Below are 64,923 nucleotides of genomic sequence, written 5' to 3' on the forward strand. Positions count from 1 at the left end.
GTCACTCAATCATTTTGGCCTGTGGCAGCAATAACAAAAATCTCACCTAGCTGTCTCAAGTCACGCTGGAAGGCTGTTATATGCCTGTGCAGCAGTATATGAGTTAGCCACTTTACAAAACCCAGTTGGAGCGCTGCTTCTCAAAGTATTTTTCATCAAACCTCCACACAGAACTTTGCCTGTGAATGAACTGCAGTATTTCAATCAACCTGAGAAGCCCACTTAAATATGGTTCTGGAGGTCCTGCAGAGAGATTTTCTTTTGGGGACACATTAAGACATCCAATCCACCATGTGCATTGCCCCATGAAGATTGTCCTACGTCATCCCCCGAAAGTCGCACTAGCATTTCTAGTCTTTCAAAAGAAACGCGCTGACTTTTAAAATCGTGTTCCAGTCAGTCCTCTCCAAAGTCAGGCACCGCTAATCAAGGGTGGGTGCCAAGCCTATCATTAACCCCGCTTAAACTAAGCAGTGATAAGGGGCTAGATGCACTGGAATTAGGATCCCATCTATCCTAACTTAAGTTCCATTCATTCCAATGGGGTTACCCAAATGTGGTTCTACCCCACCGTGCTGACGCCAGAATTTCATCCGTGTTCGGTCATCCCAAGTGCACGGCTTATAGCCGTATCCCCTCCCCACGGCCGACTGCTATTGCAGAACTCGCCGCTGCTCCCTTCCAGCCCAGCAAGCGACTTTCACGGCTTCCATCCGTCTCGAATGCCAGACCTTACCACCCCCTTTCTCCCTGAACTACGATTCCCATGGTGCCCTGCCAACGTCAGGCGCCAGCTTCCGGTAGAACGTAGCTTCCGGCTCGGATCGGAACCTGGAGTCCGGATTCGATCCGGGTGCGGACATTCCAAAAGCAGGTAATGCAAATCTGCGCTTCGCAGTGCGCCGCTCCCTCGCTGCCAGGAGCTGCCCTCGCTCCTTGCGCTGCACCCTCCTCCCGCTTTTCGGGGCTGCCCGCGGCGGCGGAGGTGGCGTGGCGGGGGCCCCGGTCTGATCGCGCCGCCGCCTGCTCCTCCCTCCCCTCCGTCGCGCTCGCCTCCTCCACGCCGCCTGTTCTTTGTTACAGGCAGGAGCCGGCGGCGGCCGCGCGCGGCGAGGAGGGGGCGAGGCGGGGCCGAAGCAAAACCCGGCGGAGCCGCTCCCGGATCCCGGCCGGCCCGGCCTAGCCAGTCGGCATCTTCCTCTTCTCCTCTCCTCCCTGTACAGCGGCTCGCCTGTCGCTACCCCCGTCCTGGGCTCCCTCCCGCCCTTCTCCCGCAAACCCGCGCCAGGCCTGGGAGGGGACACGGCTGGGCTCGTGCGGAGAGGGGGGAGCGAAGGAGCTGCGGCTCGGCAGGGAGCGGCACCCTCTGCGGAGAGCGCTCGCGGCTGGGCCAGCGCGGGAAGCGCGGCTCCTTCCTCGTCGTCGCGCCCGGCCCGGCCCCTCTGCGGCTGGCGAAGGGTGGCGAAGCGGGCGCTGTTCTGGAGAGGGGCGTGTAAACCTGCCCGCTCATTACGGCGACGGCCTGGAGTGGCCTTCTCCAATCTGGCGCCCTCCAGCTGTGGCCAACTACAACTGCCATTGCTCGCAGCTGATGAGAGTTGTAGTCCTTCACGCCTGGTTAGGGCAAGGTTGGTCTGGAGCTCGCCCTGGAACAGGGCTTCTCCCCCTACCCCGCATCAAACACGCTTCCTTGTGGGAATAAGGAAGCGGTTCGCTTGATGCCCTACACCTCAGATCATATCCTCGGGCTCCATTCACGTGAAGCAGATCGTCGTAATAAGTAACATCTGCTTCTGTAAGCATTTTGTCCAACCTACGCAGTAGCAAAATGCATCTAAAAATGTTTTCTGTTAAAAATGCCTGTTTGCCATGTTTCACTCACTGCAAAGTAGGCATGGTGCTAGAATAAAACTTTTGAATATTAAAATTAGGGCTACATCAGTGATCTGATTGCATTTTCCAGTCCTCCATTTACAAGGACTACCGTTGAACATTTCTTCCTGTGGCATGTACAGGCTGGTGCAGAATTGGCAGGCGGGCTTTACACCACAGCATAAATTGCCTTAGCAATTAGGTTTTTAGGCTATGACTTTAGGCTGCAATCCTGGGCAGATAAATTCGGTGAGACTTGCATCTGAGAAGATGCACATAAGATTGCACTGTTAGTCTCCTGGCTTATATCTGTGTTTGAAAATAAATTCAAATATAATGTGAAAACTAAAGTAAACTGGTTTTTATAAAAGGCCCCTGAGTAGAAATGCTTCCACAGTAGCTATGCTTGTTAAAGGGTGATTTCTGAGCTGCCTCTATTTAGGGATGCCATTTACTGATGGTTGACAAAAATAATAAGTATGCCTCATCATACCTAACTTACAAGAACCAGATATAGAAAAGTAAGAGCAGGATCATTAAATGTTGCTCTCCGATATTTTGGAAAGGAATTGTATGTTTATTTCAAGCTGTTGAATTTATGTTCTTAATGCATATTTGTTCTTTGGCTTATAGTTACATGGATCTCAGAGAAAAATACTTATTTTCCATAGTACATTTGTGGTGTGATCATATACATACCTACTTGGAGATAAGTCTTATTGAGTTCAATGGGATTTACTCCCAGGTAAGTGTGTATAGGACTGTCAAATCATACTGTTGATATTAAGCACATTCCATCCACCTTGATATTAGATGTAAAGGGAGTGGCATGTTTGTCAGATACGTTGCTGTTCAAAGCACATTAAAAATACTTGATTATTGGTGCATTTAACTTTCAAGCTGCATAAGTAGCATTGTATGTATCACCCTAAAACATTCTTGAATCAGTGAAGTTTGACACTTTAAGTTCCCCCAAATCCTGCAGAATACTATCATACATCTTGCATAGAATTAAAATTAAAATAACCATGTTAAATAAGGAAATTTTAGACTGAAATCAAGCCAACAACTTCCAGCATGCCACAGGCTGGAACCTGCTGAGAATTGTAGCCCTTTTTGCTTTCTAAACTTATATAGGATTGCACCTCAGGTAAATAAAAACAAGAAGGTAAATTTTGTTGCTTATACAAATTCAGGTATAGATTTATTTATTAACCCACTCATAGTCCCCCTATTAACATAACTAATTCAGTTTTTCCAAAGCTTCTAATCTTACAAGGGATTGGTGCTGCATTGTTTGCTCACTGTCAGCCTACATTTTTTCAGCTATATTTGGATATGACTTCACTCTGAATCTTCTGATGCTCCTTTTTGTGTTGCTCAGCTCTACTTCATCTTCTGTTTTGCCTAAAGAACAATGTAGCAATTAATAGATTGGTGCAAATTGATGACCAGTGTTCATTTGACTGGTGCAGTTGTGTAGAATAATCAATGTGATTTTCATGTCTGCAAAATAAAGGTGGTGCAATGATTATCATCAGTTTCTGCTGTATCTCTGAATCTGGCACTGAGAAGTAAATTGGGGTACTAAAAAATATCAAAAAGGTGGGAGGGGATGAAAAAGCTATTCTGATAATGGCAGCTATAAATGTCACAGCAGTTAGAAGTGTCACATGTAGAAATATTGCATCTAGGTGTAATATATACATTTCACTTCAGCAACATTGATTTATAATATCAATCATACAGGATTTATGATCTGTGACATAGATCTAAGATTGGAGCCTAACTTTGTGTACAAGAAAGAAGAATGAACCCAGGCAGTACAAATTGTACTTTGAGTCAAGTGACACTAGTGGAAGTTGGAGCAGAAGGCTGTGCACTGTCAAAATGAGTTGGTTCCTTCCCCAGACCACATTCTGTTTCTCCTCCAGGGAAACGCTAACGTGAAATACAACCCTAAATGTTAGCAGAGCAACACCACCATCATACAAGGACTGACAGACTGCAGCTGCAATTCCCTAAGAAAAAATGCCATTAAAGAGCCAGTGGGGTGTAATGGTTGGCTTTTGGGACATGAAGTGCTGGTTTTAGTCCCTTCTCAGCCATGAAACTAATTGGGAGACTGGGCCAGTTACTCACTTTCAGCTTAACCTACTTCACAAGGTTGTTATGAGAATAACTGCATGGAGGGAATATGTCAGCCACTTCGTGTTCCTTGAAAGAGGAAGGAAGGTGAGCTATAAATGTAATATAATTCAAAAGTAACTCTCACTGACTGATGTGGTGCTTTCTCCCTGGAAAATATGTTGAAGTTATGCACACTTAAGTCAGTCCTATTAAAAACTGGTGTTTATTACCAGCATAGTCTCCCCCCCCCCCACCCCTGTTCTGTGAAAGGCAAAAAGGTGCTATAGCATAGAAAGACCTGTTGTGTCCATGCTCCTTATCACAATTTGACTTTGGCACGGAGATCTCACAGTACTAATTTCTCCTTGACAGCAATCAAAGAGGAGCAATACTTTGCAGAAGCCGTGTTTACTTTTGTTTTGAAAAGGGTATGTTATCCCACATTTCAGTTGCAGCTGAAAATGCTTGTGACAAAGGTAGGGGCAGTCACTGTTTGAAACATGTGGGCTTGACTGTAGCAAAACTTGACATATGCGGGGGGGGGAGGGTTCTGGTGCAGCAAAGTCCCACTTCGAGGCACTGCTCCATCCCATTTTTAACTACTACAGAAATCATGCTAGGGTTCCATCCCTTTACTGATCCACACCTGGCCTCAGTCATGGTGGGGCTTCTGGAAAGGTATGCCTGTCTCATTAACCTTGTAGTGTTCTTGGAGAGGTGTAATCTGTAGGCATTGTTTAAGTGGATTTCCTAATGGATTTTTACAAAGTCGACCACCCCCAAGACTCCTGAGCAGCCAAATAATAAGAGAGGAGATCTTCTTATGGATCCATAACTTGTTAAAGGGCAGAAAGCAGGGATTAATGGTAAATTCTTCCAATGAAAAGATGTAAACAATGTGGTCCCACAATGATCTGCATTGGGATCAGTGCTTTTCAGTTTATTCATAAATGATCTGGAAGAAGGAAAGCGCAGTGAAGTGATCAAATTGCTGTTGACTGCAAATAATTTAGGGTGGTCGAAACAAAGGGATTGTGAGAACTCTCCAAACTGGGAGAATGGGCCTCAAAATGGCAAATGCAGTTCTGCATAAGCAAGTGTAAATAATACATGTTGGGACTAAAAATCCCAACTTCCAAGTATAAGCTGATAGTCTCTGAGCTAGTCATAACCGGTCAAGTAAGAAATCTTGCGGTTGTGGTGGGCAGCTCAATGAAAACATTGCTCCAATATGCAGCTATTGTGAAAAAACAAACTCCATAATTTGGAAAGGAGCCATAATTAGGAAAGAAACAAGATAAAAATGGGCACTGCCATTTCTGTTACACATATCTATGGTGCAACCACACTTAAAATACCATGTATAGTTCTGGTCACAACAAATATAAAATGGATACTGCAAAAAAAGAACAACTAAAATGATCAAGGCATGGAAGCAACTCTGGTATGAATAAAAGTTCTAAGTAATGAATAAGTAAGTACTTCTGTACACAGTGTATAGTCCAACAATGCAATTCACTACAGTTCAATAAAGTTTAGAATTGGTGATGGCTACCAGGTTGGCCAGCTGGACAAACTAATGGAGAAGGCGGCTATCAATGGCTACTAGACCTAATAGCCATATGCTGTCTCTGAATGTGCAGCAGCTGATTGGGAGCACAGAGGAAGAGTGTTGTTGCACACATGTCCCGTTTGTGTGATCTTACGGGCAGCTGGTTTCACACTACGAACAGAGCGGTGGACTAGATGAACCGTGGCTCTGATGCAGCAGGGCTACTCCCCCGAGGAGGAAAGAATTTATCTTTTTTTCTGTGTCGTCCACCATATTCAGCCACATCTTCATTCTTGTCTTCCCATCTTTACACCTTTTTCTTCTATGTTATGGTGGGAAACATCCAGCCCTCCAGAAGCTATTGGACTTTAAATCCCATCAGACCCATAATGGCTGTGTTCAAGGAGGCAGGAAGGGGAGGAGATGAAAGAGACTAGGATATGTCATACACTGTATCTTCTGTAGCCACATCTCTCTCACACCCTACCAAAGTACCCCCAAGATGGCAGAATATAGTCATCTAGCAGAAGTGCAGAAGAAAGGAGGCAGAAGCTGTCTCTTCTGCTTTTCACAGGAGGTCCATAACCCTCCAAGGCTGAAGACTTGCATGCATCTCAATTGCACTGCACCCTCAGGCTGTTTGGAGAAAGCTATTCTGGCCCACTGGAGTAGTAATTTCTGAATGATACAGTATCCACCTGTTGTAGATCATTAAGATGAACTGAACTGCACAGATCCTCCATGCCTCTTAACTAAATGTACAGCAACCAGGCTGAAAATCTTTTTTAAAAGGTTTAAATTGATTGCTATCAATAAAAGAAATGTAGAATCTTCATTTTCAGTTAGTGTCTTTTGATAACCAAACCCTCTTTAAAGAACTGCTTCCTTAAAAAACTCCATGAATATTCTTTTGCTCTCTTGAATTTGTTTGTTTGGTTTTACATTAAATCATCTTCCTCCTTACATGACTCTGAAATAAATATAAACATTCAGCCCCCTCTGTTGTTGTTAAACTTCACAGTTGGAGGGGCTATGACTGGCTGTGGCCTCAGAGATACTGCAAAGGGATTTCTGGAAGAAAAAGTCAAAAGGGGGAGTTGTTGCAGTGAGTGAAAAGGGGCTTGTGAGGCAGGGATGGTACTGCTTTGGCATCAGGGGGGTAGCTGTCACTGGCAGGGGCACAGGCAAACTCAGCAAGAGTGGCAGCTTGCTCTTGCCAAGTCTCTTAGTCACAACTTTCCTGTACCCATGATGAGCTTGGCTGCTTGGGTTCAGAAAGCACAGCAACACATCATAGATACAACAACCCCAGAACTGGTCTTGGATGGGTGGATTGTTTGTCCCCCACCAGCAAAGAAACCTGCAAGAATTGCAGGTTCATACAACATGATAGCCCACCATGGATTATTGTGTAAACCCATTCCAGAAATAAGTGTTTTTCCAGAATTAGATAGTTCTTATGTTCTTGTTACCTAGTGCTATATTCCCATTAATACTAATACTTTTATTCTTCAGTTACATTCATGTGTGACTAATACTAACAAACTAGCCACTCCTGTGAGAAATTGTTATATTTCTTCAGAGTAAAGGTTTACTGAGAATCTGGGAACACTGTCCTCAACTCAACAGCATGCTGTTTGGTTTTGAGCTCATGAAGGTTTCCTTTAGAATAGATTCACATGCCTGCATAATACCATGAAGGAGGACATCTGGAAGCATAGCTCTCATCTTATGAAAGAAACTTCACCAACTGAGTGTTTTGTTATACAGAAAACTTCAAGGGACTTTCATTCAGGAAGCTGAACCAATCTCTGCTTCTAGAGGACTATACAGAAGTGTTAAAAAACCCTTTCCAAAATAAGAGCCCAAGTTCTGTGTACCATATCAATCAGTATCAATCATTATTGTTCAGTCACAGACCTGACAACTGTGTACCATAAATGGCTAATTTTTAGCAAATTTAAATTAAATAGTATCCTTCCAGATACATACTAATGTAAGGCACAAACAGATGAAGAGGGACCTATGGCAGCCCCTTAGAAGCTTACACCATGGTAGCTCTGTGAAGCAGTGGTCTGTATTTTCTGTCTGTGGAGGAAGGCAGAGGTTGCGGTCTCACAGCTGCATGGAAGTCTGAGGTGATTATATGGCTTCTCCTTGTGTGCTTATATTGATTAGGGAGCCCTTGAACAATAAACAAAGTGATACCTTGATTCATATGATTCATGGTAGATGTCGCTCATAACTGATTGTAAACTTGCTGTGTTTCCAGTAAAGTGAGTCAACAGTCGTCACAGTGTTTGCTGTTCCAAAAATACCAGGGAAATTTATCTCTTAACCTGCTGTGTGTTCCTTCTTGCCAGCCTGTGCTTGTGTTTAGTACAGTTTCCCATGAAATTATCTTTGGATCAATAGCTTTCAAATAGACATGTTTAGAGACTTTAATTTTTCATATGGGTTCTTTTCATTCCATATACAATAGTTTCAAGATTTTATTTTTTCCTTTGTAACCCCAAGGGCAGGTTCCTAGCTTTTAATTTGCAAATGAAATATTTGAAATATTTTTCAAATAACATTAACCCTAATCCTCTTCACAATGGGATCCACTGAGACTTTCTAGTGCATGTATAAGAAATTAAATGAGCATCTGTGTGTTTATCATACATGATAAACCTAATGATGTGCATGTTTTTTTCCCTTTAGGAAAGTGATATTTGTATAGGAAACTTGTCCTGCATTGCAGTTTAGAGATAGTCAAGATTTTAGCAGAAACCTATAAATCATAAGAATGTGTTAGTCTAACAAGAATTTGTATCCTATTCTTTTGGTGGACCTACTCTAACATTGCATACAACCCACAGAATGGACCCAGAACCTGCACATTGTCATCCATGTTATCATTACTAGTGTCATAGTCTAGATAGTATGCATAGCAAAGCAAGAACATTAGCAGATGAGAAGATTTCAATTTTATGAGTCACATTCTCTATATAACCTTATATAAAATGCATATCTTTTAGAAGTCAACACTGAAAGTCTACTTTAATATGGGTCATTACTGCACACAGATCTGGGTATTTATAGCCTTTTAGCAGTTATATAGAAGCCATTATAATTCTGTGGCTCAACATTTTTAGGAAGTGTTTAAGTATCTGATATCCATTTCTCTTTTGTTTTCACAGATCAGAAATGGCAGATGACGGCAACGAGGAGACCATGTTCATATGTAAATGTTTAAGGGAACAGCATAGAATCATAGCTTACCCTACTGTCATAGCAAAATAGAATCTGTTATTTGTGTGTCTAATTAATTAATGTTATTGTTGTTATGTTCTGTCAGTCATCTCCAGCTTATGGCAACCATATAATGAATACTGTCCAGAATGGTCTGCCTTTGACAGCCCTACTCAGCTCTTGTAAACTCAATGGTGTAGCATCCTTTATTCATCTCATATTTGGTCTTCCTCTTCCCATGCCATAACTTTTCCTAGCATAATTCTCTTGCCTTCTCATGATGTGCTCAAAGAACGACCGGTTCAGTTTTGTTATGTTACTTCTAGGGAAAGTTCTGACTTGATTTGCCGAAGGACCCACTTTTTTGCCTTTCTGTCAGTCCAGGATATTTGCAAAATATCTCCTCAAACTCCCAGTTTCAAATGCACCACCTTTTGAAATGCATCAATTTGGAAACTGCAAATTTTTCACAGTTCTGTGGGAAGAATATGTGGTCTGGTGGTTAGAATAAAGCAGCCTCCACAAAGCAGCCTTCTTTTACAAGGAATACGATTCATTTTGTACAGATTTTGCTATAATTGTTATGAAACTGTGGCTGCTTTTTCTTTTTGCAACCTCACAATAAATCAATATCGAGAACATAGTTAATAGCTTTGTAGATGCCAGTAAGACAAAAGCAAAACTTGCTGATGTGTGACTCTGCATTGCTGAAAGCTATGATGTGTTTCCGTTTTTACCAGCAGGTGAAGTAGTTTCTAGACATTGGTACTTTGTAAGCACACTGAGATGGCAGCAATGTTAACTTGGAAAAGTACTGATTGACTTCAAATAGGAGTAGGGAGCAGAACAGTGAGGTGCAACAAAGGGCCAGATTTCACAATCCTCATGGCAGCACACTTCCCTGGGCAGGTTGTGCACTGATTTAACATTTGAAAAAGTGAAAGATAGGTTTGGAGGTAACCTTCCTCTGCACACAAAGGAATTAAGATGTATGAATTACAGATCCAAATTAAAAAGAAATGCAAGCATTATAGATCCAAAGAAGAGGAATGCAAGCATGGCAGAGAACAGAAACTGGAACTTTTCTGGTTGCATTTGGCATAGCCATTTCTAGTATTCTAACAAAGACAGCCAGGGAAACTATAGCTGTATATACAGTTCACTTCTGCAAATTCATGACCCTTCCTGATATAAGTCAGGCTTAGTCAGGTGCGTCAAACTTTTGTCTGGAGGCCAGGTTGCCTCCTCCCCTTGGTTGCTTGGATGGCACCAAGGAAGCAGGGCCCTGCTATGAACCCCACCTTCCCATGAAGCACCAGAACCTTTCTCTTTTCTCTCTGCACTGAAAAAATGACTTGGCTGGCACTTGCAAGAGCCCACTTCTGCAAGTACCAGCCAAGCCTCTTTCCGGTGCCTCACTGCAGCATGGGTGACCCAGGAAGGGAGTTGACTGGGCTTGTGGGAGCTGGTCCTTTCAAGCCTTGGCTGAGTCCAGGCCATCCCTATGTGCTCTTAGATCAGTGACTGGCCAGTCCTCTGCAGGATAGATTAGGTCTGTGGGCCAAAGGTTGCCCAATCTCAGATCACTTCTAGTTGCTGTAATAAAATTTGTTCTAAAGAGCTTTGAAATATAACATGAGGCATACTTTCCTGAAGCATTATTACAGAATAATGTGCCAGAAGTGCTGCAAATAAGTAATATATTTATAACACGTAAAAGAACCCATATCCAGCTTTGCACATATTGTTTTGCAGAATGTTAAAGTTATTTTCTAAGTGCTATTTTAACTTGCTTAGTCTGGGCTTCCTACTCCTTCTATTGATATACAACTTATCTTAGATATTTACTCAAATGGGATAGTCTTTCTCAAATACTATTCCCAAATTCTCAGTATTTTCTCAAATATTCTTTGAGATATAAATACCATCTGAAATAAATACAAGTTCCATTTATCCCTAGTTACCCTGAGATGAGCTGCAACATTCTATCAATTCAGCTGAGTCTGTAGCCACTGTGTTATTGAACACCCACAGCAGCTGGAATTAGTGTGAGGGAACTTTTCTCCATGGCCACCTGCCAAGAAAGATGAGAGAAATAAAACTGCATTTCCTCTTCCCCTCTTCTAGGGTGTGAAGATTGTAATCAGTATCATGATTCAGAATGTCCAGAGCTTGGTCCAGTGGTAACTGTCAAAGACTCCTTTGTGTTAAGTAGGGCAAGGTATGTAACTTTTGTGTGCTGCATGTTTATTTTTAAAATGAATGGAGCCAGACTGGCAGAGCTACAAAAGGGAATCCTCTGTTCTCACTGCCCTTCTGTTTAACCTTAGCGCTTGTGTCTTGGGCTGGGAATGCCTTTGGATTTGTTTTGGAGAATTCACACATATCTTACTCCAAATGTCTCCTGAAACAGTTCTGAATGACTGCTGCAAGTTCCCACCACTGGGGATAATGTTCCCATTAGTTAAGGCAGCCAGGATAGAATTTTGTGGCTGGAAGTAGAAGCTTTTTCTTGGAAGTACAGGGTAGTTTCCCGGGATTACCACAGTAACAGAGAAAAACAGAGCTGATCATGTGAGTTGTACCATATGGACAGCACAAAAGGAATTCTCAAGTGACTTTGTTTAAGACTAGAAGCCAAACTAGTTAGAGCTGTTTGAAAATGTGAATATGATTTGAGAAGGGGATATACTCTTTATTGGTCATTGGCATGACTACTAAACTAAAACAACAACATCCACATATTAAGTAATGTAAAGATCAGTTGTTTCAATTATTTTATATATAATGTGCACGTATGTCAGTCTGTAGATTGCTGATCTTTTTTAAGGTAGAACCATTGGAATGGATGGGACTTCAGTTAGACTAACGTTGGATAGCACCCGTTTGATACAACCCTTTGTGTTTACAGTTGCTATGTGACATAATGTGTTATGAAATTTGAGACTTGGGGTCATTTAAGAGTACACAGGAAAGAGGAATATAGGAGAAAGCCTGAAAATATGAGAGGGCTTTCTGTATAATCCTTTTCATGGAGATAGCATGGTTGTAGGAGAAATGCTTTGCTTGCAGAAGGTCCCAGTTTCAAACATTGATGTCCCCAGTTCAAATGGGAAGGTGAATGGTGATATCGGAAACCTCTGCCTGAGACCCTGTAGATTCCCTGCCAGTTAACTAGACAAAGTATTCTAAATGAACAATACTCTGACATGGTGTGAGGCAGTTACTTGTCTTCTTCTAGTAAAATCATATTTTTTGGATGAGGCTCTCAGAGATAGTGGTGCATCAGTCACTAGAGAGGGATGTGAACCCAGGCTTTCTGAATCTGTCACTTGTCCACATGGGTTCTCATGTGATACAGTACTGAGGAAGAAGAGTAAAGTGGTTAGTTATTTGTCATTGTAGGATGCCTATAGACAGAATCGGACATTAGCCATTTTTCTTTTGGACAGTGTGGGCTAAATTATTCTCTCTAGGGATACTAAGAGTTCATTTATGCTTCTCTCTGATTTGGTCAAAATGTTCACAGATCATCCCTTCCTTCCAACTTGGAGATCAGGCAACTTGAAGATGGAACTGAAGGTGTTTTTGCCATAACTCAGCTGGTAAAACGTACTCAGTTTGGCCCCTTTGAATGCAAGAGAGTTACCAAATTGGAAAAGGAGCCAGCATTTCTGTTGAAGGTACAGTGGTACTGAGTTTAGCTTGTTGTAATGTATTAGCACTATAAAATAGAGGATCCAGGTTCCACCACTGTCTAAGGTGTATTTATGCACTATTTGAGTAATGATTAGTGAGTTGCCACAAAAATGATCTGTTCGTTCCTTTACTGGAAGGCAGAGCTACAATATTGTTTGCATAAAGTATGGGGCAAAGTATTTCAGTGTTCTTCTAATTACTTTCAAAGAGCAGATTCAGGCAGCCAGCATGTGTTGGTTTCTGCGTTTATCATATGGCAGGGAATCAAAGCTAGCAGCATTCCACTACGCAATGGACTTCACAGTCATTGGACAAACTATATTTTCACAGCCTATAGAAGCTTCTGCAATGCCTAAGAACGGAACTTCCAGGTTCAGAAGTGGCCTGCCTTCAGTGACTGGAGGCTTCACTTAAACAACGAGACAGCTGTCTCCATGGCAAGGTGCTTTTGACTTTCCTGGGGCATCCAGATGGCTACTGCTGACATAGTATTGGACTGGATAGATCTTCAGAACAGTTCTCATGCTCTTACTGGGCATCATTTGCATTGATAGTCAGACATGTGGAACATAGAATGAAGATTTTACCAACTCTTTGAAGTCAGGAAGGAGTGAAACCTAAGGTGGGAAGGGGGTCCTGTAAGGCAAGACTGTATAATCCAGCAGTAATCCAAAAGCAGACATGTAATAAGATGTAAGCAATTATGAATCAGAAATCGGCTGGTTGCTGAGGCCAAATAAATGAATAAGAACCAAGAAGCTTTTAGATATGATAATCAAGGTCAGTTCATGTTATCACTTGCCCCAGTGCCTTAAGAGCCAGGTTTTGTGTGTGTGTTTGGGTTTTTTCTCATAACACTGCAGTAATGCAGGGGACTTTGTGGTCAAGACATGCTCTAGTAAAAGAACTGCATTCATATGCGATGAGTTACTTATTATTGATGGTTAGTACTAAGTCTATATTTAGTATTTCTATGGGTGTCTGTTAGGTTTTTCAGAAGGATGGGCCTCCAGTGTATTTTGACACCTCTAACGAAGATTATTGTAACTGGATGATGATGGTGAGGCCAGCCAACCTATATGAACATCAGAACCTGACTGCCTTCCAGCATGATAATGATATTTACTTCACTACTTCCCGGGACATCCCACCTGGAACTGAGTTACGAGTATGGTATGCTGCTTTCTACGCCAAAAAAATGGAAAAGCCCGTTCTAAAGCAAGTTACTAGCATCGGCAATGGTACGTTTGGTCTCTTTAAAGGAAGGGTGGGGGAGTTTATATGACAGTATTTTCTTTGAATCTTCAGCTCTTTTGCCACTTTGTACATATATCTTCCCCACATGAAGTAAATGTATGAAACCTTTGCCCTGGTTCCTATATCACTTGAGAACCAAGCTACATACACACTGAGTTGGATTTGAGGATAGATCAGTGGAACTCTGTGCAAGCACAGAAGCTTCCTTGCCTCCACAGGCCCAGCATTCCTCCAGCAGCCACTCTTGAAAGCCAAAGGACCCTGTGGAACGGTGTGGTGGGGCACAAGGGGTGGGGTTGCGGGGCTCCAGAAAGGCAGAGACATTGAAGGATTTGATGGGGAAAAGGATTTGAATAGGCAGAACTGCCATCTTGCTAATACAAGCTATCCAGGACTTCACATGCAGCCATTTGTGCCCTTTCAGTGACATTTTCTATTTTTAAAAAAAGAAAACAGAGAGGACGGGCCACTATTTTAATCCTTTCTTTTTCGTGGGAGGAGTGAGGGGGAATCTGTACCAAATTTTGTGTCTATCCATTTGTCCCAGCACCACACTGATAACCCTAATGATCCTCTGACTTGTGTGCCTGATTTAAAATTGGAAGTTTCAACTGTCCTGCAGCCCTTCCAGATAGAAAAGTGTAAAGTATAAAGAAAAGTGAACTAACAAAAACATCTCTCTAGCAGATGTGTGTTTAGTTGTGATGGAATGTGAGCAAGAAGGAAACAAAAGCACTTCAAATCCCAGTGTCTTTTCTCTCAAGACAATAAAGAATTTCCAGTCTGCTAAAGTGGATCCTTCAGGTATGGAAGCTCTTTGTACACACAGGGTAGCAAGTGGAGGTATAGAATAACTGTCCATATCTGATTATGTGCATCAGTGTTTCAGATGCATTTCTAAACATTTGTTTAGTTGTTTTCTCATTCTTTTAGGGCACAATCCTAAAATGCATGCTCCAGCAGAAAAGAGTTGTATGGCTTTTTTCTGTCTAAAGACGTATAGCATGGTGTCCATATTTTCTTAAACAAGAGTCTTCTATACTTTTCTTCTAGTTTTGTCAAAGCAAAAAAGAATATTATCTGTTACATACTAATGGATATTAAAGAAAATATTAAGTGTTCAGTTAAACCTGCCATATGTTAGATGACCTTAAAAAAATGAGAAGATGTTCTCTAAATGATTTCTTCCTCTGCAGTAACAGAAATCAGCTAAGGTGATGAGAAGATTAAATAGATTCTTCAGAAAATCTAGATGTTATCAAGACTATAAAAATATCCCAATCCCTTCATCACAGCCTTTTCAATATTGCTGGCTGTACATTTTCACATAACTTTGTAATATGGTTTCTCTTCAAGACAGAATATGGAACTTCATTTAAATAATATTTTAATGATATTTTACAATTTGAATAGACCTGTAAACTTTTGACAGTCACTCTGAGTCTTGTTGATCACAATTCATTTACTGTTAACAACTTCAAGGTTCAACCTGCTCCCTCAGAATCAAAACTTTACCAAATTTTTATCTTTTCTAAATTAAATTTAGAATGTCTGTAAATTTCTTACAGAAATTACAGGATTGTTTGTTTTAGTATGGTCACAAACAACTTAAAGTGTTTTTTATATGAATTCCATGTATGAAAATGTTTTTTTATTTTTCTTTCACCCCATCCCAATATCCTAAAATGTAAAATTACAAATATGATAACAACTGACATAAGAAATATTCAGTTCCATATTGAAGAAGAAAGAAACATGTCTCCTATAGTGAGGATAGATGGGACTTTCCCCTAGAATTTCAGAGGAATTGTATATCTTGTGCCGGCCTGTTTTTAACATAGTTAAAAATTGCTGAAGTGACAAAATAGTACTTGCAGTGCGTATTTGTGCCTCTTAAAATGCCATTATATGACAACAATTAGGTTAATATTGACTTGGCGTTTGTATTTGTTTTTGTTTTGAAGCAATTGCTGCCATTTGTTTCCTGAACTGTGTGGGATATAGTTACGATTCCAAAGGAATGTTAGGAGCTTTGTCACAGCATTGCACAAAGCTTATATGTGGAATAGTATATACTTTTGGTAACTTTGAAGAGAAGCCCTTCTAAGGTTTAGTTAGCCCCCGCTTACCTTCCCATCATCTTTCTTTCCATGCAGAACATCTGCGGGGTCATTCGGAGCAAGCCAAGGGAGCTCCACAGAGCAACCAGGGTGATGCTGTTCCTGGAAAGGCTGTGGAGGCTGCCCCTGCAGACCAGCCTGTCACCTGTGAAAGTGCCAACACCTCGGTGGATGTGAAAAGAAAACCCCGAAGGGGTAGAAAGCCAAAAACAGCAAAAGTTGAAACTCCTCTCGTTGTTGTGGATGATAAAGAACCTTCTGGTGAGGTCAAGAAGTAACTAAAAGTAGTTATCCATGATCTTTGATTTGATTATTTTGCCCTGCCAAGTGCTTTGAGGTTGGGTGGAGCTGCATCTTATGCTAATGCTATACTTTACAAGTGTAACAAGTGAAAGTTGAACTTGCCTTTTAAGGAGTTGGACCTTTGAACCATCTAGCCCAGTATTACCTTCTTCCTTTGACTGACTCTAGCTCTTTTAAGGCAGGATGCCAAAACCCAGGCACAAAAGACAAATCCAGCCCACCTGGAGCTCCAGTCCAGCCCTCTGGTGTCTCCCTGAATGCCACATATTCTTTCCCTGGCTGCGCACCCTTCCTTCCCCAACCTCTGATCCTTCGTGCTTTCCCAGGGTTTGCCCATTTTTCCCCCATTCTAAAAGGCTGACATGCCTCTTCTAAGGTGCAATGACTGACAATAAGAGCTTGTTGGTATTTTTGGCTTTGATTCTTTTGCCTTTGGCTATCCCCACCACTGGAATGTGTCTCTCAAGAGCTTCTCCAGAATCAAATTCAGCCCTCAGTTTGAAAGAGGTTCAGACTCCTCTGCTATAAAGGGTCAGGCAGAGCCCAGATCTTTCCCAACTTCTGCAATACCTAAGGAACAAAACAGCAGTAACACAGGAGCTCTCTTACCAGATCCCCTGAAGTTTTTCCCTTCGTTTCAAAGTTGCATGGCTGCTGGTGGTAATCTGAATGGCTGAGAAGAGAGAAGTATAGATTTTGCTGCTGTTCTCTTCTCTCATAGTTGCTGTTAGTCCCACTGCAGGTAAAGGATGGGGAGGACATCGAGCCAGCAGTGACTTTGAGAAGCAGCTTAGTTCTGGACAAATGGCAGGGCAGGGTCACCCCACTGGCTGCAGCAGATTCTGAGCAGACACAGAACCTTCTCTTGCTGCTTTGGTGGGGCAGGGTGGAGGGAGAAAGCACATCACTAAATCAAGTTGGCAGCCCATGCATTGCTTCTTTTTTCAGCAGTGACTTTCTTTAACCAGCAGGTGGAAAACTTCTCACCCATAGGCCAGATACAGCCCTTGGAGCCTTCCCAGTTGGCCTTTGGCCACTACTCCTGGCCTTGAAACATCCTCACCTCACCCACCCAGCCGTTAGGCATCAAAGAAAGCCTAAGTGCTTCATTTGTCTGGGGAGAATGAATCGGTTTCTGCACGTGTATTGTACATGGATATGAGTGTGTGACTGAAAAAATGAGTCCTCCACACTCAGCCATTTGTTTTGTCCCTGCCACCAGGTCACCATGAGGGAATATAACCCTTGTGCTGAAAAAGGTTCCCTCTTTTAATTGAAGAGACTGAGCCCGAGACCTTCTTGATACAAAGTCTGAGCACTTTATCAATTGTTGTGCGATACCCAGAGTCCTTCAGCTATTGGGTGGTAGAGAAATATAACTAAATAAAGCTGAGCCATGAGCACTCCCTCTAAAACAGAACATGACTGCCCCACTTTTATCTCTCTCTTTGTTGACTTTAATCACATTACCACCCACCCCGTATCTGACAGAAAAATTACAGGATTACTACTATTTTGCTGTGTGATATAAATTATATCACACATGATTGCTTCTCAGATAAATTCAGGGGGATGCGATGCATTGGCTGCTTTCACTGCATATTTGTTCTCTCATATTTGCTTATTGCTGGATCAAACATAACTTTCACAGCTGAAGTAATTCTCAACTCTCTGGGTAATTGAATGTGTGCCTCAATCAGGGATGAGAACATGGGTTTAAACTGATTAAATTCCACTGAATTAAATGGACCAAATGATATTAAGGCTGCAGTCCTGTGCAAAACTACACAGGAGTAAATCCAGTTGAAACTAGAGCAACTTTCATGTAAACATGCTTAAGATTGTGTTGTGGATCATCTTTGGCTGAGCCAGACTAGAAAAGAACCATCAACCTCAATATTTTGCATGGTTGTATTTATGCTTCACAATTTACTAATCTTGTCTTGGTAACAATAAATTCAATTAACAGTGGAGCATGTTGCTGAAATTATTACGGAGATTCCACCTGATGATGCAGCCCTTCCGTCTCCAGCAGAAGAAAGGATTATGGAGTTGGTGTTAGGGAAGCTGCCTAGTACTGCAAACAGTATAAATTCTATAACAAAGTAAGTCCCTCCTCAAGTGGAAAAGGCATGTGGTGACATGCCGTGCTTCCTTATCATGGTCCACTACCTTTTCATCTGATTTGATGATGATATAGAACAACAGATTTTTTCTTATCTTGAACATAATGTAACATGAAAAAATTATCAAAAGCACAGTCATAGATAGTTCTATTTTTATAAAAATAGAATAGAAAGTCCAATTCTATCCCTGTTTAGACAGAGCAAATCCTACAGCTCTCAGCACTATTACAGTTCCCAAAGTGAAATAATACAATGCACAACCTTTTAAAAATTTCTTGTTGCTTTATCTGGAGAAGGAAAGTGTTTGTAGATTACTTTTGCCACTTGTCATAGGGTGGGGATGCCAGCTATCTTTGCTTAGTCTTTCAAATTAAGTTGGGCAACATTTAAACATTTAAAGAAGGTCCTTTAACAAACCTGCTCAGAAAGGTACCAAATACAGAATTGTTCACAAATCCTTCCACTTTATATCCAGGACTTCATTTGTAAATCCTAGGTGAAGTAAAACTGATTATGGGTGCAATCTGATGCATGTTGAGGAAGAAATAAAGTCCTCCAGGTCCCAGAATTCCCCAGTGGAATGGCTGAGGAATGCCAGGAGTTGTAGGACTTTCTTTTCTTTCCAATTTTCATCATCCCTAGCCAGCAAAGCCAATATCCATGCTGGCTCAGGATATTGGGTGTTATAGTGCATCACATCTTGAAGGCATCTGGCTGGAGAAGGCTATATTGCATGATATAGTTCTAATCCATGCTTAGCCATAAAACTCACTGAACATGCTCCTGTCTCATATCTGCTCCACCTGTGCAGCAGGCAAGCCTGAGTTCCTGTGCAGATGCCATATCTCCTAGATGCCATCTGGGGGACTGCAACATTGAAGGGAGCCCCCCATGGAAGCTGACAGGGAGGAGGAGTGCTTTTGACACAGGGACGCTTTCAGATGCGAGAAGTGTTGGGGCAGTGAGAGCAGTGTGGCATGTGCCCAGTGTTCATCTTTCTTAGGGAGACCCATGGAGATGGGTGGGCTGTAGGCTAGCCTAGCACGAGAGACCTCCCACTGGCAGCACTCTCTCTCTCCCACTGCCAGCACTCTCTCTGTCTCTTAGTTTCATAAATGAACTAAGAATTGTACAGTGTGCCGACAGTATTAAAGGCACATAAATGATGGATAATAATTGGCCACAGAGGCATTCCTTCCATGGTGTGGTGAACCTTCACTTGTGACCTCATTCTTTCCAATCTGGTAGGTTTCCTCATCACCAGAGTTCCATGTCCTTCAAGAGAAGTTTGATTCTCTCCAGCAGGCATGGGATACGGCGCAAGCTGATCAAGCAACTTGGGGAACACAAGCGAGTGTATCAGTGTAACATATGCAGTAAGATGTTTCAGAACAGCAGCAACCTCAGCAGACACATTCGCTCTCATGGTGGGTTTAAATTCAGCATGGTTTGGTTTGCAGTACTCCTGAAACTGATTGTTACAATGTTCTCAAATCTATGTCAGGTAAAAGTAAACATGATTCAGTTATGGGAAGCTGGAGTGGTACTTCAGTAAGCAGTTGCAGATGTTCACCAATTATGTTAATGGAATGGCCAAAGAATGATAAAATTCCAAATGTTTAGGAGGATCTTTCCCTACCCAGTTTCAGGCAAGTCTTCCCTCCTGTTGACGCTCACTCATAGCCCACAAGCTCCCCCTTCTCTCCGGAGTGTTCTTCTTGGTGGGGTGGGATGCAAGGGAGATGGAAAAGTTCTGCTGCATGAATCGCCTTCCACTCGTACAACACTGGCTATCACCTTCTGTTGTTCCACAATGAGTAGAGGTGCTGGTAGAAATAACATAAGAAGAGCCATGCAGGTTCAGACCAGTGGCCCATCTAGTTCACCATCATTGCAAACCACCCGCCCACAGGAAACCTGTGAGAAGGATGCATGTGCAACACCACCCTCCTGCCCAAGTTCCCCTGCTGCCTCTGATACTGGTGGTTGCATTTATCTACCAGGACTGGTAGCCATTGATAACCTTCTCCTCCTCGAATCTGACCAATCCCCTTTAACGCCACCCGTATCTGTAGCCATCACTACAGCCTGTGGGTGTGAATTCCATAGTTTAACTAAGCTCTGGGTGAAGAAGTATTTCATTATATACTGCTTGTATAATGTTACTAATATTTACTGTGCAATCCTATATATGTCTGCTCAGGAGTAACCCCCCCTTGAGCTCAGTGGGACTTACTTCCATTTTAATGAACATAGCATTGCTTCCTCTGTGTAATTGCAATTATGCAGTTATATACATAACTTTGTAAAATGTGCAATTCTGATATATTTTGCATTTGTCTTATCCAATAAAGCTTGTTTATACTCCAGTGATATCAGTGGTAGATTGCTAGTAAGGAAGAAGTGTTACCTATAGTGCTAATCTAAATGCTTAATTTGTATTATACAGAAGCATGAGCAGACTGGCAGCTAAGGGCAACTCCAATGCAAAATGATATCTGTGGGGTCCATTCAAAATTTTGGAGACTGTTTTATGACTATTCGGTGTATGTCAGAATGAATTCTTAGTTATTCTGCAGTTATTCCAGTCTGAGAAACAGATGACCTGATTCTGTCTTGTTGTGATTGAGCCTTTAGGTGACAAATTGTTCAAATGTGAGGAATGTGCCAAGCTCTTCAGTCGAAAAGAGAGCTTGAAGCAGCATGTTTCGTACAAACACAGCAGGAATGAGGTTAGTATGGGTCTGTATCAGCAAACTGTTGGTGGGGTGGGGAGTGAATTATGTAGCACTGTTGAGGAGCATCTCCTAAGTTTGGACTGGGCCTTCTCCTTGCCATACAGTAGGACAGGAAAGGAGGAAGATGGCTGAGGAACCACTGCTTCTCAGGCACTGCCTGGTTTACCCCAGTGAGGGAAAAAGCAAAGGGTTTTTTTTCCCTTCCAGCTTTGTTGCTGGGATATTTTTCTCCTTATTTCCAGGATCGTGTCAGAGGAATAGAAGACATTTGGCTTCTGCAGATCCAAACCCTCTCATGACCTGTGGACAATACACTCCCGGAATACCCCTCTGTTGCCCCTCTGTTGGCAGAATTACACAGTAGAGGGGCCACAGTAAGACCACCTCCCCAGTGGTTCTCTCTTCTGAGTTGACAAGCAGCTCTGCAGTATCATATAGCACTGGGACACCTTTTCAGGGACCAGGGGACTGTGCCCAAAGTTATTTTGTTTACTGATGAATCTGGGGCCTCTACTTTTCTACAAGCTTAGAAATAACCATAGAAACTCTTCTTACAGGTTCAAAGTGTCTTAAATTCTATGAAATATTTTGGAGCTGGGGAATGCAGCTGTCATGGGAACAAATAATGGTTTTTAAAATCTATATACTTGTTTGTTTGTTTGTTTAAAATTTTTCTATGCCATCCATTATTAAAGTCTCTGAATGGCTTACAAGGAACAGAAAACCAAGAACAAAACCATAACAACAACACACAGCACACTGCATCTAAAATAGTAATAAAAACAAGGATAAAACCAATAAACATTATATGTATGCATATATATATTTCACTTTCTTTTGCATTTTCTTCTTTTTGTCTCTGCAGGTTGATAATGAGTACAGGTTCAGGTGCACTACCTGTGAAAAAGCTTTTAGGATAGAAAGTGCATTAGAATTCCACAACTGTAGAACAGGTAAGCTAGTCATCAAATAAAATATTTTTAAAATATTTATCTACAATGTAAACTTTTAGGATAAAGTTCTGTACCACTGCCACAACCTGAACTTTTAACACAATAGTTTTGATGACTCATGCCAGCCCAATCTGGTACCTTCTAGTGAGCTGGCCTACAATGCCCACTTCCCTTGTGTTGTTCCCTAGGGCTTGTGAGAGTTTAAGCCTGCACATCACAAGGACACCAGGCTGGGGAAGCCAGGCTCTTGCTGCCCCAAATCATCTTACTTTCATTCTGTGCCAGGGTGCTTTGGCACGGAATCATCTGTGTTGATCCACACTGGATTCTGGGTAATAAAGTCTTTGAATGCATGCCAAACAGGATCTCTCATACTTGCTCCGCTCAGGAGCCTAAGATAGGTGGCAGCACAGTACAAGCAGATGTCAGAGCTATGTATGGGAGAAAAGAGTTAAGAGTTTCATATGGGGAATGCAGTGGAAGCTGCTTGCTGGTTGCAAAGGGGCAGCCTCTGCTGAGTTGTACAACTCAACGGGTATGTCCTTAAAGTGGTAACTCTGTGGTTACAAAGCAAACAAAGAGAGCTGTTTGGGACACTTGTTCTTTTTACCCCTTTCTTGCAGATGACAAGACATTTCAGTGTGAGATGTGCTTCAGATTCTTTTCCACAAACAGCAACCTCTCAAAACACAAAAAGAAACATGGGGACAAGAAATTTGCTTGTGAGATCTGCAACAAGTTGTTCTATCGGAAAGATGTCATGTTGGATCACCAGAGGCGACATCTGGAAGGCAAGTGCATTTCTGATGGATTCCTTCCTGGAACTGGTTCAGAGTGGGATCTTGAGCAGTGTTTTTATTTGAATGTTAGTAATCATTCTAAACTTAGAATGTTCTTTTTTATCATTTATGGTAATGAACCACTGGCATAGAGTGCAAGAAGGCTTTGAATTATTCAGGTGTAACCTGAGTGAGTGAGATTTAAGTGAGTGAGATTTAAGAGTGAGATTTGGAGTGAGATTTAAGAAGTGTTCATGAAGGACCATTTTTATATTACAATCTCTTACATGTCTTGCATAAGGCTTTTGGAAGAGTTTCTTTGTGCATATGAAAGCAATAATTGTTATAGTTGGAAGCTAGTATAAGCAAGAGAAAAGATGTAATATATTTGCATTGTCAATTTGCTGCTAGATATGGCTTACATCACTAGAAAGTTTGCAGCTGACATCAGACAGTTAGTATTCAATTACTGAGGTTTGCTTGGGAGGCTTCAAAGACATGGATGTCTATCAAAAGTTAAGTGCAACTACTTTTGCCCTCCTAGGGAAAAATGCCTGGATAGAATTTCTTTACATCATCCATACACCTTTATTCAGTACAAGGGTCTAAGATAGCTCCTTTTTCTACATTGGAGTAAACAGCACAGTAGAGTGAAGTACCTTTCTGCTGAAGCCAGTGCTAAGAGTAAACAATTGCAGTTCAAAAATATCTAGTATGAACACCCATTCCTTGTAGTGCCTTCTCAACAACTGATTCTCTGGTTTACTCAAGAGCTCATATTACTGTGTATTCTGAAAGCTGTTAATCAAACGCTAAAAACAAACTTGCAAACTATTTTCATTATGATTTCATCGCTCATTTTTTACCCTTATACCTGCTACAGTAACCACACAGGACCTGTTCAGTCAAGAGTCCTTTGCACTCATGCAGTTGACATGATGGCTGTAGCTGAAGTAAGCCACAGTGGCTTGCTTCAACCAAGGCATGTGCCAGGCACTTTTTGCTAATTCTAATACTCAAAATGTATTGGCTCAGGCAAGGTACTACCTCCCAGTGCAATATAGTGCAGATTTAATGTAAAGCATATCTGATTATATAAAGGGTGTCACTATTATGCATTTTTGTAGTTTCTATTATGTTTTTATTCATATGAAAATAGTATGGATTGAAGCAGAAAGCATGTCTTATTTTATGTTTGTCCTTTTTGGTGGGAACGGTTACCTTAAGGAGTAAGGCGTGTGAAACGGGAGGACTTTGAGCACAGTACGGAGAACATGGTTCGCTACAAGAAAGAGCCTTCTGCATGCCCTGTGTGTGGAAAGGTAGGATTCCTTACTCGCTTGCTTAGTGGAACTATTGTTTCTAATTCTGAGGGCCAGAGCTTCACTCTGTGTCCAGCAGCTGTTTCTTGGTTTTCCTTCCTTGCATTTTTACTCTAAACTAGTCCCACAGAGTCCAGTTCAGATTGAGACCCTAGTGTGGGGGATAGGAGGAACTTTTAGATCCAGAAGAGGCCACCCTTCAGCAACTTACTCCTGGGCATGCATGGTTAGGGGTTTGCGATCTCTGTAATCTAAGACCCTCTGCTAGCATCAACCAAGTAATCGTTCAGGCATTTAAAAATTGTGTGCCTCCTATTACTTCACTTAGAGTACTCTACTATGCATGCTTAGACAGAAAAAGCCCTGTAATACCCAGTGTTTCCCAGCATGGTTGGCTGGGGGATGCTCGTACTTGTAGGACTTTTCTATGTCTAATCATGCATAGGATTCTGTCCTTCATCTAAACCCAGGAGTTGGAAGTGAAGCCACTGAAATAAACTGAAAGTAATTGTTTATCATTCCTTACCTTATGTCATTTCTGTGCTAATCTGTTAAGGGAAGAAGTTAGACCTTTCTCAAATGTCACTCAACTGTGTTTGAAAGAATAAGCAAAGATAGTTGGCATCTGTCACATTTGACAGGTGACAAAAGTAACCTGCAACTGTTTTCCTTCTTCAGATATTTTCATGTAGGAGCAATATGAACAAGCATCTCCTGACCCATGGTGATAAAAAATACACCTGTGAGATTTGTGGCCGTAAATTCTTCAGGGTAGATGTGCTGAGAGATCATATTCATGTTCATTTTAAGGTACATTCTTTAATGCTTGACAGTGTTCAGTGTGATTTGAATCTAGACTGAAGTTGAATGGGATTTGGAATGGGACTCTGAAGGACCTGGGAAAGCATTCATGCTGCCTAAGAACACAATTGCCTTGATTGAGTACAATTTTGAAGTCATATCAGTATTGTGGCATTGGTTGCTTCACCTTATGTTTGAATCCTGAACCATATAATGTATTGAATATCAATCTTTCCTTCTGAAATTAAGTTATGGTTCCTATAATGAGATTCAGAATAAGAAGGAAACATAGTGGCAGAGTGGAGAAGAAGATGAGATTTTGTGTTCTGTATTTGTCTTTCAGTGTGAGTAAGATGTAATAGTTAATACCTGTAAAAAGAAAACCAGAAAACAGATTCAGTGATGTAATACTTTTGTGGTTGTTGATGAAAATACCTTCTTTTGCTGGTATTTAAGCAGCAAGACCATTCATTCATTCATTCATTCATTCATTCAAAGTTTTTCTATGCCGTCCCATTACTAAAAGTTTCTGGACGGCTTACAACATTTTCTTATTTAGCTATTTTGTTGAAACTTGTCCCCTGGAATGGAACAGCAAGCCTTTCTCTGGACAGTCTGTTTTGTTATTAACACAAGTTCAACTAAGAAACAAGCAAGGCTCTTGTTGATTCTTATTCTGGAGGACTTAGCACAATCATTACATCTGTGTTGTTTGATTTTGACTTTGTACCTCCACTCTGCCTAGGACATAGCAATCATGGATGACCACCAGAGGGAGGAGTTCATTGGCAAGATTGGAATCTCTTCAGAGGAAAATGATGAAAACTCAGATGGGAGTGTGGACTCTGAGCCTCACAAGTATAGCTGCAAAAGGTGCCAGGTAGTTTTACTCCTTTCAAACATTTTGTGGTGGGGCAGGGTCATTTGGAGAGTTGCCATGAGAAAGATCGAAAATATTCAGCCGTGTTAGTCCAGAGATCTCTGTCTGTTCTGCTCTGCATATTGGTCCTGCACACAAAGGCCGTAGCATTCATCTCAGTGGAAAGAGAAGATCTGCACATGGAAAAAATGCACTTAATGAAAACCTGGTTCCTCCATTGAAATAAACAGGATAGATGCTGCAGACTGGAAATCTCCATTTGTATATTTTAATTTTTCCATATAAGATCATGGGGGGTATTTATGTGTGATTAAAAATTTAGGGATTTTTTGCCTTCAATTCTGTGGGCGGCTAACCTGGAGCCTTAACCCACAGACTGACAAGTCCCTGAGAGTGTTCCAAATCCTTACAGACTTATGGAAGAACATATGGGACATGTTGGTGCTTCCAAAGTGTCCGAACACCATCATAGTGCAGATTTCAATAATAAAGAATTATAATTCCTATTCCAGCTCAGCACCAACTCCTCAAATTTTTTGCTGCCTGAGTTAATGTATTGCATGCTAAATAATTTCTGGATAAAATCCAGAATTAATTTGGTAGAATTTTTGTTTTCACAAATGAAAACAGCATTAATAAGCTAAACAAGAGTTAGTCATAAGAGTTACGACTATTACAATAATTGATACACGTAGCACATAATGTTACAGATGAAATTACAAGATGATATCTTAGATTACCAAGGCAAGTTGAGACAATTCTGTTTGTCTGGTATGATGTATAATACATTTATTAATAACTATAACAAAGAAATTTACTTAAGTTTAGATAAATATTATTATAATGTTTTTAAGGGGGAAATCTGACCTTGAAATACCATTTAGGACTGAGTCAGAGAAGAATTGTTGAGTGGAGAGCAATGGTAGCAACAGGAGGCAAGAAAGGAAAGAAGAATACTGATATGTCCAAGGCACTTTTTAGCCTGTAACAGATTCTGTTTTCATGTTTTCATATCTTTTTCAATGAACCAACAAGGTAGAATGACTACTGTTTACTTTGTAAGTAATTAAATGGGGTTTTTTGCTTAGGCCATGGCAGCAAATAAAACAAATGGCATTGGGTTTGGCTCTAAACATGCCCTTCTGTGAACAGTCTGTGACACAACAGAAGCTCCCACTGAAAGAAGCAGCAAGTCAGTTTTTATGAGTTCCCTCTTTGGCTCCCAGTGCCACCTCCAGTGCTGTCACTGAGAACTCCCAATCTTCTGGCTTTTCAAGGGGCTACAGGGAAAAGAAGAACTAATGGAAGTCACTTCTCGACTCTTCCTTCCAGCATGGTGTCACTGCTCAGTTCAAGTCTAGGTCCAACACAGCATATTGTATTCTGAGTATCAAAGGTTCTTAAATGGAATATCAAGGCACTTCCTTTAAAAAAAAAAAAGTGGAAGCATTAAAGTTCACAGATCTGTAGAATGTAGGTCTCCACTTGCCATCGATCTGAAGGGTTTCATGTCAGTTTAATTTGTTTCAGACTGCTGCATTTTGCTCACAGCTTTGTTAAAACGTCCTGCCTTCAGAATACCTCTCAATTTTACAAATGTGGGTGGATTGTGAAGGCTCTTTTGCCAGACATAGACTATGCTGCTGCCACTTCATGCCATTAGAGTGGTATGGTGGATAATAGGAATTATTATCGAGTTGTCATCAATCTGCTAATAAATGTTTCAGTGTGTATAAGACATTTTTGTACTAGCCAGAATCTTCCTGAAATTGCTAATTTAGTGTATGCTAAAGTTCCGTCTTCCATGGAATGGAAGACAGCATTGTGCGTGTGGTGGTGCTGGGGGGGTCCCAAATTCTCTTTATTTCTGTTATTCTAGAAGTCTGATAATTCAAATGGTTATGTGATATTCAGCCCAGCCACATCTGTGGCCACTGTTTCTTCACCCTTGTTGCCAAGTCCCAATGTTGCAGAGAAGGCTGAAGCCATGAATGCAGAATCTCCCAGTCAGGGTCAGCAGTCTAGATGCAGAAATCCTTTGCTGTCTTCTCTACCGGTACCACACAGACTTTTCTGTTCCTAGGTCTGGTGTATGCTTTTATTTCAGTTCGACTTTTTTCTTGGTGCCTGTCCTCAGATCCTTACTATTTCAGGTCATTGCCAATTTTATCCTATTTCTTTTAGTCCCTGTGTATCTCGAGAGCTTCCCAAGCACTTCTTCCTCCCTTTCCCTGAAACATGCAGCACCTTTTCATCTTAAGTGCTGTGAAGTTTCTTTAGAACACCCTTATTGTCTCATAATTCCTAATTCCTCTTGCCTCTATACCTACACTTCTTCCAGATTCTTCTTTCATTCAGTTGCTTACTCTGCTCCTTCTGCCTTTTTCGCTATGGAATCCTTCTACCTTAGCCATCTATTTGAGGAGTATCCCAGCCAAACTGGCAGTGTTTCCTTCCACCACAGATGCTAGACGACAGTGTAATGTGTGTATATGTCAATATTAGCTCCATAACCCTAAACCCCAGGCCTTGGGCCATGTTGGGGAGACTTGACTTCAGGAAGATGGACCTAGTATCCTGGGCTAGCCTGTATGAGAGAAGAATGAATGCTGGAATTCGTATGAGCAAAAGGTCATGGATATCTCCCTTTAAAGAGATTAGGCAAAACAACCCTGCAAGGAGGATGACCCATTGTCGTGAGACACCTGGAAATTGCCAAGATTACCTGATGCAGCAACAGTTTTGTTCCCCAGCCACTGAACATTCTGTTCTGTCAAATGAATTCTGCAAACTGTAGCAGAGACTTCACCTTGTCCAACACGACAGTGTTTCTGATTGTTGGCTATTTTTGCTGGGTATCCCGAAGTTGCATTAGCCTGTTTCTCAGTGTGTGTCCCGCTCTGCCCGGTGTAGTGCATTCACTATTGTTTCATTCTTCAGTTGACGTTTGGCCGAGGAAAAGAGTACTTGAAACACATCATGGAAGTTCACAAGGAGAAGGGCTATGGCTGTAGCATCTGCAATAGACGCTTTGCCTTGAAGGCAACTTACCACGCACACATGGTCATTCATCGGGAGAACTTGCCTGATCCCAATGTGCAGAAGTAAGCAGACATGTCTGACCAAACTAAATCAGTTCTGGCAGCTGTGTGTGAGTAAATCGCACTGACCTCTGTATAGCCTGTACATGAGAAAGTGTAGGCAGGATCGCAACCTGAGAAGCGATTCTCAGAGACAGCGAGGAACGCTTAGCTCAGAGCTGTTGGGAGCAGGCCTGAGGGGAAGGAGTGACTGAGGGGAAGTAGCTCTCCAGATGTTGTTGACCTGTAACTTCCATCATCCCTGACTGCTTCTCATGCTGACTAGGGCGATGTAGTTGGAGTACAACATGGTCCCTAGGGCACACTGGCACAAAGCTTCTCCTCATAATGTGTTGGCCTTGGGAAAGTAGTTTTAGGTGCTTTCGCACATGCCTTCCAGAGGCAGCAGCCTGTTTCCCCTTCCCCGCTTTGTGGGGAGGATGCAGATTTCAAATGTGATAATCACAGTAATGGCAGCAAAACAAGTTAGGTAGTGCCTCTTCACAAGTTATACGGCACTATTAAGACTGTGCAAGCACAGGCTTATGCTTCAGATGATATCTTGTGTGTGAGATCTGGGAGAAAAAGAATGAGAAATAGCAGCTGCTACTTCCAGGGCACATGTATGAACTCGTCTGTTTTGGTTTAGTCCCAGTTTATCTCCTCTGCAATAGGAATGCTCTTACCTCACAGGAATTTGTAAGGGAAAATGCCAGCATGAGAAAGTTTAACAAGAGAGGTATATGGTTAGCATGTGTTTTCTTAATATGTATTCATTTATTACATTTCTGTCTGATCCAATAACCAAAGATTGATGGTAGTTCACAATATCTAATATCTCAAGGCTGAAAAATATGCCTATAACAAATGTTAAAACTATAAATCCATACAGAACATAAAATTCCTGAACACCATATAAAGCAAAATGCAGTGCTCATTTGTAGTCTGCAAAAAAATTTAGAACAAAAATCTTGAATCTATGAGTCCATGTGGGAGCTCTTCTGGTAGATAAATGGGCTGCAACACAGCTAAATTTTCTGCATAATTCCAAGTGACGGTGGTACTATTTCAAAAATTCATTGAATTCTTTTCAAAGAAGAGTACACAATTGAGCATATAGATTTTCAGTTAATCAGAAAAGGATGTTACTAGCTGATCTTTATTTCCTATTTTAGATATATCCATCCATGTGAAATCTGTGGAAGGATTTTTAACAGCATAGGGAATTTAGAACGGCATAAACTTATTCATACAGGTAGACTTGTTTTATTACTGTTCTCTTAATAACAAAGATTTTGTTCTTCTGCTGCTTTTTAATTCTGTGATTAAATTCTGTGTGTCGGGAAAATAGATTGTAATGACTTATTCTGTGTTGAGAAAATTCTTCTAAAAATCCCCTGATTTCCTGGGTGGGGGGAATGGGTGGGATCCTTCAAGATGTTCACAAGTCCATTAATCTGCCCTCCAGACCTTTTGGCCACAGTTTTCAAGTTCCTTTACCATCGATTGTGCTAAGATTGAGAGGTGCTGTAGGTCAAAACATCTGAAGGGCCATGAGTTGACCACCCTGGCATAGAGATGGCACAATAGGCACAATTTGCCAGAAGACCCCACCCTGCTGCACTTCGCACATTGTGTTGTGCATTGCTTGGCTCTTTCCACACCACTCCTCTCTTCACTGTGGTTGCTGCCCTCTTAGCAAGGAGCAGTGATGAGATAACTTAGGATGGGCAGAGCTAGACAGGAGTTTGGGAAAAATAAACGCTGCCTCATCCCTTGCTGGAGGAGGTGAGGAAACTGGCTGGCCGCCTCTTCCCCAGCCCCTGCCTTAATGGGTGGGGGTTTCCCAGCCCTCTCAGCCAGAAGGATGTCTTAGTCACTTCTGTAACCTCCCACTGCAGGACTCAATTTAGCCTCCCAGTTTCCAGTTGTATCCTTCAGTCACTCTAATATTGTTTTTCTCCATATCTCTCTTGTTCCTCCCTTCCTTTCTGGTTTTGCTTTTTTGCCAAACCTTTTGTTATTTATCACACTTTACAACCTTTTTGACAGCAGTCAGAGAATCCTTTGCATTACAGTTAACCTTAACTTTTCTGTTTCTATTCTATTTCACATATTTTCTTAAAACACTTTGGTTTTAGAGTGGGATGGCTGGCTGCTTTGTAAAAATGCTGAAAGGGGTAAATTGGGGCTTTAAAAAAACTTGCATGTAAAACAGAGACTTCCCTTCTCGGACCTTTGTTCAAGTAACAATTTCCTTCTCTTCCCTTTTCTTTTTTAAAGGTGTGAAAAGCCATGCTTGTGAACAGTGTGGTAAGTCGTTTGCAAGGAAGGATATGCTAAAAGAACACATGAGAGTTCATGACAATATCCGAGAATATCTGTGTGCAGAGTGTGGTAAAGGTATGAGTATCCCCTTATTTCTCTAAAGAACTGTAGTGCTCCATGAAAAATACTACTTTCATAATATGAATCTTCATTGACCATCAGCAAGCCCTTCATATGCATGACCAAAGCTGGCAGCTTTTTTCTTCATTGGTTCTCCATATGCTTCTGGAAGGGTAGATCAGTGATACAGTAGAAAATTTAGCATTGCTGCCGCTGACGCATTATTTACTCTGCCCCTCTCAGGAGTACCGGGTTTGTCACAAAATCAGAGGTAACATGCTGTTCACTTGGCATCACTGATCTGTGAACATCTTTGACAGTAGAGATATTTCCCTTGTACACCACATCAGTTACAGCGACTGCTTATTACGGAGCCTCATTTTGTTATGCACCATCTCCCAAAAAGTTTTTAAAAATGGTGGGATACTTATGCTGTCAGACTAAGACCAGGAATACCTAGGTTCAAATCCCCACTCAGGAAGAAAACACTCACTGGGTGACCTCATTGTGAGGATGCAAGGAAGGAGGGGACCACATGTGTAGTGCTGAGAATGAGAGGACTGATTGTTCTTGGTGCAGATACCCAACTCACGACAATCTGGGCTCATCAGAAGAGCAGGGGAGGCAGAGGGGACCTGGGAATATGGAGCTCCAGACTCTGAGATGAAAGAAGCTGGGCTGTTTATCTCAAGCCCATCCTCCCTAAATGTTCAGGAGCCTCTGAGAATAGTCAAGATGCCCAGACAAACGCAGTATGACTCTTGACCCTATGATGTGGCTTCAAGAGAGGAGAGCTGGCAAACTATTTATTTTTTATTTATTTATTAAAACATTTTTATGCCGCCCCATTCGCCGAAGCCTTCGGGCGGCTTACAACAGTAAGATCTCTGATATTTTAATTAAGCAATTCATCAGAATATTTAAAGATATTCAGATGTAGTTGCATCCTATATGCAAGGTGGCTTACCGATCTTTGGACTGCATGATTTTTTTTAATCAAAAAACTTAACCCTTGTCATCAGAAGAGCATCTACTGCCCTGCATTTTGTGTGTTTGCATCAACATGATGAGCTTATTTGCTTGAGTTTTCCACAGCTATTTGCTCTGCACGCTGCTGTCTGGCATGCATTCTGAATGTTCCTGCCTTGCAGTGGTGTGTTTAGACAAGACGGCCTTATGCTCCTTTGCCATTCAGTGATCGTTTTCTGCTTCAGCTGAATTCCACAGAGCTGGCTTAAATGCTGCTTCTAGGCTGTATCTTAAAAAACGACAACTGAATGAACAGAATCCCTTAAATAAATGCACTTACATGCAAACACATGCGTTTTGAAAGTCCACTTAGGTTTTTTATTGTCCTCCATCATAGGTCTTTTGAAAACTTTTATACAGACTGACTGTAGTTCAAAAGGTATTTTTCAGCCAAAATGTACAAAATGGCTTTTACTCCTTTTCTCTTTGAGAGGACCATTGGCTCAAACCTTTGCATGCTCAGCAACTTTTTCCTTGTGTGAGGCTTATGCAAAGAGTGTTGAAAGGCTTTCCCCATGATGCTTTAATCTCAGCTTTATTCTTTGCAGGCATGAAAACAAAACATGCGCTGCGCCACCACATGAAGCTTCATAAAGGGATAAAGGAGTATGAATGCACTGAGTGCCATCGGAAATTTGCACAGAAAGTCAACATGCTTAAGCACTACAAAAGGCATACAGGTGAGCACCATGGACAGGAGGTATACAACTTTGGCAGGGTGAACCAGATTGTCTGCAAGTCGGTAAGACATGGGTAGGAACCTTTGGGGCCATGGATATATTTATTTGTTTTTTGGTGCCAGGCCAAGACCTTTTTATTTAAACAATATTTTAATAACTGTTAATATTATTTATTGGTTTTAATTCTACAGCCAGGGTGAATCTGGATTTTATTTTATATGTACTATTTATATGCTTGTTTATTTATTGTATTGGAAGCCGTCCCGAGGCTCATGCGAATGGGACGGCATACAAAAACTCCAAACAAACAAACAAACAAACAAACAAACATATTTGTCAGTTTGGGACCTTGCATGAAATGGCTGCTAAGGGAGGCATGTCGAAGGACAACTGCACTGCCCAGACAACTGGCTGCAAGGGAGAGATAGGGTCTAAGTCCCACTCATTTGAAGCTACAGCTTTCAGCACCAACAGGGATCCATTGCACAGTAATCCCAGCTACTAGTATTTTTTTTAAATGGGCTACCAAGAAGAGTTCCCAGAGCATGGCTTGATGCCCACGGATACCATGCTGCTTCCCTCTGCAAAAAGGGAATGTCCTGCTCTTTCCTAGGAAATTCAAGTGACATCTGTTACTTCTTACAGCCCAGTCTTATGCACATTTGCTTAGGAACAGCTTCTTTCTATAAATTCGATTTTATTTATCTCCATGACAACTGAAAGCTTAATTTTCAGTCTGAATATAAAGGCTGTGGTTCTTAGAGAAGTATGCATAGCAGCAGTCTGACAGGGAACTTTCTCTCTAGTGGCGCCCATATGGTGGAATGCCCTCTCTCTTGACATGTGCAAGGAAGCAACTATGGCATGTGTTAGGCACTGCCAGCTAAAGCCCTACCTGTTTCCTGACTGATTATGCCTCCCAGTTTGTTCATTGTTACTTTCCAATTTTGAACATGTTTTAACTGGATGTTGTGTGTTTTAGAATTTTACATTTTAATCACTTTGAGATGCTCCTTAGGACACAACCTACACTATGAACAAGCCACAGTACACTCAACAAATGTTTAGGCTCACCATGGCTTGCCCCCACTCCCTCTCCATTAGTCCTAAAGCCTTATCTGGTCAATGTGTAGCTAAATGCCTGCTATGAAATCAGGCAGCATCCATGAACATTGACAAAACCAGGCTGCACATGCATGACTATCCTGTGATTTGACAGCCATCAGATTTTCTCAGGATGGGGTGGGGGGTTGACAGGAATATATACAGATTTGGGCTCCATATGTCTCTGTCTAAAAACTTGAGTTTAACTCTGTCAGAAACCTAGATGCTCAGGAAAAGATAGAAAAGATGAAGGACACTGAGAACTGTGAAGACCAGACTTAGAATATAGGGGGACTTGCCACCACCTCTCACAAGCAAAGAGCTCGTCACAGCTTTGCTTTATTTTTGATGGTTTGCCACTTAACAATTGTTGGTGCTTCTGACAGGCTATAGTACCCCTCCTTTCCTGCCCCAGTCCTTTGCAGTGGTATGCAAATTAGTTTATATGCAATGTCATGACATTAATTTTCTTGTGTGTTAACTACTCCACTTGCTCTCTTTGATAGCTGAAACATTAAAGGAAATTAATCAGGCATATTGGACAGGCAAAAGCAGAAGAGCATGCAAATATAAAAACAGTAACAATCATGAACATGTTCTGCATACTCTTGAAGCATTGTTGTTATTTATTTAAGGTGACTAAACCCTCTAAAGTGCCATTGGGCATTGGTCACTGGCAAGGGAGCTTCACAAAAAGTAAGGCACCAGACGCAGAATGGATGACAAGACAACCCAGCATGCCTGGAGGCACATGGCGGATTGTTACGCAAACCCAGTCATTGTCCATTAATTTATAAACTGATTGAGTAAATAAAGTGAGGGGAACTTTCGTTATTTACCGGCTTCAACCCCTTTAACAAAAATTCCCAGTTCCCTGATGAATAGATGACAGCATGTAGCAAAGTCACACAAACTGAGGTTGATGCAAGCACATTATTAGCGTTTTTTTTTTCAGTCATCTTCATGTAATTTTGCTCAGCATCTTTCATGTTACAGCAAGCAAAGTACTGCTAACAGGAATGGAATGGCTAATTAAGAAATTGTCAATAAAGACAACATCTGCATTCTTAAAATACGTAAACTGTGGAGTGGGAATTCTTAGTGCTTATAACCTGAATGGTAGATATCATTGCTCCAAGAATTGCCATAAAGTGGCCTTTGTCAGTGAATTCCATTTTATGAACTTCTACAAATGTTAACAATAACTTGGGGGAACCTTTCACAGGCTTCTTGGCTTATGTGAATACAAGTCTCTCCTAGTGGAAATTATATTTATTTTTTGAATAAGATTTTCCTCTGTCCTCTCAGCTTATGCCAAAGTCTTTATTTTTTTTATTTAAAAGATTTAATGTGACACAAGAGTTACTTCATTTGCCATAAAGTTCTTCATAAAGTTTTGGTACTTAACATAATTTCTAATCAGCAGGGATCAAAGATTTCATGTGTGAGCTCTGCGGGAAGACCTTTAGCGAGAGGAATACAATGGAGACCCATAAACTAATTCACACAGGTAAATGCCTGGCAGAACTACATGACATTCATCTTAAAAATGTGTTTAACCTATAAAGCCAAGATTTCAGATAATTTGGGTCTTCCCAGTTGTGAGGTCTTCTCAATTTTATTATACTTAAGGTGGAAGCTACAGAGTGTGGGCCTGGAGCCCATACATTTGGCTCTAGCAAATGTATTCCTTCTTGAGATTCTTGAATGCAGTCCAAGATACCTTCCCTTCCTTCCTAGGCTAAAATGAAGGAGTGACCAGAAGTCCTTTGTGGCTCTAGCCTCTCTGCTCTGTGGTTTATCTGTCAGGAGCTGCCAGTCCACACGTGGTTGCCCACCTCTGCCTTGTGCTATAACAAGCTTGTTAGTCGTGAAGGTACCACGGGACTACTTCTTTCTCTGTCAAATAGCAAATCATGCTCTTTCATGTCAGTTTATTCAAGATAGCTCAAAAATTTGAGAGGGTGCTAAAATGTGCATTTCTCCAGCAAGCGACATAGACTCTGTCGATAAGATGACTCATGGCCCTGATTTTGTTAGCCCGAATAACAAATGGCAAGTTCACTCTGATAGTAGCCTTGCAAATTTCACATTTCTCCCTTATCACTGGCATCCCTTTGCTCTGTTCCAGTCCAACTTAATCAGTGAATATGTGTCTCCTGCCTATAAAAGTATAACACATTTCCTCCAAATTAGTTTTTTAAAATAATTTGACTTTTAAAAATTCTGACTGAAATGCCAGGGTTGTAATATAAACATGGCCCTACTTGAGGAAAAATACTAAGTTTCTTGTTTTACTTGTTCCTAGTGGGGAAGCAGTGGACATGCTCTGTGTGTGATAAAAAGTATGTCACAGATTACATGCTTCAGAAGCACATCCAGCTGACTCATGATAAGGTGGAAGCCCAGAGTTGTCAGCTCTGTGGGACAAAGGTATCTACGAGAGCTTCCATGAGTCGACACATGAGGCGAAAGCACCCAGAGGTGAGCATAGTGGCGAACAGTTCAGGGTTTCAGCTGGCTTCCCAGTGAGATGTATTACTGAATTTGGTTTTGGTGCATGGAAGTCTCAGTGAAGGCAGTAAACTGGGCTGGGCTGTTCCTTCATGGGAGCCATACAGAAGGGTTTTGTATTACCTGATTTAAAATAAAGCCAACCACATGCTGTTATATATTAAGGTAACTGTCCCTTGTCCTTGATTGTAGAGTAATGCTGTTTGGGCACGCTATTCCTGAATGTCTACATTTATTTCCAGGTGCTTTCAGTTAGGATTGATGACTTGGACCAGCTCTCAGAGACCACTACTGTGGATGCCTCTTCTATAGGAATTGTGCAGGTAAAGTACAAACGGCCAAATAAGAAATCTTTGTGCAACCTCAACTTTTCCTATTATATATTATTGGTTGCTTCCATAAATTACAAAAGAGGTGGATGAATTGCAGCATATGAGGATTACTATCCTGAGCATTCTAGGTTTTATTTTATAGTGTACACTTCTAATCCTCATGTAGCAATACCTTTTAAAAATGCAGTAGCAAACCTTGTTGATGTAGCTTTGGTACAAAATAAGTTATCCACTCTGACACACTGTTTTACTAATTGATGACTATTTATTAAAAGTAAAAGTATACACATAAACCATGTGATAAATTTCATGATTTTAAATTCAGTAAGCTATTGACACATTTTTTGTACACCACCCACGACTCCCAAAGATTGAAAATGCATTCCAACTACTTCAGACCAAAGGTCATTTGCAGCCATTCCTTGGAAAGATCCATATGGAATTCAGTTGCATGAAATTAGAAAAGAGTCTTGTGGCATCTTGAGATTAATAGTTGCGTTATGTCACACCATTTCATGGATTTAAAGCCCATTTTACCAGATGCCTGAAGTCTTATCCCTGAATGACAGACATGCATCAGTATAGGTGAAAAAGAAATATAAAGGCCATGGAAGGCCATGAAATGCAAGAGGGAATTCTGTGACATTTCTATGTATTTTGTGTTGTTGTTGTTGTTAGTCGCGAAGTCGTGTCCGACCCATCGCGACCCCATGGACAAAATTCCTCCAGGCATGTATTTTGTATATACGTATAAGTTCAGTCCTCACTCAGAACTGCAGTAATTACTGATAATTTGGTCATTCAAGCAGTGTTGTGCCAATTTAACACAAGTAGCATGAGAGAGAGGCATTTTTTTAATTGGGCCCTAAACAAAGAGAATCAAACCTGCTGATAATTTTTTAATCCAGCAATTTCAGCCTGGAGTTTATTCTTGAGGTTCTTTTGTGAAAGAAAAGTAAATGTTGAAGAGGATCAGTGACATTGCATTTATTGAAAATTCTGTCCTTATAGTCAGACCTAGCCCTGGAACAGGGAGAGTTACCTGAAGGCAAACACATGAAATCTCATAAACGTGGCCACAAACGAAAACATAAGTCTGGTGAAGAGGAGGAAACCCAAGTGCCTGAGGATTCTGCTTTCAGTGAATATACGGAAAAAGAAGTGGAATTCACAGGGAATGTTGGTGATGAAACCAATTCAGCTGTACAAAGCATTCAGCAGGTGAGCACCATGTACAAAGGAAGGGGAGAATAAAAGTGATTGTAGATGCTGGGAATATTACAAGGGATTTTAATAAGCATATGGAGTTTGCAGTAGGGTAGCTACGTAAGAATTTGTGAAATGCTTGGTGTTGTTGATCTGATGGGAGAGACCATTCACTGCTGAAAGCATCTGGACTTTCTTCAGTGGGGAAAAGTCTACACACAGCAAAATCAGTTCCTGGAGTGTGTGCAGAATGGAATATCCAGTTGGCTTCACCGCTGGAAACAAAATTATATCAGTGGGTGTAGCCATGCCTCCTCTTTGTCATTCGCCCATGGAGGGCTGGATGAGGAATCATCTGTACCCCACCTGTCTTATTTTGGTTACCTGTTCTGTAATCATGTTCATCTCAAACTTTTGCAGGACACATGCCTGACAATGTTCCATTATGTTCTGAGCTTCTTTCCTCCATCTGATGCACTGGTTCTCACCAGCAGAAACCGCTAACCAAGTTGACTGTCACTCACAGCACATGTTTCTGCAACAAACATTTATTTGATCATTGCAGCCTTTGTAAATGTTGGTTTTCAATTCTCTCTCTCCTCAGGTGGTGGTAACCCTTGGAGACCCCAGTGTTGCCACGCCTTCTAGCTCTGTTGGTCTGACCAATATCAGTGTTACTCCAATCACAACAGCAGCTGGGACCCAGTTTACAAATCTACAGCCTGTGGCTGTGGGCCACCTCGCCACTCCAGAACGCCAGTTACAGCTAGACAATTCCATTCTCACCGTGACCTTTGACACAGTCACTGGGTCTGCCATGTTGCACGGTAATCGCCAGAACGATATCCAGATCCAGTCCCAGCCAGAGGCAACAAACCCTCAGTCAGTCGCCCATTTTATAAACCTGACAACTCTGGTGAACTCCATTGCTCCACTGGGAAGCCAGATATCGGAACAGCACCCCTTAACATGGAGGGCAGTGCCTCAAGGCGATGTCTTGCAGACTCAGGCCCAGCCAGCACAACCGCCGACAGGCCAGCAACAGGTTCAAACCGAGCAGCAACAGCAGATGTACAGCTACTAACTTAGAGCCTGCAAGAAGTTGCCAAACTGTGAATGGGCTTGTGGGAGCCTATCGGACACATTGTAAGCTGAATCAATGGCTGGAAACCAAACCATGTTGGAAGAGGCTGTATAATGATATTGGCCCTGCAGTTTGAAATTCAGGGGCCTTGAGAATCGTGTGCAGATACTCAAAAGTATGGGTAGCTTCAGCTCAAAATAGTTGACCAGGGCTAGTGACAATTCTGGGGTCTCAAAGGAGTCATGATACTCTTGACTTGGGACAGTGGGGGGAAAGAAGTAATAAACACAACTACAAGTGTCTTCAAAATGTTTGTAAGCTGTCCAGAGACACATAGTGATTGGACGGGTTAGAAATATCCCAAATAAAAATAAAATAATGAAATGAAATAAAATCATTGGGCAAGAATATTTATAGTGTAAAGCTCGCGGTCAGCCACGATTTGTTAGACTGGCTGTGGTCTGTAAGAGCATAACTGAGTGAAAAAGAAGTGTTTCGTTTTCTCTTTCTTAGACCAGTTCTGTATCTACTGGAACTTATGGAAAAATCAGTGGGTGGCAGTAAGGTGGGAAATAGTTTGTGATGTGAAATGTCCCTCATTTCATGCATCTTCCATTATGGTGGTGGGGAAAGCACACTAGCAGTCAGATGATGTGGTGTGCAGCTTGAAATACATAGCCAGCCTGATATTAGAGCAACATTGATGGTTTTCTACCTAGTCAGTTTAAAACTCAAAGCAAGCTTGTTGTGAAATAAATCCCTAATGTGATCATAGAACCCTTTACAGAAATGCTTGTCAATTAAATTTTATGTTTAGCTAATAGGCCTGAGGAGCCATTCTTCCCATTGAAATTGAGTTTCCCACTTGGCTGTTCTTTCACTAATTAGACTTCTATCATGTCATCAATATTTGTGGTGGGATTCAGATAAGTCATTCTTCCATAGTGCCCTTTGTAATTCTCTCAATGTTCTTGGTGAATATTTGACAATTCAGGGACATTTTGTAAGCTGACCGTGTATCTTTTCATTTCCCTTTTTGTAATAATTGATACATGGATTCTGCTGAGGAAAAAAGTAAAATGCACAGTAACATACTCCCTGGGTGCAAATAGTGTAATAATACCCATTGTAGGCTATGTTGACCACAAGAAGGCAGCTTGTGCTAATGGTAATGAAAAACACTGATTGAGCAAAGAAGGTAGGAAGTTGTAGAGCGGTTGCATCATCTGAAGGGGGCACCAGTGTACCTTTTGTTTGCCATGTCTGGCATAAATTCCAGTTCAGTCTGCTATGAAATGGCTAATGTTGTCCTCTTAAAATAAAGGAGAGCAGTCCAGCATCTGATAAAGAATAATGAATAAAAGTTTCTCTTGCCTTTGCATTTGTGAACAGTAATTTTTCCTAGCCAAGTGTTGAAGAAAATGCATTTGGACAACGGTGTGCCGTATACATTGAAAAGTTCTTCACAGCTACTTTTGACAGTGAATGGATGTTGATATTGACAAGCCTCTTTTTTAACACAGTAGGTATACTTATGAATGTTTGGATTACAAAAATGCATCTTGGAATGAGGTAGCGCTAAGTCTGCATAAGCAGCAAGTGCAGAAAGTGTGCGTATTCCAGCTTGGGACAACCAGCCAGCTGACCTGTCTTCCAAGGCACTCTATTCTTTTCTCTCCCCCCTAGTTTTGTATTCCCACCCACCCTCCATTCCGTATTCCACGATAACTAAGGCCACATTGAACCGTTTTCAGTCTGCTCTTTCTTAAGACTACCCTCCCCTTAAAGATAGTTTGTACTTCTATAAATCAGGGGCCTTCCCCAACCCAGCAGATATTGTGTGATTTTGGCTACAGAGAGTGGGCTCACTGTTAGTGTACAGGAGTTCTAGCTACTGTCATAATTGAGATTGATCTCCAGCTTCCAACCATTCTTCAGATGGTATTTTTTCATTCCCTCTTTTCTAATTAGTATTTAATGTTATAAGCTGCACAGACAGAGCAGGATGTACAACAACACTGTTCCCCTTTGACAGAGGTCACTCCTCTGCCTGTAGAACTTGTAACCGTGCTCATCACTCAACCTCCCATTTCTCATCATCTCCCAGGGCCTCCCATGCTGACCACTTCCACTAACCCTAAGCACCACTGCCTGAGGAATGCAATAATTCCCAAGTGCATATGCCTTTCTGGCTGGCTTTTGTAGACCCCATTAGACTAGGTTCAAGCCATATTTGGCAGGGTGAAAAGAGCAGGGAGTGCCCTCCATTTCACACAGTACTAATGCATTAAATCCGCCTTCCCTGACCTGGTGGCCTTCCAGATACATTTGGAATGCAACACTCAGAATTCCCATCCAGCAGGACCATTGACTGGGGATTCGGGGTGTTGCAGTCCAAGCGTATCTGGAAGGCACAAGGTTGGGGAAGGCCGCATTAAATAAGATTGCTTCAACAAGCAATGTTGGTTGTAATGTACACATGAAAAACTGCACTGTGATAACATTCCATGTGGTTCAGGAACAATGTGCTCCTTATAGCTTGGGGTATACATGCAGGCATACCTTGGAGATATTGCAGGTTTGCTTCCAGACCCCTGCAATGAAGCAAATATTGCAATAAAGCAAGTCATACAAATTTTGTGCTTTCTCAGAGCTTTAAAAGTTACGTTTGCACTATACTGGAGTCTATTAGGAGTCTAATAGCATTAAGTCTAAGAAAAATGTATTTTAAGTTTGCCGTCTTATATGGTTATGGTACGTGGAACCCCAAAATAATTATAATAGTAACAGCAAAGATCACTGATCACAAATCACAATAGCAAATAAAATAATGAGAAAGTTTGAAATATTGTGATAATTACCAAAATGTGAGACAGAGACATGAAGTGAGCAAATGCTGTGGGGGAAATGGTGCCGAGGGACTTGCTCAATGCAGAGTTGCCACGAACCTTCAGTTTGTAAAAAAAGGGCAATATCTGTGAGGCACAACAAAACGAGGTATGCCTGTAAACACACACACACACACACACGCTTACATCAGTCTTGTAAGTTAGACCAGAGTTATCATACTTTGATTTGCCTAGGACCATCTGGGAAATACATTTCTAATCAAGGAGCTGAAATGTGCAGCTTCAAGTCCTTAATGATCATCTGTGATTAGAACGTAATTGCCATGCACTAGCCCTAGATTAATATCAAAGACTGGAAACAGTAAAACAGCCAAGTGTTGTTTTTTTCCTCTCTGGGGGAATGTAGATGACCTTGCCTGGAACCACTTAGCAATCCAAACAGCTAGAATGTGCTAGTTTCGTGGCACACGATCGCCTGAGTCACATGCACCTCGGCAAGCTATCGACTGGAAAATCATCACATTTCAAATGATTATCTGTAATACTGTCCCTGTAATAGAAAGTTATCACTATTTCTTCATGGGTTACATGGAAGGCATGGTCTGGAGTGGAAGAAAAACATCCTTTTGTTCTTGGCCTTTGTTCTATCCCAAGCTCTCTATCTCGACATAACTTTTGGAGGATGGCCAGGACGGTCATTTTGGAAAAGGGCTTCCACAGACTTAAGCAACCTGCTCAATATGTCAATCCATCATTTATTCCAAACCATGCTGTCTGTACTGCCCAAGTAGAAATGGTGATAACGGGACCAGTGGCAATCTTTAAAGAACAAAAAGAGCGACCATAGGACAATATCCTTATAGATGTTACAAAATATTGGGCAGGTTTGCGACATTTTAGCTGACCCTAAAAAAGGTATTGTCCTAATGTAACTTTGAGATATTTTTTTGTAATGGACCAACCTGGTTACCAACACCTTTAAAGAGTGGTGAGTACCAGATGGTACTGGAAACAAATTTGGCAACTGCAGGTAAAAGATCTCCCTGGAAAATGTGTTTCCCAGTTTTTCTGCAGATGATAGATAGGTAGATATTTGAAGAAAATGGTACCAGTAGAGGAAAATATGTTTGAACAAAGCACTAGAAGAAAGATATCTGCACATACGACAATTAAAAATGGAGTTTGAGCCACAGTTTAAACATTTTAGAGAAGAGGCAAGTGATGAAGTAGATGGTGGCCACGAAAGCACCAGAATACATGTGCTAGTCTTTGTAGTACTTTTTATTGTTTTTACCAAGAGGGGCTAAATAATGCTACTTATGATACTTCCCAAAAAGCAGAGGCCGGAGATGGGTCATTCTGAGAAAGTGAGCAGGGTATTGCCCAGTTCTACCACAACTGACTCCAGAGGCAGCAGCCCTTCCAGGCACAAATCAGTGCTTGAGTAAAGCTATATTCTTTAAAGCATTTTGGCACCCCAAGGCTACGATGTGAACCCAAACAGCATCTTTCCTTCCTCTTTTTCTTCATATGCTTGTCCTCAGGGACTGAGAAGAGCCCATATATTTTATTCAGTCTAAAAAAACTGAATACATTTAAATCTTGACTCAGACTCTCAGACGAAGATCCTGCACTACCTTGTGTTTCTTGCAGCTCGATGTTACTGTTTTTGTGTGTTGGTTTGTACCTAGAATACATTTGTGCTAAATTCCTCTGAGGCAGGCAGCATACATGGTTCTTCACCTTTATTTTATCATAACGACTGTGTGAAGTAGGTTAAGATTATAGGAACTGGCCTGGGGTCACCTGGTGAATTCTGTCCCCGTGTGTTGGACTGGGGTAGAGGAGATGCAGGTTCTCATCCTCACTTGGCCATGAAATTCACTGGCTGACTTTGGATCAGTCACTGATTCTCAACCTACTTTACTTCACAGGGTGGCTGTGAGGATAAAAGAGTGGGGGAGGATTATGCCAACTGCCTTGGGTTCCATTCAGGGGGAAAAATCAGGATATAAATAGAATAAACAAATTAATAAACCAGAGTTTCCCCAGCCCTGTCCAGCAGGACAACCATTATGGTGTGTTGGCTTCTGCTATTACTCCGAATTCTCAATCAGTTGTCTCAGATGTTCCATGAGGATGGCACAACACCAGTCTTTTGTCATTCACAGGGTTGTGTATATTGTGTGCTTTTAAAATCCAGCACTTTCCTGCTGCAAATGCAATCAGTTTCTGCAGCCATAACAAACTGACCTTTGTAAATTATAGAACCTAAAAGTATAATTTCTCTGTTACTGATTCTTTTAGATACAATGGTATGTGAGGCTTATTCACCACTGAGATTATAAATATGTGTACCATGTCATTTTATGCCACAGCTGCAGGATCATGATTCAGTCTGTCTTTCTATCTATGATTTTTCCCATCTTTCCTTAAAGGTTCAAGGCACACTCAAGAAAAGCATCACGCTCTTCCATCTAAAAAAACAATAATCTACCACATAGAAAACTAAATGTCAGAGAGAAGCTAGCGTTCTGTGAAGGCAATTGCATATTTCTAGGGGCAGTCAATCCTATACAACCCACACCCCTAGTCTGAACAGTATCAGCTAGAGAAAGCTTTATGACTTTAATCTGCAGTCCTATGTCTCTCCCTTGGAAGTGTCCTCCCTTGACTTGGGCACAGGAAGGAGCTGTTGGTCACAGGTCACTGACCATCTGCCTTCATTGCAGATATGCTTGGAAGTGTGTGGGCATTGCTGGTTTCTGAGTTTCCAGGCATTGCTCACACACTTCCAAGCATATCAGAACTGACTGATTCATGTTGGCCGGCACGTCTGATCAGTCAGGGCTAGAAGAACGTGTCTTCTTTCCTTCCTATTTACATGGGGAAAATCTGGGCACCTGTAGGAGTCTAGCTAACCCTGAAAAACCTCTTGTGTGCTTACAACCCAGCTGCTTATGCAGGGCTAATGAAGAAAACAGCAGTATGCAAGAGGGTATGAGTCATGCAAGAAGCATTTTGCTTTGTTGTTTTATGGTGTATGATGTCAAGATTTGCTAATTTTAGCCCTAACCCTGCAAGCTTTGAAGAAAGTCCTGTCTGCACGAAGAAGGTGGAATCAAGCCCAGCAAGCAATGACAGTCCATGTGTATTAAGGCAAGTTAAAACTACTTGCAAAACCAGAAGAAAGAATGGGAAACTTGTTCCTGGGGGCAAATATATCTTATCTTCCCTCCCTCTCCTCCCTTTTCTGCTATTTTCCCATGCTGTGCACACAGATCTCAACACGCTCAAATTTTTCCTGCAGGCATGGCTTACTCTTGTGCATTTTGAGTAAGAAAATGGGTTAAGAGAGCTAAATTTTCCAGGAGCCAGAACAAGTGTAATTAATGGGTTCCTGGTATGAAAGAATGTATGTGGCAGATTATTGTTCTTAAAGGCTTATAATGAAGGAATATTTCTGGGCAGCTAGTATTCATTTCCAAGCAGATCCAGTAAATGGCTTCCCCAGTGTCTCATTTTAGAGGATTCAGAAAACATCAGTAAGTGTCAGAAGGACAGAACAACAGTCTTAGGGGTGAGCAGAAGATAGATTCAGATTTATCAGTAATTTTCTGGTGATATGCAGGAGATCACCAAGCCATTCTGGCTCCCAGTTGTCTAACAACTTTAACAACAAAATTACTTCCCCAGTTCAACTGAAATCAAGGAAGCTTAGAGTAACCATGAGTGATTTTCATTCAGAAGAACTATGAGTTCGATTCAGTTCTGGAGCTCAAAATTCTGGGCTCAGAATTCTTTAATAAGTGCGCGCCTTTAGGGTTTTAGAAAAAACAAAGTAGAGCCAGATCCCTCAAGACTGTCCACCTCTGCATTAAATGTTCAGATATTGTTTAGTTTCTTGAGTACAGCTACTTCCTTTGGTTCATTTTTGCCCATGTGTCATGAGAGGAAAAGGAATAACAATGCTGAGTTTTCTGTTCATTGGCTCTATACATATTCAGGGTAGTCCAATTTTGTTGTTGCAAAGCAGGGCTGGTGTGAACATCTGGAGACTGTAATGCATGAACCAAGAAACCAGTCCAATGCTAATCAAAGCACATTCTCAGTTACTGAAATCATAGGAACCGCTGCTATTCTTACATGTGTTGACTTGGTTCACACATTACACTTGGCCATGCAAGTGCCTATCCAGGAGAGATTGATGCTGCTAAGGAGATTTTTTTTTAAAGTATGAATTGATTGTCGGATAACTTAGAGTCTGCTTCCTTGGAAGTGGTTAATGCTCTGGCATAAAAGGAGCTATGAAATGGAAGGATACATCTTATTGTCTCCTAAGCTCCCTCTCCTGTGGAAAAAGCTATTCTTTACCATATGAGCAATCTGAGCACATACTAAAGTTGCCATTCACACTGCTAATTTATCTGGCAATTGGTTATCTACACACTCTTAACAAAAGTTAATCTAGTCCTCTTTCGGTAATTTTGTTGGAATGGAGGGGAAGTAAAAATAGGAAAAATAGCAGGATTTTGGGATTGTTTCGTAGGGAGGAACAAAAAAGCTTAAAAATGACTTATGTGAACTTATTCAGGAACTTAGGCAGCAAATCCAGACCCACTTACCTTTAAGTAAGCCCCATTAAACAGAATAAGGCTTACGTGAGACATGTGCAGTAAAACCACATAAAGAAAACCCTGGAAATGACTGTATCTCTATAAACAGTAAGCTTCCATTGGAAATCTGTAGATAAAATGAAGATGTTCAAAAGATAAACTGGACATCCTAATGCATGTCCAAGTGGTGTTTCCTATACCCACACTATTCTTGCTTTCAGTCCCATTGAAGGAGTCCTAGGATAGAGTTCTGCAGCTTCAGTAATGATTTAGTAGCTGAATATGAGCAGCTAAAATCCTGCAAATTCCTTACAGTGCAATCCTATGCATGTTTAGTCAGAAGCACATCCCACTGAGTTTAGCAGGACTAATTTCCCTGCCCAGGGATCACTGTCCTCAGGTGTTTTGCATTGCTTTCCCCCCTTGTATGTCTTGTATCTCTTTGCTCGTAAGAGGTTTCTCCTGCTTCATTCTCCTTCTCCCAACCAGTGTGTGTTGAAGAGTGCCAGTACCCCAGCTGCCTAGCTCATAGCCCAAACAAGCTGATCATAACAATGGGGGATCTATTACTTCTCATCAGGCAGAAAACTTCACTGGAGACACAAAAAGGACATGGATGTTTTGTGTTTAAAAATTGGATGTCCAAGCATCCCAAATGGCTTTGGGACTACAGTATTAGCACATGTGCCCAAAGGGGCACAAGAAAGACTAGAATGGTGCCAGGGGTTCTGATTAGGAGTGAGTGGGCAGGTTCCCCCCCCCCCCCCCGCATTCCTGTTGGGTGCTCATTAGCATGCCCTCTCCCTCTGGGTCCAAGCTGGCTTAAATGATGCTTGACACTTGTTAAAGGGCCCTTCAATTGTGCAGTATCTCCATCTGTATAATGGAAAAGCTGCTGTAACTCCTTCTTCAGAAATAATCTGAATAGGCCATGCCAGAATCCATAGGAGTGCTTCGAAGTGCCAGTCATGCCAGCAGCCTCTCTCCTATTTCCACCACATCCCCCGGCACTGTTGCCAGTCTGTTTTTTTGTATTGGTTCATTGTGATTTTTGAGTTGGCCTTAGAGTCTATGCATTTGGGCATTTTTCTTGTGGTCAACACAGTTGCATCGGGTTGTTGCTGCACGGATTTTTAATCACTGGGATCTCACCAAGGGCAATCAGTGAGCAGAAACAGGCTTCGGTTTGCGACCTTGCTAGGCCAGAAACAAGAATACCATGGAGGAAACATTTCTGCATCCACTATTCAGTGTCTGGAGCTTTCCTGGCTCCCTCCCCTCCCTCCTGCAAGTGACTCAAAAGGGTGCGAGTGTATGATTGGTTTGGAGCAGAATATCATTGACTAGACTCATCAGCAGTGATCAGGTCTTCAGAGTTTGGGCTTGCACTACTTGGGCTTGCACTTGCATCTGTTGTACCGATAGATCTGTTTAATCTGGTTGTTTGTTTTGCTTGTATGGATACATGGGAGTACAATTAAAAGTAAAAAGTTTGGAGAGAAAAGCAAAACTTATAACTGATCTTGAATTAGCTGAACTACTTCTCCTGTTGGCAAAAAGAAATCAGGCATATGTTGCCAATGTAACAAGAGTTCTGTGCAACTCAGCTGTTTACTCGCTTAGTCCAACAGTACAGATAAAGGGGATTATCTGAACCATCTGGGATCTTGCCTCTATCATACCTCTAATCTCAGAGTAATCCAAAGCCCTTTATAAACAATGGCCCAATACAGAAAATATTTAACACTTATGAGTAATTTTAGGCATGCAAAGAGTTCTTTTGATCTCCAAAGACCTTTTTATTTGTTTAAACTCATTCAGATATTATAAGCATTTTTTGGATCTTTTAGCATATGCATAAAACATCACAGGAATGTGATCAAAAGGGAGGAGGTAATGCTGCCAAACACAGGGAAACTGAGCACCACTTGACAACATTTTCTCTACACAAATGTATGTTGTATGAATAGTCACTGCCATGTGTGAAGTTCAAATAATATCCATTCTGAAGGCTGAATACTCACCCAGGAAGCCATGATTGGCAAGGATGTTCACTCAGCAAAGCAGGCACTGGCATGATCTTCACATGTGTAGGGAAAAGGTAATGTATGAGGCGCCCCTTTGATCTGAATCTTGGCTTAGGAATGCAGAAACTGTATAATTTAATAAGTTATAAATCCATGGCTAAAATTTAGGAAAGAGGCATTGGAAGTTCCATGACCCACTGAAACAAGATGTAAGGTATCTTTTAATGTCTCATGTACATACAGCTTCTGACATAAGTTACAGTATAGTATGTACTTAATGTATGTGCCTCGAGAAGATGAAAGGCACGAGTCCAGCCTGATGAGGTATGTTGAGTGTGGAGGAGGCTATTTGAAGCCTACATTTAGAAACTATTATTGGCATAATTGTTGAGATGCTTAACAAAGTCAGAAAATAATTCTCCGGTCAAGTACTTAAATGTTCTCCCGCCCTGTTTTGATCTGTCTTTCCTCCACAGTGAGGATGAAGGAGGAGAGAGCCAGTGTGGTGCAGTGCTTAAGAGTGTGAGCCTGGAATTCAGGCAATCTGGGTTCCAGTCCCCGCTCAGCCGTGGAGCCAACTGGGTGACTTTGGGCCAGTCACAGACTCTCAGCCCAACCTACCTGACAAGGTGTTTGTTGTGAGGCTAAGAGGGCAAGGAGCAGGAGAATTACATAAGTCGCCTTGGGCTCCTTGAAAGGAAAATAAATGAATTCAAAAGCTGCTTCTAGTCTGTTAAGAGGTTGGCATGCTTTATTTTAAATGCTTAGGAATAAGACAGTGGCCAGGTTTGCACCTTCCAAGAAGCTAGTGTCTTGCTGTGGTTTCTTGTGCTGGCCACACCATTTCAAATGTTTGGTGCTGGGGAGGTACTGTAGCTTTTTGTTAGGTGCCGAATCAGTGAGGGAGTGTTGCCAGGGTGATGGACAAAATGAGTCACAACCCGAAAACAAACCATTGGTTAAGAGTGGCTTATCCAGCAGCCCAACAACCCACCCTTGCTTGGATTCTCATGTAGCACAACAGTGTGGTGGCAGGGACTCAGCCTGGCAACCTAGAGCCCCTGGGCACTGCAGCCCAGGTCACTGTGATGGTCTGAGCCAGTCCATTATGTTCTGGGAGTAAAGCAGCAAAAGAAGCAATGAGCAGAGGAGGCGCTTTCGCTTTGGAGCTCAAGCAGTTCATCCTTCTTCAATGCTGCAAACCAGGAGTTCTCCTACCCATTGATCTTGGTTCTTTCTGACTCTGGAGAGTATATATAATCCTGTTGTACCAATTGTGTTTGCTCTTAGGGCTTCCCTACACAAAGTATTTAACCCACGCTTTCCTGAGGCTTTTTCTTCTCTTTTCTTTGCAGTGTCTTTCATACAAGAACTGAGGGAGGGGTTCCACTCCGCCTTTCTACATGTTCCTGTATAATTCATTACACTACACAAGGCAATGCTGTGATAAAGGATGGAATCAGGAATTGACAAGAGGTTTCTGGACAAAAATCCCAGGACTACTAGGGGTCAGCTACTGGGACCAGCATGGAAAAAGTTCCATCATATCTAACATTTAAGAAACCTACTTTTCCAAGGAAAGAAACCTCTTTGTGGCATTTAAATGATTAAGGCCAGTGAAGCCTATTTTCTACCTTCCTTCCTTCCTTGAAATAGCTGCATAACAAGCAGAAATGAATCACTTTCCCTGGCATGGAGAGGCAGTGTTAAGGAAAGCCAGGGTAAGCTTTAATGTCTACCTGTCACACAGACTGTTAAAGGCATAGGAGCATTAAAGCAGTGACCCTCAGAACAGCCGGTGGCATGTTAGACTTGGACCCTGAAAGACAACATTCAGAGGCTGGCTGGAAGACTTAATCTTGTCCAAGGCCACTCACTATCTTTCTGTTTTTGTTCCTTATCTGTAAATGTGAAGTTAGAATGGTGTGGTAGAAAGGATTAGTGAGATAAGACAGGTACACTTTGTACACTTTGTATAAAGCAATGATCTATAATTGAATTAGCAATTTATATCAAAGCAAAGCTTTGACTTGAACAATTACATCTTCTTACCAAAGGGACAGAACTTCAAAGTGATTGCTTGGCTCTCTTCTTTAACAATTTGCAACACAAGCCAATGATTTTAGGCCACAAATTGTCCTTTCTGAATAGAGGTGAATAAAAGGAAACTGGTAACTTGCAGAATTGAAGAGAAAATCAGAAGAACAGTTGTGTGAAGACTGTTCTTGTAAACTTGATAAATTAATAAAGGTGAAATCTTTTGCATATTTAGACAAGAAAAACATCTTACAGCTCTCACCATGCCCCAATCACCCATGTTAGTTGAGAAATGCCTAGGGTTGTAGGAAGTTTTCCTGTCTAAACATACATAGGATTGCGCCCTAAGAGAAACTTCCTGGGATAGTCGTACCATCAGGCAGGGTGAGATGGCTTGATTTATGATGCAAGTACATCCAGTGTTGAGTCTGATTTTCTTTCTTGTCTTTTAATTCCATGACAACATTGCTCAGGCTTCCTAAAGGTGTGTGTGTGTGTGCATGTGTGCAGGTACATATGCGTATATTAAGTTATTGTATTCTTATTCTACAATGCATTTATAAAATTTGTTGGTCTTATTAGTTGTTGTTCTCTGTCTTGTACAGAGGCAATGCAGGAATTAAATACAATCAATCAATAAAATACAATACACATTTCCAAATAAACACTAGTGATATATTAAGTCAAGTGCCAAGTGTTTACTTTCAAGTCCAAGTCAAGTCTCAAGTCATTGCAAGGAATTTTGGAGTTGAGTCTCAAGTCTTTCTCAAGTCTCAAGAGCCAGCTTGAACAGAAAAAAATGAGGTGGTAGTGGGGTGTCAGGGGGTTGGAGAGTTTTAACCCCCTGATGTTCCCATCTGCACTTGCAATGGATAGCGGTGTATACGGTACACCCCCACTTTTGGACGTAGTCCTCCACCACTAGTGATTTATTCAATTTAACAATTTATTTATTGCTTTTGTTTGTTCCTTCTTGGAAACACAAAAGAACAGAGCACGGGCAACAGGCAGGAGAAGCACTGTTGCACTTCCTGATGAGCAAAGCAAAGTGCACCTAAAAGAGCAGAAGCTTCCCTCCTATTTTTCCCTCCTCATCATGCCCCCATCCCTTGAAACTCCCTCCATCCCACCACCTTTGCTGTTGATCATACAAAAATGTAGAAATCTCAAGGTGAGTCGAGTCACTCGTGGCTCCCAAGTCCAGTCCAAGTTGAGTTGCTAAACCACTGGAGCTGGACTAGGGAGCAAGTCGCTCAACACTGATAAGCACACTTTTGAATATGGCTGTAATGTAGATGCCAGTGAAGCATGTTGTTTCTCGATCCCTTGAACTTCTTTTCAAGATGCACAGTTTTGATTTTGCAACAAATAAAGTGATCCTTCCCTCTCCCAACTGTTGGTAGAAAATAGCCTTCAGCTGGTAGAAAACTGTTGGTAGAAAGGGAGTTCAGAAGGTCTGGAACAGGCAGTCCTGACTGTAGGCTAGGGCAGGAGTCGGCAACCTGCAGCTCTGGAGCCGCACGTGGCTCTTGAATGCCTCTGCTGCGGCTCCGTTGCTCGCATCACAGCCGCTGCCGATCCGCGGCCCATGCTGGCACAGCGCTTGGATAAATCAAAGAAAAGAAACGTTTCTGAAGAAAACCAAATGTTTAATGATACTTGGATAGATTCATTTGCTTTTACTGCTGATGAACTTATGGGGTTTGCTGTGTAATGCATGGAGCCCTTTAGCACTGACTTTGGCTCTTCAGGAAGCTGTTCTCCTATTCAAAATATATGAAAGGAGTCCTACTAGTTTATAATGTAAGATTAAAAATAACAGTTTTTAGTGACTGAACAAGAGCTGCAGCTAAATCGTAATGAAGATATACATAGCATTAAGGCAAAAAACGATATATGCAGTGTTAACTTCATTTTAGATGTCAAAAGGGTTTTGCGGCTCCCGGTGTTTTCCTTTGTGTGGGAAATGGGTCCAAATGGCTCTTTGAGTGTTAAAGGTTGCCAACTCCTGGGCTAGGACATGTGAAGAAAGGATAGGCCCCGAAATGTGACCTTCTTTGCGGCCCGCACATTACTCAAGGGGCCTATCCTTTGATCCCTTGCTCTTATTACTCTGTTGAAGCAAGTTGCAGAATATTGCAAGGTATTTCTTAATAGTCCCTTTGTGCAGAAGGTCTTTGTCACTGTACTCAAAAAAGGGTTGGATCCAGACTTAGTCATGTTTAAAGCACACCCACTGAAATCAATGGGACGTGTATGTCATGACTGGCTTGCCGCACTGAGTTCTATGAATCTGCCCTAGGCACAACCAAGTATGAACCCAACCCAATCACCAGCTAAGCATAGTTATACCAGGACCAGAAGAGGCAGCCCCTGTGACTCTCTCCTTTATTATCCTAGCATTCATGACGCCAGCTTTCTTAATACAACTGATATGACAAGTTCTTCAAACACCATCATCATCATCATCATCAAACTATTTTATAGTTTACTCTCCAGAAGAGCCCTATAGGGTTTTACAATAATAAAGATACATGCATACAGATCAAAAGCAGAGGACATTAAAAATGAGTCAGTAAAAACTTGACTGCACTTTCAGATGCCACACTGTCCATTACAGCCAATGGTAAGTGATAAATTTGGGGGACCCATCCATCTGCTGGCCCAAAATACCCACCAGAGAGAGAGAGACCAGTCTCTAGGCTGTCCTCGATTTGTAAATCCAGAAAAATGTGTGGCTTCCAAAGAGATTGCTGAGTGGCTGTGAAGTAGCTGGCAGTTTACAGAAACACCCCAGCCCTTGTATAGATTGCCCAAATGGATGAAGGCAAGGTTGGACAACCTGTAGCCTTCAGACTGAACTCCTGCTCCCATCAACCCTCATCACTGGCTGGGCATGCTAAGGCTGATGGGAACAGAAATAGGGCCATAGGTTCCCCAGCCCTGGGTAAGGATATAACTTCCACTATGCCATTTGAAAGTACTTTCTGTACAGGTTAAAGTACTCTAAGTTACTTCACCCACACATCATGTTCCTTTTCCAAATCTCTTATCAAATCCAAATTTAAAGACCTGGAAGTTCTCCAGTTCATCTATTAAATGTCCTTATAATGTCTCACTATCACTATCTTGTTTCGTCTGTTGTCATTAGGTGCTATCAAGTCATCTCAGACTTATGGCAACCCTATGGATGAGTGCCCTGCCCTTGACAGCCCTTCCCAGCTCTTGTAAACTCAAGACTTTGACTTCGTTTAGGGAGTCAAACCATCCCATAGTCAGTCTTCCTTTTCTTCTTCTGCCTTCAACTTCCCTGAGAATAATGAGAGCCTTGCCCTGTTATGATGTGCCCAAATTATGGGAGCTTCAGTTTTATCATTTTTGCTTCCAAGAAAGTTCTGGCTTGATACGCTCTAGAACAGGAGTCCTCAAACTTTTTCAACAGGGGGCCAGTTGAAAGGTGCCGGTGGTGCACGGGGGCCGGGGAGGCAGTGCTGGCGGCGGGTGCGGGCCGGTGAGGGAGTGGGGGTGGGGGGTGCAGGCGAGGCGGGGTGGGGTGAGCACACGTGGCGAGGCAGCGGTGGGTGCGTGAGGCAGCGGTTTGCTCGCTTGGAGATCGCATGTGGCGAGGTGGTGGCGGGTGCGCGTGGGGTGAGGCGGGCGGCAGCAGGCGCGGGCGCGGCATATCCAAAACCTCTGAGGCAGGCCAAATAAATGGGCATGGCGGGCCGAATCCAGCCCGTGGGCCGTAGTTTGAGGACCCATGCTCTAGAAACTACTTATTGGTCTTTCTGTCAGTCCAGCTGCTCACAAAGCTCTCCTCCAGCTCCATGCTGCAACACATCAATTTTCTTCCTGGAAGCTTTCTTCACTGTGCAGCCTTCTCAGCCCTACTTGTGTTCAGGCATACAAAAGTTGAATGATCTTGGCCTTGATTTTCAGAGAAGTGTCCTAACACTTGATTCCATTTTCTAGTTCCTTCATTGCTGCCCTTCCCAGTCTCAGTCTTCTTCAGATTTCTTGCCTGTAGCCTCCCTTTGAATTGATAATTGAACGAAGGTCTGCTTTGTCTACATGAAGATCAAAAAACAGTGAGAAACTCCTTTCTGTCCAAAATAATAAATCTTACAACAGAAGACATATGTTGCAAATAGTTCTTAATTTTAACCATTAAAACCATAATAAGAGAGCTTAACCTTTTAAAATAGTGGCTCAGGAGTCATCCTGGCTGTGCGTGTACAAGGTAACCCTTCTGTAGAGAATGCTAAAGTAACATTTATGGGAGTTGTTTGATAGGGTAGTAATTTCATTTTCATGTTAGCTTATAATTAATTTTTATAGACAATCAGTGTTTTGGACTGTTTGAATTTGTGTCACTTATTAAATGGACATGTTTCTCAGATTCCCACCCTCATCCCCACACTGCCCTCTTCTTACTATATATAGAACACCCTGTGCATGTCTGCTCCAGCTCGGACTTCTGTTCTGAATTTTATAAAGCAGCCAGTGTATTCCCAGCTTGGCAGGCTAGACTAGTTCATAAAAATGAAATGGGGGAACTGGGGAAAGCAGCACAGGACAGACAAATGTGTACATTTCTTTGTCAACTATCCATCCTGCCCTTTCACTGGGGTCCCAGTAAAATAGAATGCAGGCTAATCTTCTTTGGGGGTGTCATAATTCCTGCAGACTCCCTTGAGTTCAAATGTCTCTTCTCTGCTGCTGTAGTATGGACTTACAAGCAGCCCAGTTCAATAGACAAGAGAACAAAGAGAACATCGGTATTTTTCTACTTCTACTTTCTACACAAGAATTGCTTGTGTACTTGAAGTTATAGGAAGCGAATACCACTTTAAAATGGTGAAAGGTCGCATGGATGATGAGGATGAGGATGATAATGCAGTGCTAATGCCTAATTCCTCCTGTACTGCATAACAGCTGAATCTAAACAGCAGAGCTGCCCAGGACCAACGGGAATTGTGGTTCAACAACATTTGGTGGATGACAAGATGCCCATTCTGATCAAAGGGCTTCAATCCCAGATCTGCCCAATTAAAGGGGGAAGGTGGATGGGAGTGTGTTCTTTTTGGAGGGGGTTAGAGGAAAAGGGATGCTTCGTCCCACGTAGCAGGTCATCCTCACCTCCCCAAAACGGCTTTCTCCAGCCAAGCACATCTTGGGCTTGCCTGAGGAATAGAGCTGTTTGGTTGGTGCAGGCTGCAGGGAGGCACTTGGAGAAGCACCTACACATGGCCAAAAACAGGGAATACAACATCAAACCAGAGGATGAGAGACAGCACCAGTTTGCATAAGATTTCCGTATATCAATTCATAAGTCCAAGCACTTTAGAAGCAACAACCATTCTGTCAGTAGAAAAAGGCAGCGGGGAAGACAGTGCCCCAAGGCCCCTGCTTCTGTCAGCTTGCTGCCCCCATGATGGCCGTTGATGATGGGCCATTTCAAGACCACGCCCCCCCCCACCTCCACAAGCTTTTCCTCCCTGACTTTAAGCCTGTCAAATAAAGGACCACCCTCTGTACAGTAGGACACTTGGCTACCCTGCAGCAGGGGCAGATGTGTGTTCATGTCCATTGCGCATTCTTTTGCTGTGATACCCAGGCGATCCTCTTACTTAACAGAGGAATAGAGTGGATTCTGGTTCTGAATGAATAGGCCTGTTGTTATCACTTTAGTTTGGCTTACTTGCTTTCCACACCCCTGCCAAATGTTACACATTTTGGTAAGTCAACATTTTGTGAGACATTTTGGGCATGATTTACTGTAGAGAACAACATAAATTAAACATAAAACACCTTCAAGCAAAGACAGGATGTAAATCATTAAACACTGTGCAGTTATACTCTTCCTTTAGTGTTTACACTAGTTATGTGTCTCTCACACCTAAAGATCTAATTCACTACCTGAAAACATCTGCTTTTAAAAATACAGCATTGCTGCAATGATAAATTCTGCCAGCAAGTGCAATGTATTTGAAGGTATTGCAAATCCAATAGGATTATATGTCTTTAGGTTGTGTAGGAGTATTTCAAGGACTCTATTCACTGGTGTGCCCAGTTAGGAACCTACACTCAAAAGAGAATTGTCCTTGTAGGCAGATCTGCCAAACATCTGGCTTTGTAAAAATAGCTCCAAGAGACTGTGTTGGTTTGGAATGATGGTAATTGTAAGTAGGCCTTCCATACTGTTGAAAATGAAAGGGGTTTTCTTTGATAGGGTGCATATCTAAGAGATGATGAAACAAGGGAGGCTGTGCACTGAAAGCTAATTTATATTGGCATGTATCGCAAATATTTTGTAATGTTTTGTTAAGTTTCTTTGAACTTTTTTTCCAAGTGAAGTCACAAACAAACAAGAGATATATGAAATAGTATCAACATTTTACATAGCTTTCATACACTTTTCACTTGCTTTTTCTTTTAAAGGGACAAGTAAGAAACAAAGTAAGACACAATGGATCATTAACCACTGTCCTCTTTTAACCACATATGTGCGTTGTAACAGCAGTATGAGCATGAGATAAAAAAACCGATTTTTACACAGAAGCTGCCTGATTTATGCAAAAGGGTTGGGCCAAGCAGCACAAAAGCTACAAAGTCCAGGTCTCAATATGATTTTTGATCACTTGCCAAATACTTCATTATGTTGTTGACTGCATCATCTGTGATGTTTTGTGTGCTAGACAGACAGCATTTGATAAAGGAATTTATTTCCTGAAGCCATAAAATGGTCAGAGGTTATGATACTTTCCAAACTAAACCCAACATTCATACTTTCAGCCAGCTCATGAGCAGCCATGGCCATGCGTGCTAAGAGTGTTGGGAGTTGTAAACCAGCCCAGGCTACAGTCATCCATTATAAACAATTTGTGGTTTTCTACTTCACAATAATCCCTCAGAAGAAATGGAAGACCCTTCATTATCAATAAAAGAGTAGGAAAAGCAGTGCTGGGATACAATCTCCAAAATGACAGAATGATCTCAGTTCGAATCCAAGGCAAACCATTCAACATCACAGTAGTCCAAGTCTATGCCCCAACCACTGGTGCTGAAGAGGCTGAAGCTGACAGGTTCTATGAAGGCCTACAACACCTTCTAGAATTAACACCCAAAAATGATGTCCTTATCATCATGGGGGATTGGAATGCTGAAGCAGGAAGCCAAAAGATAACCGGAATAACAGGCAAGTTTGGCCTTGGAGTACAAAATGAAGCAGGGCACTGGCTGGTAGAATTTTGTCAAGAGAAGATGCTGGTCATAGCAAACACTCTTTTCCAACAGCCCAAGAGACGACTCTACACATGGACATCACCAGACGGTCAACACAGACATCAGATTGACTATGTGCTCTGCAGCCAAAGATGGAGAAGCTCTATACAGTCAGTAAAAACTAGACCAGGAGCTGACTGGCTCAGATCATGAGCTTCTTGTTGCAAAATTTAGGCTTAAATTGAAGAAAGTAGGGAAAAGCTCTAGGCCACTCAGGTATGACCTAAATCATATCCCTGATGAATATACAGTAGAGGTGACAAATAGCTTTAAGGAATTAGATCTGATAGACAGAGTGCCTGAAGAACTATGGACGGAGGTTCGCAACGTTGTACAAGAGGTAGCAACTAAAACCATCCCAAAGAAAAAGAAATGCAAGAAAGCAACATGGCTGTCTGAGGAAGCTTTACAAATAGCTGAGGAAAGAAGGGAAGTGAAAGGCAAGGGAGAAAGATACACCCAATTGAATGCAGAATTCCAGAGAATAGCTAGAAGAGATAAGAATACATTCTTAAATGGACAGTGCAAAGAAATAGAAGAAAACAATAGAATAGGGAAGACCAGAGATCTCTTCAAGAAAATTGGAGATATGAAGGGAACGTTTCATGCAAAGATGGGCATGATAAAGGATCAAAATGGCAGGGACCTAACAGAGGCGGAAGAGATTAAGAAGAGGTGGCAAGATTACACAGAAGAACTATGCAAGAAAGAGCTTAACGTCCCCGATAACCACAATGGGGTGGTCACTGACCTCAAGCCGGACATCCTGGAATGTGAAGTCAGATGGGCCTTAGGAAGTCTGACCAACAACAAAGCTAGTGGAGGCAACAGTATTCCAGCTGAGTTATTCAAAATCCTAAAAAACGATGCAGTAAAAGTGCTATACTCAATATGCCAGCAAATTTGGAAAACTCAGCAGTGGCCACAGGATTGGAAAAAGTCAGTTTACATTCCAATCCCAAAGAAGGGCAATGCCAAAGAATGTTCAAACTACCGCAACATTGCACTCATTTCACATGCTAGCAAAGTGATGCTCAAAATCCTACAAGTTAGGCTCCAGCAGTATGTGGACCGAGAACTACCAGAGGTACAGGCAGGATTTCGAAGAGGGAGAGGAACTAGAGATGAAATTGCCAACATACGCTGGATCTTGGAGAAAGCTAGGGAGTTCCAGAAAAACATTTACTTCTGCTTCATTGACTATGCTAAAGCCTTTGATTGTGTGGATCACAACAAACTGTGGCAAGTTCTTAAAGAGATGGGAGTACCAGACCATCTTATTTGTCTCTTAAGAAACCTATATGTGGGTCAAGAAGCAACAGTGAGAACTGGACTCGGAACCACTGATTGGTTCAAAATCGAGAAAGGAGTTCGGCAAGGCTGTATACGGTCGCCCTGCCTATTTAACTTATATGCAGAGCACATCATGAGAAAGGCGGGGCTAGATGAATCACAAATTGGAATTAAGATTGCCGGGAGAAATATCAACAACCTCAGATATGCAGATGATACCACTCTCATGGCAGAAAGTGAAGAGGAACTGAAGAACCTCTTGATGCGGGAGAAGGAGGAGAGTGCAAAAGTTGGCTTGAAACTGAACATCAAGAAAACTAAGATCATGGCATCCGGTCCTATCACTTCCTGGCAAATTGATGGGTAAGAGATGGAGGTAGTGACAGATTTTATTTTCCTGGGCTCCAAGATCACCACAGATGGGGACTGCAGCCAAGAAATTAAAAGATGCTTGCTCCTGGGGAGGAAAGCTATGGCAAATCTAGACAGCATACTAAAAAGCAGAGACATCCCACTGCCGACAAAAGTGCGTATGGTCAAGGCTATGGTTTTCCCAGTTGCAATGTATGGCTGTGAAAGCTGGACCATAAGGAAGGCTGAGCGCCAAAGAATTGAGGCCTTTGAATTGTGGTGCTGGAGGAGACTCCTGCGAGTCCCTTGGACAGCAAGGTGATCAAACTGGTCAGTCCTAGAGGGGATCAACCCTGACTGCTCTTTAGAAGGCCAGATCCTGAAGATGAAACTCAAATACTTTGGCCACCTAATGAGAAGGAAGGACTCCCTGGAGAAGAGCCTAATGCTGAGAACAATAGATGGCAAAAGAAGAAGGGGACGGCAGAGGATGAGGTGGCTGGATGGAGTCACTGAAGCAATCAGTGTGAGCTTAGGTGAACTCCGGGGGATGGTGGAGGACAGGAAGGCCTGCAGGAATGTTGTCCATGGGGTTGCGATGGGTCGGACACGACTTCGCGACTAACAACAAGAACTTCACATTTTGCATTGTAAAATCTGTTTGCTCCTGGATATGAGATGCTGCAGTTAGTCCACAGTATGGACGCTTCTTCCATCAGATCAGGTTAAAAACGTGGTCAACCATGAAGGTGAAAAAATATGCCTCTTTGCATGTGACTTGAAAGCCATTGCAAGCACGAGTCTTTTCTCCTTACCACACAGTAGAGCAGGGATACTTGCAGAAAAGGCCTAGATTTTAGAACCATAGAACAGTAGAGTTAAGGGGCCAGAGTGCCATTGGGTCCAATCCCCTGCTCAGTGAAGAACTCCAAGTTACACCATCCCTCTCAGATGACACTCCTGCTGCATCTTGAATGCCTCTAGTGTGGGAGAGGCTCCAACATCCCTGGGTCATTTGTTCTACTGTCATACTGCTCTGACAGCCAGAAAATTTTTCCTGATATCTTGCCAGAATCTGGCTTCCTGTAACTTGACCACCTTATTCTGGACTCTGGGATGATTGAGAGGAAATTCTGTTCTTCTTCCTTGTGGCAGCCTTTCAAGTACTTGTAGAATGCTCTCCTCAGTCTTCTCTTCTTGAGGTTAAACATATCCAGTCTTTCCAAGCTCTCCTCATAGGGCTTTGTTCCCATTCCTGAAATCATTCTTGTTGCTCTCCTCTGAATTCTCTCCTCTGAATTCTTCCTGGTTTATCTGCATCTTTCTTAAACTGTGGTGCCTAGAACTGGACATAGTACACCAGATAAGGTCTAACCAGTGCTGAACAGAAGGGAAGTAAAACTCCATGAGCTTAGGAAGTGATACTTTCTGTTTCCTGCAGCCCAAAATAGCATCCCCCCCCTTTGTTGATTCATAATCATCTTGTAACCTACAAGAATTCCAAGATCCTTCTAACTGGTAGTATTTGTAAACCAAGTATTCACTTTCTTTTAACTATGAATTTGGTTTCTTTTTCCTAGGTGCAGAACTTGACTTTTGTCCATATTAAATTTGATTCTGTCAACCCTGCACTCCCTTTGAATTTTCTTTTCTGTCTTCCAGGGTATTATGCATTCCACCCAACCTAGCAATCACTATGTTCCAGGATATTAGCTATCCCACCCAATTTTGTGTCATCTGCAAATTTGAAAAGCTTTCCCTGCACTTCCTCATCCTGCCTCTTTCACAAGTCTTTACAAGAGTAAAGTGATAATCTTCTGCTCATAACCCTGACATGTTTTGCTGCTGCTTGTTCCATCTTTTTTTCCTGTAACAGTGGAAAATCCCATTAAAGAAGATGAAAATGCTACACACGGCCTTTGGGTTGTTTGTGCTAAAACCCTTCTATCTGAAATACCTGACATGTCCTTCACTGCATATTTCCTACTTGCAGTGTAGGGGGAGAGAGAACTTTTCCTTTCTGTTGTCACCCTATGGAAGTCTTCTGTCTACAGCTGCTTTGGGGACATGGAAAATTAAACTCTTGCTCCAGTCCACCAAGCAATGCATCATCTGCTCTGAGCTTGGGCATCTCCCAGAGAAGGCTTTAAAAACCCTTTCAGCTCATGGCACCAGGAATTCACCCCGCTAAGGGAATCTTCTACTTTAGGAGATTCAGACATGCTCAGATAGCTTTACAAAATGCATTTTCAGTGGAATCAATTTGTAGGGGATGGGATGCAATTTTAGCTATATTAAGATGCCTTTGTGGAGACTGATCTACCTTATCTCCCGGCAATCTGGACCTTCTTCTCTTCTCCCTCAAGGGCTGAACTTTCTATTGCACTTTTGGACAGGACACATTTGGTCTAGAATGCAGGGCTAAATGAGACATGACACTAAACATATAGTTGGGAAACTGTTATATGGGTTTTCTGTGTTTTTAAAGCAATTAATAAGAGTCTTGGAATGGTCTTATTAAGGAGCTGTAGTCCTCCCTGTTCATCGCAGACAATACTGCACAAAAGGATGAATGGTCTGAACTTCCTCTGTTTCTTCCTCTTTTATATCTGGCAAATGTGGGGCTGCCAACCCTGTGTTTCCCTTGTAACACTAACGTAAAGGATTGCATTCCCAGCACAAGGGGGCGTGGGGGGGAAAACTTCAGTGCTTTCTCCCCAGCTACCACCCTGAGGGAACGCTCTCCTATTTCAGGACACTGTTGATGAACCTTATGGCTCCTATGCCTGCTATTAGAATGAGTTTGATGCCAGACCAAGTTTGACTCTGTGGTGATCAGCTAACCAGATCATGGGAAATCGCTGTATGGCCCTCCGCCTTAGCGGCCCAAGATCCTGATCCCCAGCAGCCCCTTCCGTGGTTCTGCAGGGCATGCTCTGACCTCAGGCACACAGTGCCGGGGCTCCAGAGACACAGCCTGCTTCCCACGCACCACCCGGATTTTCCGACTATCCGTAGTGTCTTGTAATTATCAGAGCTCTAGCTCTGAGACAACAGTGCTACTTGGTCTGTGTTTTAAGTACAAGAGCCATTTGTCTCCTCTTTGGTGTTCTTCTCTTTTAAGAGCACTTGTGATTTGTATAAACATGTTGAAACACAAAAACAGCTGAGCTCTGTACAGCCATGAGGTGGATGGCTGTGGATTTACTTCCAGGACCTTTCCTTCCCTAAGGCAGAACAACAAGCGAATGCACTAAATAGACCTGATGGGGCCGTGTTTGCAGGGTGGGTGCAAATTACTTACATGCATGTGGGGGGTGACCCCAAATCAAGGACCTGTAAACAAAATGGTCCGAAATCTGTGCCCTTCAGTGTAAAGCGGCACTCGGTAGTTCGCTGCTACTCACAAAACCCAACCAATTAGTTTTCTGTAAAGTGGCCAAAAACACTCTTAAGATAGTGGATGTAACACAGCCCAGATTAAGCATCTGATTGCCTATTTGCCATTGGGGTGTGTGAAATACATGGTTCTTCTTGAGCTTTCTGCCTTTCAGTGAAAATCAAGGAAGCAGAAGTAGAGTGTGTGCAGAAGACAGCAGGTTTGCTCCCTGCAGTTGGAAAGGGCAGGCAGCAGTCGAACAAACCCCCAAAGCCATGGGGACATAAGAAGCTGCCCCATACCAAATCAGGCAACGATCCATTAACCCTATTTTGTTGCAGCTGAGTGACAGCATCTCTCCAGGGTTTCCTGCAGGAATATCTCCAGATCTACCTGGGTATGCCAGCAATTGAACCTGGAGCCTTCTGCAAGCACAGAAGAGCCACTGATGAGCCATAACCCTACCTGTTCATAGCAGGTGATACTGCACAAAAGGACCAATGGTCTGAACTTCCTCTGTTTGTTCCTCTTTTATCTGGCAAATATGGGGTTCCTGGCCCTGTGTTTCCCTTGTAACACTAGTAAAGGAGTACATGCCCAGAAAGAATTTCGCCTATCAAAGCCTTCCTACTGATTCCTCCTCCTACAGTTGTGTGTGTCTTTAAATAAGTGGTATTTAGACAACTTACAGGAAATGATCGTACAGGTTGGGTAAATGTACAGCTGATGTTAAATATTTTTCTGCCCTTAAAAGTGCTTAACTTTGGCAGGATTGCATCATTGCCTTCACAGATCACCTTGTGAAAAATGAATAAATACACAAATATTATAATGGATTATTTTATACACACATATGTGCGTGGGCACAGACATCCCCTCTTTTCAAGGTAACCAGCCCCCACAAAGTGTCTTAGGCAGCAAACCTGTGCCTGCTGAGATGACATGGACTGGTTTTAGTTGCTTGGTGTTTTAACAACTGTTGTTAAAAAATTTTAGACACCATTGCATGATGGACTGCTGTTGTCTTATTTTAAATTTTATTGCATTTGTTAACTGTTGCTCACCACCCAGAGAGCTCCAGCTATTCGACAATATACAAATTAAAGAAGCAAACAAACACCTAACATTAACTTCTGCTGAACAGGTTTAGGCTGAGGGATAAGTAACATGCCCAAAGTCATTTAGTGAATGTCATTACTGAGCAGGAATCCTTGATCCTACTCACTGAACTCAGTGGGAGGAAAATTCCTTCCACCAGCAGCAGGGCCAGTGGAAAGTTGCATCCACAGTGATGCAGCCAGGGTTTCAAGAGCAAGGATATGGCATAGGCACCTGCAGCATTGCCTAAGACTGACTCAGACTGTTCTGCCAGTGCATCCAAGCAGGTCTGCGGGCGCATCTTTTATGGCAGCGGCAGGCATGCCTCATGCTGCTTTCACCATACCCCATTGTTCTTCAGTAGTGTATCTTGTGCTTAGGTCCTAAAGGTGGCTTTTTCAGGTTCATGGAAGAGTGAGCATAATCTCAGCCTTTATCAAAGTATTCACATGTAAAGCTAGTGTGCTAAATGTTGCAGCTTTCACATTTTGCTCTCTGTCACTAATAGAAGTGCTTAGTGTGACCTGGATGGGGGCTGTGGTGCATGAGGAAAGTTAATATGCTTCCCAAGTTTGGTGAGGGGTATCCAGCTGTTTTTAGAGAGAATTTGTTTAGACTAAAGTAGGGCCAGAGAGCATAATGAAGATACATAGTGTGATAGATTGCTAGATAGAGCATAGTTGACAAAGATCATTTAAAAAATCAGGGTTAACTGATAATAGATCAGTAAAGTAAGGGGTGCTTGCAGATGAGGCTTTTATTTTGAAATCACTCTTCCTCATTCACAGAATTCTATAGGGGGGGGG

At 42.0% G+C, this 64,923-nt stretch overlaps 1 protein-coding gene across 2 annotated transcripts; it reads left to right on the top strand.

Annotated features, from left to right (window-relative positions):
* Window positions 1-810: 810 nt before the first annotated feature.
* Window positions 811-40,564, top strand: PRDM15 (PR/SET domain 15). Of its 2 annotated transcripts, XM_044441524.1 has the most exons (24): window positions 811-874; window positions 8,737-8,780; window positions 10,916-11,009; window positions 12,318-12,471; window positions 13,476-13,728; window positions 14,429-14,548; window positions 15,901-16,125; window positions 18,137-18,272; window positions 19,542-19,720; window positions 20,931-21,025; window positions 21,897-21,984; window positions 22,608-22,775; window positions 23,991-24,085; window positions 24,764-24,895; window positions 25,632-25,766; window positions 28,707-28,870; window positions 30,022-30,101; window positions 31,130-31,249; window positions 32,812-32,943; window positions 35,471-35,557; window positions 36,356-36,531; window positions 36,804-36,884; window positions 37,905-38,114; window positions 38,704-40,564. In XM_044441524.1, the coding sequence occupies exons 2-24, from the start codon at window positions 8,744-8,746 to the stop codon at window positions 39,181-39,183; spliced, it is 3,441 nt and encodes a 1,146-aa protein (XP_044297459.1). In that variant the 5' UTR covers window positions 811-874; window positions 8,737-8,743; the 3' UTR covers window positions 39,184-40,564. The 2 variants fall into 2 exon arrangements, with proteins under 2 accessions (XP_044297459.1, XP_044297460.1); XM_044441525.1 differs by lacking the exons at window positions 811-874; window positions 8,737-8,780; window positions 10,916-11,009 and adding an exon at window positions 12,818-12,929 and having other exon boundaries at window positions 12,410-12,471.
* The last annotated feature ends 24,359 nt before the right edge of the window (window positions 40,565-64,923 follow it).

This window comes from Varanus komodoensis, unplaced genomic scaffold (genome assembly GCF_004798865.1).
Source record: "Varanus komodoensis strain SLA01 unplaced genomic scaffold, ASM479886v1 scaffold4, whole genome shotgun sequence".
NCBI classification, from domain to species: Eukaryota; Metazoa; Chordata; class Lepidosauria; order Squamata; family Varanidae; genus Varanus; species Varanus komodoensis.

Coding starts and splice junctions, on each gene's coding strand:
- PRDM15 (XM_044441524.1), top strand. CDS start 8,744: ATGGCAGATGACGGCAACGAGGAGACCATGTTCATAT. Junction 18,273..19,541: donor AGTATAAATTCTATAACAAA/GTAAGTCCCTCC, acceptor CCAATCTGGTAG/GTTTCCTCATCACCAGAGTT. Junction 24,896..25,631: donor ATATTCATGTTCATTTTAAG/GTACATTCTTTA, acceptor CACTCTGCCTAG/GACATAGCAATCATGGATGA.